Genomic DNA, 72,089 nt, shown 5'->3' on the forward strand with positions numbered 1-72,089 from the left:
ATATAAACAGTTTATATAATAAGAGTGCTTGATTCCCTGTCTTTTGTATGGTAGTGTGTATACAGATCTATCTTGGTCCTATGTATAACATTTGTATTAAGGGTCTGCACCATTACTTTTAAAAGTGATATATCATAATTTATATAATCACTATTTGTAATATTTATTTCTCCCTTCTATTATTGTATCTATCTATCTATCTATCTATCTATCTATCTATCTATCTATCTATCTATCTATCTATCATCTATCAGGAATATAATGATTGTGTACAAACAATGTACTCAGTACTCTCCTGCTCACTAGCTGATAGGGATGACCTCCAGAGAAAGACTTGTTTTATTCATTACAATTATCACCTTGATACATTTCAAACGTTTTCTTGTTTTTATCATTCATTCAAGCCTAGAAGATATTGTGCTAGACAACAATCCTGGTTTAATTCTTTTCACTGTGATGTTTTTTTTTGACAGGTGCCACAGCTTTTAGTTTTTAGAATATTGACTCGGCATTTGCATTTTTTTTTTCCGGTCGACTTCAGTTGAACATATGAATAGTCCATTCAATATTCAAATGTTATTGAAATTATAATATTTATATAAATAGTCAAATATGAAACATTCATTTTACTATTGAAGTTACTACACAGACTATCCTGTGTATTATTATTATTAATTTGTTAATAAATGGGAAATTTACAGCAGTTAGTATTAGGTATTGAACGATAAAGCTATAAAAATATGTATTGTATATTTAATGCAATAAAACATTATTTTCTCTTTTTTTAATCTTGATAAAAGTTTAAAATTATGAGAGAATGAAACAGTGTCCATTTGTAAGGGGGAGAAAATATTAAGAGTATGGCAAGGACAGGTGGGAAGATCATTTAGTATAGGCGGCAAAAGGCTTAGGGCGTGATCCGTAGTTTTTGGCGCAAGCGAGGGAACCCACGCCGCCCGTAGTTTCACCTCGCACACCGGGGTATTACATATACCCCGCCAGCAGTTGCTAAATTGCCGTAAGTCGGACAAACTAGCGATGTCCAGAAATAAGCGTAACTACAAATTTCTGGAGTCGCCAGTGACTTACGGCACTTTAGAAACTTCCTGCGCCTAAAAAAACTAACTAAAGTATTAAATCTCCCGTAACTGTCTAACACGCCTCCCAAAAATAAGCCCGACACGTATACCCCTATATCCGCAATCCCCCCCTCTCACTCCTAATAATAAATGTATTAACCCCTAGACCGACAATTCCCCACAACGCAATAAGTCTAATTATTAACCCCTAAACTGCCATAGCCAACACCCGCAATAAACCTATCCTAGTATTAACCCCTAAACCGCCGCTTCCGGAGCCCACCGCCACCTACATTATATGTATTAACCCCTAAACCGCCGCTCCCGGACCCAGCCGCACCTAAATAAAGTGTTTAACCCCTAAACTGCCGCTCCCGGACCCTGCCGCCACCTACATTAAATTTATTAACCCCCTAATCTGACCCCCCTACACGCCGCCACCTACATTAAATATATTAACCTCTAATCTGACCCCCCTACACCGCCGCCACCTACATTAAATATATTACCCCCCTAAACCTAAGTTTAACCCTAACACCCCATAACTTAATTATTATTTAAATAAATCTAAATAATATTAATATTATTAACTAAATTATTCCTATTTAAAACTAAATACTTACCTATAAAATAAACCCTAAGATAGCTAAAATATAATTAATAATTACATTGTAGCTATTTTAGGATTTATATTTATTTTACAGGTAACTTTGTATTTATTTTAACTAGGTACAATAGCTATTAAATAGTTAATAACTATCTAATAGCTACCTAGTTAAAATAATTACAAAATTACCTGTAAAATAAATCCTAACCTAAGTTACAAATACACCTAACACTACACTATCAATAAATTAATTAAATAAATTAACTACAATTATCTAAAATAAAATACAAATAAATAAACTAAACTATAGTACAAAAAAACCCAAACACTAAATTACAAAAAAAAATATTACAAGAAGTTTAATCTAATTACACCTAATCTAAGCCCCCTAATAAAATAAAAAAGCCCCCCAAATAATAAAATTCCCTATCCTAAACTAAATTACAAATAGCCCTTAAAAGGGCCTTTTGCGGGGCATTGCCCCAAAGTAATCAGCTCTTTTACCAGCCCTTAAAAGGGCTTTTTGCGGGGCATTGCCCCCAAAGAAATCAGTTCTTTTAACCTGTAAAAAAAGAAATACAATACCCCCCTAACATTACAACCCACCACCCACACACCCCTACTTTAAAACCCCCCCGATCCCCCCCTTAAAAAAACCTAACACTACCCATTTAAGATCACCCTACCTTGAGACGTTTTCACCCAGCCGGGCACCAGTGGTCATCCGATGGGGCAGAAGAGAACATCCGGACCGGCAGACATCTTCATCCAAGCGGCATCTTCTATCTTCATCCATCCGACCAGGAACGGCTCCATCTTGAAGACTCCGGCGTGGAACATCCTTCTCGCCGACTCTCTCTCTCTGTCTCTGTCTCTCTCTGTCTCTCTCTTTTATGATGGATTTATTATTATGCTGTGTGCCTTATTTAACACTTTCGCTGCCGGTGGAAGTAAACAGTACAATGCAATGAAGCCTTTCACAGGTTACAAGGAGTTACTGTTAAATATAAATATGGTGATTGAACCTGGATTTCCACAAGCAAACATTAAGTTATTGAGCCCCATAGCACGCTAAAAAGCCCCCATTAATAAAGGCTGCTTCCCATGCTCCTTCCGCCCACTTACTTTTAGCTCTGATCGCTGGAGCAACTTGCAATTCTCCTGCCTGGACTGGAAGTTCCGCCTCTGGATGTGCCCACTGCCTGCCTCTCCTCTCACTTGCTGCTTTCGACTCAGTTTTGTGCCGAACAGGCTCCTCCTCCCTCACTGTGACATCACGTGGCTCTCACTCGCACAGCACAATCTGTGCGGTTAGGATGGTTAGGAGCTGGGTTGGGGGCGGCGCTACAGGGCACTAAGAAATAAATGCTATGGGCTTGAAGCACCAGTGAGTTCATGTGCACCTGTGCACATATAGAGGAGCTAGATATTAATGGATATGTATCCAGAAACAACTCCTATTCTATCGTATAGAATATTTCCTTCTGGTTGAAATCAATAAGTCTCAAACTGAATGATAATCCTAGATCTTCGATAAATTTCAGATGTATTTATTACACAAACTAATATAAAAATATATCAACAATACTCTCACATAAAAAATACAGTATAATCCATAAATAGTTTGTATCAATCTTAAACGATCATTATAATCCTAAAAACGAAATCCTAAATAAGTTTGCTAATTGTCCGTTATTAGCAGGCCTAAAAAAATATATTCTACTGCAGTATATTTATAAATTCTGATTAAAAAAGACAATTTTCCAGGTGTCAAGTCCATCTGAATGATTGTCTAGAGGTAGCTGACTCCAATTAAATATGCCACTTTAGCACCTTATGATTGCCTGATGCCACTTTTAGAGTTAGATGAAAACAGGTCGACTCTTACCGTACCTTCTTCTGTTGTCTAGGTTAAATCCCCTTTAGTTGCTAAATGAGCAGATCAGATCCTAATGCGGGAAATCCCGCTCTCGTATACTTTACTTTGCTGGAAAGTTTCACTTTCGTTAATCCTTGTATGGGACTCCTACTGGCTTTAGCTTTCCCCGTTACAGACCCACATAGGGCTCGCTTCCATTGAGTCGTAATTCAGTTTGCGTGCACTCGCAAACCGTTAAATATGCTGTCGAAAGCAATATCGTTTATCGACTGTTTCCAATGGCTGCAGAAAAAATCTTTGCGTCCCATAGAAAGTAATAGAAGCCGTTAATCGATAAATTATACCAGGTTTCCAATGAAAGCGCAAACCGTTAATATACTGTCAGAGGGTGTTGATACATTGAGAAATATTACACCCAGCTCAACTAGGTGTAAAAGAGGAAAATTGTGCTTTTTGAGACCTATTTTCTATTGAAATTATAAAACCTGCAAATAATGCAAGTGTTTTAATGAAGAAATAAATTGTTATAAGTAACATTTATTGTTGTCTCATGTATAGAAATAGTTGGACTTATATTCTAATAGAAATATCAGTATATATATAAATATAATAATTTATGCAAGAACATATCTACAGAATGCAAACTAAACCTATGCCTAGGGCCAGCAATACATATTACTTATATTTATGAAGTGGTAAATATAATTATATTAAAAAATAGTATTTGATTATTAAAAATATGGATAAGTGTATCTTTATTTTTCTTGAGAGGTGATCACCGGTAAGGAGCACGGACGTGAACGTAAATTCTATAGGTCGGTTACCTTAGCAACTAATTGATTTTCAAGAAATCCGACATCAGATGGAAGCGTTAACACAACGTTAACTTACAGCTACATGAAAAGAGCGACTGCACGCTATCCGCAAAATATTTTAATGGAAACCTGGTACTAAAATGGAGCCGTAAATTACTTTTAGCTGTCGGCCGCTTCGGTAGCTTACGGCTCCATTTTTTAACGACTCAATGGAAGCCGAGGCCCAAATTGGGTAACATTTATTTCTTTCACCTCGTGTGACGTCACCCATACGTCACAATGCTCCATAGTTTAAATCATTCTCCTAATGTTACACTTACTCAAGTGATTTGTGATAAAAACAAATACCCTCACGCTGTCTGTCCTTCAAAAGGTTTGTAATTCTGCACTTAAGTACAATTTGTACGCAGACTTACTAAAACCTGTGTTTGCTACAGCCTGGGCCAGAGGGTGAAACACGTAGAAGCTGTGAGCAAGAGAGAACCCTACATTTATACCCAGAGGAATCCGTGTCAGTAGCTAGCACAGTTTGAGTAAGTTTGCGCACAAATTGTACTTAAAGGGACACTGAACCCAAATTTTTTCTTTCATGATTCAGATAGAGCATGCAATTTTAAGCAACTTTCTAATTTATTATCTATTATCAATTTTTATTCATTCTATTGCTATCTTTATTTGAAAAAAGAAGGCATCCAAGCTTTTTTCTTGGTTCAGAACTATGGACAGCACTTTTTTTATTGGTGGATGAATTTATCCACCAATCAGCAAGGACAACCCAGGTTGTTCACCAAAAATGGTCCGGCATCTAAACTTACATTGTTGCTTTTTAAATAAAGATACCAAGAGAATAAAGAAAATTTGATAATAGGAGTAAATTAGAAAGTTGCTTAAAATTTCATGCTCTTTCTAAATCACAAAAGAAATAAATTTGGGTTCAGTGTCCCTTTAAGTGCAGAATTACAAACCTTTCGAAGGGCAGACAGCGGTGATGGTATTTGTTTGTATACTATAAAAAAGTATAAATGTAATTTTAAAGCTTTTTCTACCTGCAAATAGACTTTCCCCTTTTATTGTAACGGTTTATACTTTTTTTTTAATCTTGCATGGCTTCAATTTGTTTGTTTTTCATAAATATACTTTTTTTATTGTTTTCGTACAAATACAGCAAAAGAAGCTGCAGAATCTGTGGCGCTCTACAAATAACTGATAATTATATGTCTGAAAAAGAATGCACATGTCTAGTATTAAGAACTTAGAACTGAAAGAGGTGTGAACTGGGCTAGGGGCAGGGTTGGCATTGCCCCCCAGGCCACTGTTGGTGATGCAGAAGGTGCACTCCCCATAATCTATTTAAATGTGTATCTGGACATGTCTGCCTACGGCATGTATATGTAAAATGCATACATATATATGGGTGTGTAGGGTTTGTTTTGTAGCTGTAGATATATTCACACCATGCTGTCTATCCTAAACTGCCATTGACAGAGTTGTGCCTAGCCCAGTGCCCAATTTACTATGCACCTAAGCTGTGGGTTGCTGCCCATACTCCCCAGAAGTTCTGGTTACTATAGCTGTAGGATGTCCTACATGCAGAAGAGGCCACATGTTAACCAAAGACAGGGCCGCCACTAGAAATTTTGGGGCCCCTGACTTAACCATTGATCAGGGCCCCCCCTCCTTTGACATGTGCAATTTTTGACCAAGTGACTAAAACGTATATGAACTTTATTCTTAAGTGTCTATTTAAACTTGGAAATGTTGTAAGGTAGTAACATACACTGAAACATACACACACACTCACACATAAGAATTCACATATAGACACTCTAGCAGACACGCAAAGAAACTCGGACACAGACACCCAAACAGACACTTAGCACTTGTTTACATTGACCTGACAAGTAATGAGGTAAACTACAGTTTTGTAAAAAAAAGAGATTTAGAAAACAAAATATGGAGTTCTGATTATATTTTTGTAAAGGAAGATGCCAACTAAATGATGACAACAGCATGCAGTGGCTGAAAGGAAGGGCTCTGAACTGCCTAAACAATAATTTAAAGGTTAAATGGTAGATTGGTGACTTCCGGAAAGGTTTCATTAGTCTCAAAGTCTGTAGAAACATGTGAATAATCAGTATTAAGGTCAAAATGTCCTAAAAAGGAACAGACAATGGACACACACACACAAACTCAAACTTGCACATACACCCAAGGAAACACCAACAGAGACAGCCTCAGAAAACACACAAAGACATAACACACACACACCACACACACACACACACACACACAAAGAGACACCAACAGAAAACACAGAAAGACATACATACACACCCTCACTGAGACATCCACAGAAAACACACAAAGACATACACACACCCTCACAGAGACACCACAGAAAATACACACCCTCACAGAGACATCCACAGAAAACACAGACATACACACCCATCCTCACAGAGATGCCAACAGAAAAAAAATACATACACACTCATAGAGACACAAACCAAAGCACACAGGACACCCCCATGAAACACTCACAGGAGGAAAACTTTTATACATGCATGATAAAAAAAAATGCAGAAATTAAGAGATCACTTTTGAAGAATCATATTTGTAAATGTGCAAACAAAAATAATTCTGTGAATTCAAGATTGTACATTAATGATCTGGGTATGATGGCTAGATGAAGAAAAGTACTTTTAAAAAGGTTGACATATGTTTGTTTGATATTTTCCCCCATTTTCCCCAACCAAGAGCACCACTTCAAATATAGTGTACAAATGTTCCAATCTGTCAAGCTGTACTTGTGGATTTTGAAAAATTCTGTACTCTATATGGTCTTGGTGGAACCAAAGCTGTGGTACTCATACCATTAGATCTGGTTAAATGCAGGATTTAGATTGTTGGTATGTATTTCAAAATTAAGTCAGCTGTAGAGTAAACTGAAACGTTTTAAGTTAACCTGTCTCATTTCCAACACTGAGCAATCTTAGCCCGAGAGTATAACATGTTATGCAGATGTAAAAATCTTAGATAAAATGCCTCCTTGTATCTGGAAAAGTCCTTGCATAAAGGGGCAGTAAAACTGGAATGTAATATATATCATTTGTGTATTGAGGAGGAAACATTTCTGCATGGTTTTAAATATAGATTGCTACAGCATTGTCAAATAATCATAAATTCACTGCTGCCTAAAAAATGTGTTTTTATGGACCCCCTGGCCCCACCATACAACTACTACCACACTGAAGTTACAATCTTAAATTGCACAAAGAAATAAAAAACATTTGCTAAGTAAGCTCGTACCTCCTCTGCAAAATGAAATTGATCTGCCGTCTGACTCAGGCACACACTCCTACAAAGTGCCAAGTCTGTCTCACACTGTGCATAGTGATTTAGTGCACACTCAGAAATCCTCTCAAATGCTAATTACTTGTACTCCTTGTAATAACATTTCCCATGCTCAATTAGCACTCTGCTGTAGTACCCAACTGGTGGCTGCCAAAATGTAAAAAAAAAACTAAAATTTTTTATTTTAGTTCTTGCCTCATGGGGCCCCCCTAGCCCATTGGGCCCCTTGACAGGAGTCACCCCTGTCACCCCCTGATGGCGGCCCTGACCAAAGATCTTACTACCATTTTTTATTTTGATTGATATCAAATATAGCATTTAAAAAGAGGTGGGTTTGATATACCAATCAACACTTAGGTCCCGTTTCTCTATGCTCCCTGGCCTGGTGAGATGCTATATAAAGCCTTGTTAGTTTCCTTGGAAACTGTGTGTCTCATTAAGGGGAGTTTCACTCACTTTACAATATAGGGCTCAATAAAATAAGCTGATGATTTCTCTCCATGCCGGTGGTTTTTGACAATTGATCCTCAGACACATACCACCCATGATCTGGTCACCAGTGATTTCATTTACTTACAGGGTGTGAAAGCTGTTGGAATGGGTATGTGAGGGCTCAGATGCCCATTTATTATAAAATGTATATATAGGAGTGCCTAAAAGGCTAAGGTATATCACAGGGCTTAAATATAGTCAATAGGTGATCAGGAGGACCAGCTAAACAGCTAAAACTTTCTAAACAATTGCTTCGTTAAAATCGTTTTTAATCAATATGGGTTATGAACGATCATCTTGTATGTGCCAATGATGTCACAATGAGGATACAGTAGAATACAAATACAATAAAAAACACTAATAAAAAATCTCAATACAATGTCGATACAATATAAATATAAAATATAAAATCTGAGCTTGTTTAGCTACAGGTTAGGATTTAGTATTTTCCCACAGATGGATAGTGTCAATCCTTAAAGGACATGAATGGTATTGTATTAATCTAAAATATATATACACAAAATGAAGGTGTTAAAGATAAAGGTTAAGACTAATGGCGGGATTCAAATATCCTGCTGACAATATTAAATGCGACTAGATCACAGATGAATCTAGTTATGGATAGTACAATAATTATGGAAGGTTAATTATATCTAATATTAAACCTAAAAAATGGGATGAATATCTAATAGTGGACACAGTGGATATGAACATTAAAACATGTCCTATGCGTAAAAGAAAAACAAAACAAAAAATCACAATATGCCAAATAATCAGGGATAGATCATCTGTGAATCTAGTCACATTTAATATTGTCAGCAGGATATTTGAATCCCGCCATTAGTCTTAACCTTTATCTTTAACACCTTCATCTGGTGTATATATATATTTTAGATTTAATACAATACCATTCATGGTCCTTTAAGATTGACACTATCCATCTGTGGAAATAGTAAATCCTAACCTGTAGCTAACAAGCTCAAATTTTATATTTTATATTTATATTGTATCGGACATTGTATCGAGATTTTTTATTAGTGTTTTTTATTGTATTTGTATTCTACTGTATCCTCATTGTGACATCATTGGCACATACAAGATGATCGTTCATAACCCATATTGATTAAAAACCGATTTTAACGAAGCAATTGTTTAGAAATGTTTTAGCTGTTTAGCTGGTCCTCCTGATCACCTATTGACTATATTTAAGCCCCTGTGATATTCCTTAGCCTTTTAGGCGCTCCTATATATACATTTTTATAGTAACTATTCTATAGATCTGGTGGGGATCTTCCTTATAGTGTAGCAGGTATATTAGTAATTTAGGCGCTGAAAACTTCATCTTTGTTGCTCAGATGCCCATTTATCAAGCTCTGAATGGAGCTTGAGGGCCTGTGTTTCCAGCGAGTCCGCTCCATAACCCTGTCCGCCTGCTCTGAGCAAGCGGACAGAGATTGCCATAATTCAAACCCGATTGGGTTGATGATACCCCCTGCTGGCAGCCGATTGGGCCACGAATCTGCAGGGGGCGGCGTTGCACCAGCAGCTCACAAGAGCTGATGGTGCAATGCTGAATACGGAGAGCGTATTGGTCTCCGCGTTCAGCGAGGTCTGTCGGACCTGATCCGCACTGTCGGATCAGGTCCGACTGACCTTTGATAAATAACAGGGCCTCTTCAGAGTCTAAAGAAAGGATAGGCAGATATCTCTCCATATACAGAGGGGTTTACGTTTTAGTGACATTTTCTTGAACCACTCACCATTTTATAACCTCTAACTAATATTGATGAATAATTACTAGCATAGTGCCAACATTTACAATACATAAAGATATATGTAAAGATATTATCGTGTAAGATGGAAAAAGTTATTGCATTACTATTTTAGTTATTTATTTATTTATATATATATAATATATATAATTATATATATATATATATATATATATATATATATAAATATATATATTATTATATATATATATATTATATTTATTTAACTTGCAAATGCCAGATTACTTACGTTATATAAAAAACAGGGACTTTAAAATGTATCGGCTGTTCTAGTGAACATTTGTACATACATAGTACAATAGTAAATGAGGTTGAAATAAAGACTGAAGTCCATCAAGCTCAACCTATGCAAATCTAATATACTTACAAAATAAAGGGCTCCATTTGATCTTAAATTAATCCCATTAAAAGATGTCCCATTTAACTCAAGCAATCATATCCTGAATTCTGTTTCTAGCAAGAATATATCCAAACCATTATATATCTAAGGATTGGCATTCACTACCTCTTTTGGTAATGAGTTCAACAATTTCATTGCTCATACAGTGAAAAAAACATTTCCGTTGCAGCAGTTAAATTCCTGTTATTACAAATACTTGACATAATGTTTTTAAAGCTCATTTTACAGATTTTTATGGGCGTATTAAATTGTGAATTTTTAATGTTTGCTTACTTCTTTTACAAGTGAAAACATTATATAATTATTTATATGCTGTTTTCTATTTATTCTGGGACTCAATAGGCCTACAACCCCCTAAAGAAAATTTTAAAGGGACATCAAACCAATATGTTGAAGCACTTGAAAGTAAAACTCTGACTAGAAAATGTCACCTGAACATCTCTTTGTAAGAAATAAAGATATTGTACCTCAAATTTCCTCAGTAGCAACATCCCATTGTAAAGGGACTTTAAGCAGCCAATCAGGATGCTAGTCATGTTATTTCCCTACTCCAGTTTATGGAAGTATACAGTGAAATTTTGCAAGATTTCAGTGAAATCTCAGGATCACAGTAAAGCAAAGCATGAATCTCTCTGGCTATTTTTTTTTGTTTATTTTCAGAAGGGACAGTAAGCTAAAGGATACCAGTTCACTAAGCCCTTATTATTGTGAGCTAAAGAAAATTTTGAGGTAAAATATCTTCCTTTCTTTCACAGAGTGTTTAGGTGATATATTGTCAGCTTTTGCCCAGTATTAATGCATCACTTTCAGGTGAATTTTGCATGTATTATGTCTCTTTAAACTACCTTTTAAGCAGCCAATTAGGATGCTAGTCCTGGGTGCATCTGGCCTGTTCAGGCAAAGTCATGTTATTTCCCTACTCAATTATAAACTGATTAGTAAAGTTTAATGAATAGTTCCAGGTATCTAAAAATAATCTTAAAAACAGGGGCGCTTTAATTCATTAAAACTTTACAATGAAGCCTTTTTTTTAAATACTTACCTATGCTTCATGGAGAACAGACCAGTGATCCTTTTTTATTTTTGCTTCACGTTTTAAACACAAATTCCCTCATGCTAATGAAATTCTAGCTCTGGGCAGCTTTTGAAGAGTTCATCAAAATAAATCAGAAGTGGACAGATGTTTTCGGCCTTATTATCACATGAAAGATTCCTGAATGCTGCTGAGTGAAACTTAGTACAGGAGATAAAACCAGTCTACATTTAAATTATGGTGAGTAAAAAAGATGGGGGACAATCCTCCTCCACTGTGAGTTAGAAAATACTAGAGGTCATTGCATAGCGCATATAAGCACCCGCCAGCCCCCCCCAACCTTGAGGAACAAATATAGGGTTACCAGTATTTTTATTTTACTGACATTACTGACATTTACGGACATGTCGCTATTTGTAAGGTTAAGACCCAAGAAAATTGAAAATAATTGAATAAATATGGAAATAAAGATGCTATCATGTTGAAACTTCTAGGTGTCTTCAAATCTAATTATAAACCAATGATATTTTAAAATCAGTCCTTGCAGCTTTTTTTTTCTAACGTATGCTATATAAAGTATTTATGCAAATGAATGCTAATGAGCATGGTCCGTATTTTTTTCCAGAAAAGGTGGCAACCCTACACCACTTATTGGTTCCTGAAAAATAGCTATTACACAGAGATAACAGAATATTTTGCCTCTGAGAAAAAAAATTCCAGTTTATAAAACAGTCACAGAAAATATATGTTATAACTTTTGTTACTGGAGCACATTTAAAGGACACTAAACACTTAATACATTTTATAATAATAGTACTCGAGCTATTTATTTGTAAGAACCAAAATGGTCCATGAAGTCTACCCATATTAGATTATATAGTGAAAGCCTTAGTTCATTCTTAGGGGGCCTTTTACACATCCCTGGCTCTCTTGAATTCTCTTTCAGCATTTGTCCCTTGCCACCTCTAAATACACTAGGCTTGGTACTCAGATCATGTCTTGGAGGCCTCTTTATGAATGGTATGTCGGACCTGATCCAACAGTGCGGATCAGGTCCGACAGACATCGCTGAATGCGGAGAGCAATACGCTCCCGATTCAGCATTGCCCCAGCACAAGAGCTGACTGGTGAAACGCCCGCCCCCTGTAGACCTCGCGACCAAAATGGCCATCAGCAGGGGGTGTCAATCAACCCGATCGTACTCGATCAGGTTCAATTCCGGCGATTCCTGTCCTCCTCATCAGTGCAGGTGGACAGGGTTATGGAGCAGCAATCTTTAGACAGCTGCTCCATAAATTGTGTTTCTGGCGAGTCTGAAGGACTCACCAGAAACACGGGCCCCTTGTCTTTATTAAGCTGTAAGCCAGATTTTCTAGGGCAGGCTTATTAAAGGGACAGGAAAGTAAAAATGAAACTTGCCTTGTAATTTTAAAATGGCTTTTAAATTTACTTCTATGTTCAAATGTGCTTTGTTCTCTTGGTATCCGTTGTTGAAAAATAATACGCACATATCCTACACTAGGGGAGCTAGCTGCTGGTTGGTGTCTGCACACATTTGTCTCTTGTGATTGGCTAACTTGATGTATTCAGCTAGCTGTCAGTAGGCAGTGCTGTTCCTTCAGCAATGGATAACAAGAGAATGAAAGCAAATTAGATAATAGAAGTAAATTGGAAAATTGTTTAAAATTGCATGTTCTTTCTGATTCATAAAATACATTTTTGGGGTTTCTTGTCCCTCTTAAGGAAGCATGGAATAATTCTGATTTTATTTTAAACATAGCCAATTCCATACTTTGTAACTTATGTCTTATTTATCTTTAACATGATATTTGAGTTTAATCTTTGCACCAATGGTATTTGTATGTGGCTAGTGGGTGTTTCTTAAGAGGGGTACTGTGCTGAAAAATTTGCTTCTCCTTTATGTATTTCCAATGACTTATTAAACCTGTCACAGAGTATTAAATTAATGTTGCTGTTTATGATTATTTTTGTAGTTAAATTTGCTGGTTTTGCTAGTTTTAGTTCTCAAGAACACGCAATTCAAATAGGCTGAGCTCAGAGGAATAGCAGACCCTCCTTATCTTATTTGTGTCCCTCTATAAACATAAGGCCAATATTTACGTATTGACATTTGTTATTATGAGTATTTCAGGTGAGAGAAAGGAGCAATTCCCAATACATTTAATTATCTGGAGCTGGTATAACACATCAATTGGAATCCATTAAAAAAGAACACAAAATACAGTACAGCATTCCTTTAGCAAAATATGAACTCTACTGCATTATAAGGATTTTAAATTAAAGATAAATATGATGAAATCATATTTATTCATCCTTGAATAGTAAAATTAGGTAACCAGTTATACACTTTTGTGGACATAATATCCTTTGTTACAGGTAAAGTTTTTTTTTTAAATAAAGGTATGGATTTTTGAGGACAAAATTGATTATTTGTTGACCCTGTTATCCTTCCTACATGGGAAAAAAGATCAAAATATGTTGTCTTATCAAGGATGCTATGAGATGTTGGAAAAACAGCATCCATATTTACCACAAAAACTTCACAACAAAACAATGTTATCACTGCAGCTAGGAATTCTGGGAGGTGAAAGCACATCCATAATAGTTAGTAATATCATTGTTGAACTGTCATTAGCTCTTCAAGTTTTCTATCATTCCACATACAACAGGTGTTGGTTTCAATTAATCCTTTAATACTCAGTATACCTGAATTAACCAATGAGTGCTTTTGTAAGGCATCCTCATTAAGGGACACTGTTGACAAAGTGCTTAGAAGTGACTTGTTGCAATAAAGGGTCAGGTAATTTAGTAATATTATGAGGGACCAACATTTTTACCCTCTGTGTACTACAAAAGGCGACAACATAAGGCTACCAAATGGTTAACAAACTAATATTCAGTGGTTGTGGAAATGTTTTTACAGCAAACTTACAAAGCAGTCAATCAACAGAATATGGAATATTGCCACGCTAGGGTTTTGTCTGCAAAATAGTTGACCATGTGACCTGAGTGTCTGTACAGGTGTGCAGGTACACCGTTGCTCTATTAACTGCAAGTAGTCAACAGACCGCAGTGCCATGGCTCTATTGTGCCCAAATATGGCTAAAATGTATATGACAGGGCGTATGATGTAAATGTAGTTAAGGCTGCTGAGGGAATTCTGTGTTTCCGGAGGAGTTCTTGTTAGTGTGAGTCCCAGGCCTGCATACTGAATGTCATATAGATTTTCCACTAAGTATTCTTTGCTTCACATATGTTCTGACTACTCTCTGGGGAAGTTTTGGAGTGATCCTTGATCATCAAGGGGAAGGCCTGACATCTTTCAGCAAATGCAAATACATAATAACAGCAGCCTGATGAAAGTTATAGTTGTGGTTTTCAAATGAATGTAATGAAGTGTTGTTACTGGTTGAATGTTCATTTACTTATAGTCCGCCAGCTTTTGTTTCAATGTTGCAATTTCTTGGACAGTTTCTTTAAGTCTCCAACAACTAGTTAACTTGTGACCTCTATTAAATTAAGACTTTGACCGTCTGGAACTGCTGTTTTAGCTTAGTTGGTAGTATGTGGTTTATACAGCTGGCAGTATTTGGTTATTTTCAATTCATATTTAAATTTTAGGTTGCTTTCATTTGCTATATATTTATATTTAGTTTCAGATATCTCTTGTTCCTCTTATGTGCTGTTGATGCCCCTTGGCTCCAAAGATCATCTTCTCATGGCCATCAAGGATCTCCTGCAGAAAGCTCGCTCCTTTCTAGTCTCCCTTTGTCTGTGGTTAGCGCAGTTCCAGGAACTGAGCTTTTGGCACTTTTTGTTGTCCGTACCGCAGTATGTGTCAGGATCATTCGGTGGGCCCACTTTGAGAGAGTTGAAGGCTGTTTAGTTTTCTTTGGATCTTTCAGCAGTGATGAATGTATCCAATAGTCCTCCCTGGAGCTCTGAGTCACTAAGGTGTTTCTTCTCTCGTTCGGCTCTTGATCTAGTCCAGGATGGTGATCGAAGATATCCTGCTCGAGGGAGAGGGGGGAGCTGTAGACCTGAGGATAACAATAAAGAGAGGGCCAGAAAAGTGAGAAACCAGTCTCAAGATCATTGTTTTTACAGTCATGCTCTGTATTCTGATTGCATAACAAAATGTTCAATAGCATGAGACGTGCTATTTAACCTCACCATTTACAATGTTAAATATTTTCTGTTGAGTTCATTGTCTCACAGGTTTCTCCATTACTTATTGCTCTCTGATTTTTGCAATTATTCTTTACCTGGAGGAGGATCATTATGTTGGTTTTCATCATCTGAGTCAGCAAACACTTCAGCCAGTTCCTGGTCAGACATATCTGTGAGCTCAGTGAGGTCCAGGAGGTCAAAGTGCACCTCAAGAGAGGACACACTGCTGAGAGGCTCTAAAAGAAGGGGAAAAGAGAGGTTTCTTAATGAAGAATCACTACAGAAGAAGCAGTGATAAAGTTCTTTAGAGTTATTACTTAGGGCACATTGTTGAGTGGGCATGGAGTAGAGACATATGTAAAATGGGATCCTTGTATGGAGGTTACTGAGGGGAATCTCTATATTGGTATGGGTAGAAGAGTGGTGGTCTTTTGGAGAGCATTAGTTGTAAAAGGTGGCACACATCTGATTACGTTGGTATAAAAATGGGTCAAACAACATATTACAGACAATATAAATATTTACCCTTAATGTACCTTATAGTTACTAACAGTCTGTCTTGAATAATGACATAAAAAGCAAATTTGAATTGCATGCTTAGAATTGTTAAAGGAGAAATTTTCCCAACAGATTAATTTGTTTCAGGTAAAGATACTCACGTCTTCTCTCTGTGACCTGCAGGAGACCTGAACTTGGTGCAAGTACCCCTGACTCTTCAGCTGCCAGAGCTTGTTGAGGTTCCTCTACAGTCACCTCAGCTGGTGCAGGAGGGTGACAGCCATACTTTGCTTCTCTGCTCTGCTCTGTATAGATAAAAGGGAACACACAGTACAATTATTATAACTGCAGCACAAATGTACTAGTTGTTTACTGGTATACCATATGCAGTTATAGCCCTTGGAGTAAACAGACAATGCAGTTAAAGGGACATGAAACCCAAAATTTTTATTTCATGATATGGAGAGAACAAACAATTTTAAACAACTCTCCAATTTACTTCTTTTATCAAATTTGTTTCATTCACTTGTTATGCTTTGCTGAAAGAGCAGCAGACATCAGTGCACTACTGGGAGCTAGCTGAACACATTAGGTGAACCAATTACAAGGGGCCCATTTATCAAAAGCTTCGCAAACCTTTCGACCCACTATAGCTGCAGGTTCTCACAAGAGAACCTGCACACCGTATTTAACAAGCAGTGGTCATCAGACCACTGCTTCCCTAATCTTTCACCACCTCTAAATTGGTGAAATTCAATCTCCACGGTCTAGTCTGACCGGGAAGATTGACAGCTCCTGCCCACGCGTGATTGGCATGAACATAAAGGAGCAATAACTATAATAGCGTGTTATTAGTTCAGTACTGCAGATAGAGATTAAAAGCCTAATTAAAAGTCAGCTCCAGGTGGGCAGTGTGCTACAAGTCTTGTTTTGAGCAAAGCCAGTGATTGGTGGCTGTGTATATATGCTGCTCCCGATTGGCTCAGTGTTTAGCTCAGGAACAGTAGAGCATTGCCAGTCTGGATTGTACATTAACCCCTTTGCTACCGAAATTTTCAGAGAAAAACTTACCCAAAGTACCAGAGAAGTTTTAGCATAATTGCTATTACTCCATTAAAACAGAAATAGAGATTTTGTTTTTATTTTATTTACATATGAAAGGTGTATATATTTATAGTAGTCAACCCAAAGGTATTGATCTAGGCCCATTTTGGTATATTTGATGCCACTATTTGGCCACCAAATACAATCATATAAAAAAAAAAACGTTTTTGCAAACTTTGTGTTTCTCACTGAAATTATTTACACACAACTACTGCAGTCATAAGAAAAAATGGTTGTAAAAGCTTTCTGGGATCCCCTTTGTTCAGACACAGCAGACATGCATGGCTTTGCTGTTCGTTTTTGGCAATTAGATGACTTCCTGGCAGTGAAGGGGTTAATCAGATACCTTGTAAGTTTAATATTTGCTGGAGTGTAGGGTTTACCCTTCCACCTGACACTTCCCACCCCCTGATCCTTATCTGATCCCTCCCAAATAGCTCTCTTCTCCCCCCACTGGTGACCATCATCTTAGGTACTAGCAGATGGTCAATATACAGTTTAGGGCTTTTATTTAGTTATTTAAAATGTCTGTAGCATAGGGATCCCTTCTCACCCTCCCATCTCCCTGATCCCTCCCCCCTCCAACTGCTCCTCTCCATGTTTGTTATTGGCAGGCCATATGCCAGTAAAAAATCACTCTTATTTTTATTTATTTTTCTGTAGTGTAGGGACCCTCCTCCAAGATCAATTTGTTTCTGTAGTGTAGGGTCCCACTCCAGATTATATTTTTCCATAGTGTAGGGCCGCATCCCTCCCTCTTCCTTCATAACTTTTTTTCTGTAGTGTAGAAGACCTTGCACCTTGCCCCTCTCTCCTCCATTGGGTCACCCACCCACCTCCCTGCTTTCCTTCCAACCCTCCTAATTGGCACCAACAGAAGATCGTTGTAAAAACAGAGATCAGTATGAAGGCAATGCCTTCTGCCCCATGGTTGCGGCTAAGCTGACAGCGGTGACCACAACATTTGTGATGAACGTAGGTCAACACAATATTCTGGGCAAAGTACTGTTTGTGTAGTACCTACATGCATATGGTGTACAGCTTTAACAATGTGTTTGATCCTTTTTTTTTTAACATGCATAGTAGGGTGTATATATTGTTTATATGAGTTAAAGGGACATATATCCAACATTTTTCTGTTATGATTCAGAAAGAGCATATCATTTTTTCCAATTTACTTATTTTTTCTAATTCTCTTGGTATTGTTTGTTGAAGAGAATACATAGGAAGGCTCAGGAGAAGCATTGCACTACTGAGAGCTAGCTGCTAATTGGTGGATGCACATATCTGCCTTTTGTCATTGGCTCACTGGATGTGTTCAGCTAGCTCCCAGTGGTGCATTGCTACTCCATCAACAAAGGATACCAAGAAAACCCAAGCAAATTAGACAATACAAGTAAATTGGAAAGTTGTTTAAACCTTTAAGCCATTGGATGCAGATCTACGTCATGTGGTACATAGTCCAGCGTACCGCATAACGTAGATCTACGTCCGTCTGTGACTTGCTGTTCCTGGGCTTCCAGCATCTGCTTTCATATGGTAACTGAGCATGATCGGTGCTCCAACACCATATGAAGGCAGATTGACAGATCATTGCAGAAAATAACACTGTCTGTAACAATCTCTTTCAGTGCGGGTGGGAGGTGTGCGAGGGAAGGCAGGAAGGTGGCACAGTGGTGATGGGGGGGGGAGGGAATGGGAGGGGCCCTACACTGCAGAAAAATCTTTTAAAGCAGAGAAGGGGATGGGAAGCTACACTACGGCAAATATTGGAATTGGAAGGGGGCTCCCTACCTAACAATCGTAAGAAGGGGAGGAGGTAGAGGGCTCTGCTACACTACAGCAACAAATTAAAATGAATACATAAAAATGCATATTATCTGGGTACTGGCAGACAGCTGTCAGTACCTAAGATGGCCACCACTAGTGGGAGGGGGTAGGGTTACAGAGCTGTTTGGGGGGATCAGGGAGGTGGGAGGGTTAAGGAGGGATCACTAAACTGCAGAAAAAAAAGCCCCAAGCTGCATACTGGCAGACTGTCTGCCAGTACCAAAGATGGCAGTAACCAGTGGGGGTGGATGATGGAAGAAAGCTGTGGGAGGTGTTAGATGAAGCTTTTACATCCATTTCTCATATGACTGCAGTAGTTATGTATAAATAATTTCAGTGAGAAACCCAAAGTTTGCGAATAAGTTAACATTTTTTTTTTTTACATGATTTTATCTTGTGGCCAAAGAGTGGCATTAAACATACAAAAAGGGCCTAGATCAATACCTTGGGTTGTCTACTTTAAAAATATATATAGTTTTTATAGCTAAATAAAAACATCATAAGCTCTAATTCTGTTTAAACAGAGTGATAGCAAAAATTGCTAAACATTCTCTGTTACTTTGGGCAAGTTTTTCCTGGTCGTAAAGGGATTAAAATGGTATGTTCTGAATCATTAAAGAAAAATTTACAAGACTCAAATATGCATAGCTCCTAATAGTGCTTCTGAGCCTACCTAGGTATGCTTTGCAACTGAGGATATCAAGAGAAGAAAGCCAATTTGATAACAGAATTAATTTGAAAAGTCTCATAAAATTGCATGCTCTGTCTAAACCATGAAAGTTTAATTTTGACTTTCATGCCCCTTTAAGGTCCCAAATAAACAAATAAAAGCAAGGAATCATTTTTATTTTATCATTTTAATTTTGGAAAATATGAAACTTAAACTCTTCAGACTTAAGAAAGGAAATATAATGCACACAATGTTTAGGGGTTCAGAGTTTAAAGGGACTCAACTCAAAAAATGTATTTTATGATTTGGATAGACCATAACATTTTAAATAACTTTCCGATGTACTTTGTTGATTTAATTTACTTCATTTTCTTGGTATCCTTTTGTTGAAGGAGCAGTAATGCACTACTGGGAGCTGATTGAATGCATCGGGGGGAGCCAATGAGAAGAGGCATATATGTGCAGCCACAAATCAGTAGTTAGCTTCCAGGTATGGATGCTTTCCAACAATGGTTACCAAGAGAACAAAGCAAATTAGATACTAGGGAGCCGATTTATCAAGCTTGATGCCCCTGTTTCCGCGAGAGCCTTCAGGCTCGCCGGAAACAGAAATTATGAAGCAGCAGTCTAAAGACTGCTGCTCCATAACTTGTCCGCCTGTTCTGAGGCCACGGACAGAAATCAACCCGATCGAATACGATTAGGTTGATTGACACCCCCTGCTAGCAAGAACTGCTGGTGCAATAATAAATGCCGACAGCGTATGCTGTCAGCATTTATCGATGTGCAGCGGACATGATACGCTACATTGTATCATGTCCGCTCGCACTATGATAAATCTACCCCTTGAAGTAAATTGGAAAGTTGTTTAAAATTGCATGTTCTATCTGAATTGTGAAAGAATAATTTTGGTTCCTTTAAAGCTTCAAAATTCCATTAAAATCACAAAGGTAAACCTAGGAATCTCCCTGCTTTTGTGCATCTATCTGAGAAATATTTTTCCCATGTTATACACAACTCTAAGTGATCTGCACTTAAGCAAAAAAAAAAGTCCCTTAAATCAGTCGAAATCATCACTAGCTGGAAGATTCTCTTTGTACTTTATGTATATGATTATGTAGTTAACTGTGGCTTCTTTTTCACAGCCCAGATGTGCTGAATATTTTATGAGTATGATAGAGAAGAAACCCTCCCTAGTTGATAAATCCCCCTTTGCTCGCAGCCCCCACTGTCCAGAGCAAGCAGACAGCAGCTGTCAGATTTCAGCAGACAAAACTCAGTAACATAGGGGTTTGGAGACTGGAGGGTGTCACACTGCAGAGAACTGAAACAACGTCAAGTATTATTTAAATCCCAGAGAGACCAGTCATTAAGAAATGAATAGTCTGCACTACAGTCCCACAAGGAAAAATGATCTCATATTTTAAAGAAATTCCTCAGACTAAAGCATTTCCACAGACTGGGCGTGACATCAGGGTTTCCCCTTGATTTCCCTTAAAACAAAGAGGAACTCCCCAATATGCAGACATTTAACCAAGATTTTACTTCTTAGCTAAACTTATTTTATTTTTTTTGAAAAATAATTTTTTTATTGAGGTAATAAAACATACAAAGACAAATTCTTGAAAACATCATGGCAACATGCCAATTTGACATACATTAATATTTATGTATCTAAGAGAAAAGGCATGTCTTAGAAACCGTCAATAACATTAGAACAAAAACCGTAAGGAAATATATCTAGCCATGGATATTACCTCTTATTACCCTTATATATCTTTAGAAGGACATTTAGTATACAACACAACATGTAACAATTGTTAGGCCTAGGTGCGGTAAAAAATCTAAGTGGGAATAATTAGGCCTAGACTTGTCCATAGTATGTACAACAAAATATCCCTTTAAACAATATAACACAGAATAAGATTCAAGCATATTAGTCATCACCTGGATTGTGTTTCCTCCTCAAGCTTTAATAAGCCTGGGGAGTGGCATTACAGAAATATGTCATTACAGGGAGTGCAGAATTATTAGGCAAGTTGTATTTTTGAGGATTAATTTTATTATTGAACAACAACCATGTTCTCAATGAACCCAAAAACTTAATATCAAAGCTGAATAGTTTTGGAAGTAGTTTTAAGTTTGTTTTTAGTTATAGCTATTTTAGGGGGATATCTGTGTGTGCAGGTGACTATTACTGTGCATAATTATTAGGCAACTTAACAAAAAACAAATATATACCCATTTCAATTATTTATTTTTACCAGTGAAACCAATATAACATCTCAACATTCACAAATATACATTTCTGACATTCAAAAACAAAACAAAAACAAATCAGTGTCCGATATAGCCACCTTTCTTTGCAAGGACACTCAAAAGCCTGCCATCCATGGATTCTGTCAGTGTTTTGATCTGTTCACCATCAACATTGCGTGCAGCAGCAACCACAGCCTCCCAGACACTGTTCAGAGAGGTGTACTGTTTTCCCTCCTTGTAAATCTCACATTTGATGATGGACCACAGGTTCTCAAAGGGGTTCAGATCAGGTGAACAAGGAGGCCATGTCATTAGATTTTCTTCTTTTATACCCTTTCTTGCCAGCCACGCTGTGGAGTACTTGGACGCGTGTGATGGAGCATTGTCCTGCATGAAAATCATGTTTTTCTTGAAGGATGCAGACTTCTTCCTGTACCACTGCTTGAAGAAGGTGTCTTCCAGAAACTGGCAGTAGGACTGGGAGTTGAGCTTGACTCCATCCTCAACCCGAAAAGGCCCCACAAGCTCATCTTTGATACCAGCCCAAACCAGTACTCCACCTCCACCTTGCTGGCGTCTGAGTCGGACTAGAGCTCTCTGCCCTTTACCAATCCAGCCACGGGCCCATCCATCTGGCCCATCAAGACTCACTCTCATTTCATCAGTCCATAAAACCTTAGAAAAATCAGTCTTGAGATATTTCTTGGCCCAGTCTTGACGTTTCAGCTTGTGTGTCTTGTTCAGTGGTGGTCGTCTTTCAGCCTTTCTTACCTTGGCCATGTCTCTGAGTATTGCACACCTTGTGCTTTTGGGCACTCCAGTGATGTTGCAGCTCTGAAATATGGCCAAACTGGTGGCAAGTGGCATCTTGGCAGCTGCACGCTTGACTTTTCTCAGTTCATGGGCAGTTATTTTGCGCCTTGGTTTTTCCACACGCTTCTTGCGACTCTGTTGACTATTTTGAATGAAACGTTTGATTGTTCGATGATCACGCTTCAGAAGCTTTGCAATTTTAAGAGTGCTGCATCCCTCTGCAAGATATCTCACTATTTTTTACTTTTCTGAGCCTGTCAAGTCCTTCTTTTGACCCATTTTGCCAAAGGAAAGGAAGTTGCCTAATAATTATGCACACCTGATATAGGGTGTTGATGTCATTAGACCACACCCCTTCTCATTACAGAGATGCACATCACCTAATATGCTTAATTGGTAGTAGGCTTTCGAGCCTATACAGCTTGGAGTAAGACAACATGCATAAAGAGGATGATGTGGTCAAAATACTAATTTGCCTAATAATTCTGCACTCCCTGTATTGTCTAGGTGAATAAATACTATATCTGGTTAGTAAGACCCATTATAGGTCCCGAGGAGACAGGGCCTAGGGGAGTGAGGGGAGGAGGAGAGAAAAAAAATCGGAATAAGAGGTCAGGAGACTTTTTCAGTAAAAACAGAAGGACTTTGTCATATTTGAGCTGTCAGCGTCTTCCTACGATTATCAGTATGTCAGTACACCCCAATTATTTGTTTCCTCTCTCCCAATTTTCCCACGCTACCCAAACCTGTCCATGTAAACCCAGTTTACCCTGCAGCGTAAAGAAAACTCCTCCATTGAGCGAATATATTCAATGATGTCTTTGACCATAGTAAATGAAATCTGTGAAGTTCCCAACCAACACCTCCCTATTGCTAGTTTAGTAACTAGAAGTATGATAATACATAATATTCTCTCTGGTTTGGTCAATTTCCCCAATCCTAAATGGAAAAGGGCAATATCTGGTGTCAACTTATAAAGAAAACCCAGTTGGTCAAGTATTGTCGCTACTTGCTTCCACACCCCTGTATTTTGCTACAGCTCCACCAAATATGCAGATGAGATCCCTTCTGGCCGCACCCACTCCAGCATCTATCCGATTTATGGGGGAACATTTTATGCAGTTGATCCGGGACTCTATGCCAGCGCAACACTAACTTTATAAATAACTCGTACAATGTAACACAATGTCTTGCCGCTCTTGTATGCTGTATAGCTTTTTGCCATTCCAATTCTGTATGCTCCCGCCTCATTTCTCTTTCCCACTCCATAACACAGAATGTCTTCACAAATCCATCTGAGTCCAACAGAAGTTGGTAGTGAATTGTCATGGCCTCACGGAGTGGTTTACCCGTAAGCCACCTTCTTTCCCATTGGGTCGATTCCCTAGGTCTATTCTTTTGAAACTTCCAGGCTAACATCATAGAAATGAGCCTGAAATACTCAAACTGATGTTTCTTGGGTATATCTACGCTTGATAGATCTGAAGCCGTATTGCCAAACCCCTTGGTGAATATAGGTCTAGAGTATTCTTTATATTCCAACCAGCCCACAACTGTGGATGTGTTTCTGGAAAGCATAGCAACAGGGCTCCTATTGAGTGTGCAGGTGACGGATGTGGTGCAACCTGCGGTAGATTACGGAGTTCCCTCCATGTTTTAATGCAAGCTCGAATAATGGGGTTATCAACTCCCACGAGCACGTCCGTGTGTTGAGGAACCCATATATGGTCTCCAAGGGATAATCCCGAGGGGAGCACAGCCTGTTCAAGTTGCCCCCATCTGGTATCATCTGGCGGAGCCCCCCACACTGTCACATGGGAGAGCATAGCAGCTTTGTAATATTATCAACAAAGTCTTTTGGAAGGTTTGTTAACAGTATTGGTGTGCAAAGGTGAAATAAAATATAACTTGTTGAAAACAATTCCACACAGGAATCCCACAATAGCGGATATCACCAAGTCAAATGCTGTTACGTGAACAATCCAATTATAAGGTAACAAAGGACTTACCACACCTCTCAGAAACCCACCGATTAAATGAAATGACTCTTACACGCTCTTCAAATTCCTGGTACTAGCGTGCAGCTTGCAATGCAAGTAACAAAGTGTCGGTGTGGATTTCAGCGTGCCGCCTCTGTAGTACACCTGCTGAGTAGCACAGGTGTAAGACTGCTCCAAACTCCGGTGCTGCTAGGGCTCTCCAGAACCCATCAAATCCAAATTAGAAAATAGAGCATAAAGTCACAGTTCTGGTGTAAGGATAGGCAGGGAGAGATTTAAAGTTAAAAAGTAAATACGTTTATTAATACTTGCATTAAAACGATAACATAGGCACAGCAAACTGACAGACCACGGCTGATGCGTTTCCTGCCTCATGGGCAGTTCATCAGAGCACAAAATTGAGTGTTACAAACAGCTGTTAAATCAGGGAATTGCTGTAACCTTAACAAATCAAAATAAGTTTATCTGACACACAGATTAACCATTTAGTTACTCATTCCCATGGCTATTAATCTAGAGATACATACCTAAATTGTTACATTTAATTTTGAAAGCAACACTCAATAAAAATAACACAAAAAAGTTTCAAAAGTTAATATCAAATTGGAAAAATAAAAATAAAAATAGAAAAGGGAACCCTTAAGGATATAATCACAGACTTGCAACATTGTATATAACCAAGATACCCACGTATTACCATTTGCAAAATAGTGGCTATTTTGGTATAAAAGTTAAATGCAACTAAATGTACAGTTAGCACTTGCAAATGATACCGGACGTGTCCTACCTTGGGCAATACAATGCAGAATCAAAAAAATTGTTCATTAAAATTCCTTTCTTTTACTAAACATTATCTTTAAGTCTCCAGTATATTATAATATATAATTATTGTATTGCAGCAACACGATCACGATACAAATCATATATCGGAGAGCATTCATTAGCGAACCATGTCTGTCAGTATTGTCTATATGATACCAGTGTATTAAATAATTTCATATTTCATATCATATAACTTCTATTTGCTAAAAGGCGATCAGCCTTATTACCGCTGTGGTAAAATCTCATTTTCAAGTATTTAAGGTGTCTCTGAGTTTGCTCCATTTCCAGGTCCCGAATTTGGGCCCTTATAGATTGCCACTCTTTGATATCCAAGGGGGAAGCACTACTCCCGGCCTTCCCCCTGACCCAGGTCAGCTTACTATACTGCTGTGCCATATTCTCTTTTTTCCCTTTTACTTTGAGATTCCCTTTTTATAAGAATCCCCCTCATATAGGCTTTTAAGGCTAGCCAGACCGTGGATATTGGAGTTTCCCATTAACATTATTCCATAGAAATTCAAGGATCTCTGTAGACCATTCCGGCATAAAAACATCTTGAAATAAATGGTCGGGCATATGCCATCTCCTGGGTCCCTCTTGGGCACCCCTTACCTCCAATTCAACCATCACCGCATCATGATCGGACCAAGTGCAAGGCATTATAGTAGAGTCATGCACTCTTTGCATCGCCCAGGGATCACAGAAGACATAGTCCAGCCTGGAGAAGGAGGAGTGTGGGGCTGAATAAAAAGTATGATTGCATGCATCTGGATGCAGAGCCCTCCAAAAATCATGTCATATTGATCTGTCAGTTCCCTAAATTTTTGGGAAACAATATCCCTGTTTCTATCGCCTATCAGTTTTGGGTTTCCCCTCCTATCTCTCTTAGGGTCCCAGATCATATTGAAATCACCTGCTAGGAGGGTGTGGCCTTGTTTAACTTTGTCAACCTGTAGGAGCAGTTTCCGAAGGAAACTAGCTTGGTTAGTGTTAGGTAGGTATGTGGCAACCAGTGTATAGAGGACACAGTTTAAGCGACACACACAAATCACGTAACGACCTGCTACGTCACAATCTATATATATAGGTTCATAGGCTATCTGGTCCCCTATCAGTATCGTCACCCCCCTTGCCTTTTTATGGAAAGTGGAGGAGATATTAACTGGGTATCTCGGAGTTTTAAGTCTATCAGCTGCATCTTTTGTCCAGTGTGTCTCCTGGAGGAAAGCTAAATCAACACATTGAGTTTGAAGGAATCTGAGTAACAAACTCCTTTTAGTTGGGGAATTGAGGCCTTTAGTGTTTAGCGTACATAATTTCATGTTTGAGATTTGGCAATGAGGAGGGGGGTGAGAAAAAAAAACAAAAAAAACAAAACAAACCACCAGTTGAGGGCAAATAAAATAGGGAGGACCTGAGGAAAAAAGGACAGGTAGGGCTTAGTTTTTAGCAGGCCAAAAGCCCTGTCGCCCCGGAATGGCAGAGACTTCCCAACTCTGCCAGGAGTGTGCGGAGGGTGTTACAGTCCCCTAACCACACCTATATAGTACAGTGAGACCAGGTGGAACATATGAAAAATAAAACAAAATGCAATGGACTAAGATGGGGAAAAATGAGGCGGAATGAGATGGAATCGAATGAAATAAGCTGAAGCAGAATGAGATAGAATGGTATGGAGTAAACTGAAATGAAGTGGAGTGAGGTGGGATGTGATGGGATGAGGTGGAATGAGATGAGATGGGATGAGATGAAATGGGGGGGGTGGAGCCAGCATTAGACCCATGCCCCCCCCCTAAATTTGTAAAATAAAATAGCATACATATTGAGATAACATCAATAAAAAACAGAAACATTTGAATAGGGCCGGCAGCCACAATAAACTGTTCATACATCATAATCTTTAACTATTTAACTGTTAGAACCTAAATATACTTCACACATTAATTCTAAGATGAGATAGCTTATAAACTCAGTAGTGTATGCATTAAATATAAAGAATGAAACAGCAGCATTAGAATTTTAAACATTAAAGAGAAACTAGCGCCTACATTGAACCTCCATTCCCCCACTAGGGTAACCAATTATTAGAGCCCAACCTATTAATGATGTTGGACTTATGGTGAGTCGAGCTTATGAGAACTATAGATCTGGCATTAGTTATGAAACAGAGTGGGATTACATCTCATAAGAGACCCAGTGCAAAACAGCTTGCAAGACTAATAAATTAATCACCCCCTAGGGAAGGCACATACTAAGACATATCTGATAGAGTAGGCCTAGTACCAATTGAGCTTGTAAGAACAGTGGGTTTGACATAAATTTATGGACTTCCTGGATTCCATTCTAGAGCGTTCACCCTCAAATCAGGGCTTCGTCTACGTGGTTGAGCAGGTACATTGGGTTCATTGGGGGGCTTCCTCGGGGGGGGGGGTACGGTCCTGTTGTATAAGCTGCCAAGACCTTAGGAGTTCTTGTCCTTGTTGCGGTGTCAGGATAGTATGTGGAGCTCTATCTTTCGTGACTATCAACTTAGTCGGGAACCCCCATCTATATCTGATTTGATTGGTTCGCAAGACTTTGGTGACTTCTGAGAAACTTCTCCCCTGTGCCAAGGTATAAGAGAACAGATCTGGGAACAGCGAGACCTCCCTAAATTGTCCATTGAGTTGGGGTGATCTCAGTATCGCTCTCATCAGCTTATCTTTATACGAATAATAGTGCAGACGAGCTATAGTGTCCCTGGGCTTACCAGGAGGGAGGTTTCTAGGTCTTGCTGTTCTGTGAATCCGGTCTATTCTCCCTGTATCCCCTGAGGCTGGGCCAAGGATAGCCTGGAAGAGATGTTGTGCATATTCTTCAAGATCTTGTGGGAGGACCGACTCAGGAATTCCTCTCAGCCTCACATTATTTCGCCTGGATCTATCTTCCAGATCTGCTATTTTAGCCTCTAGTGAAGATACTTGGTCCATCAAGCTTTGCGTCTGTCCCACCCAATTAGCGGGGTCCACCATAAGATCTTCTTGTTTCCTTTCTATGATATCAGTTCTTTCACTGATAGAGGAAATATCACGTCTCAAATCTTCAAAGGACCTTTCCAACTTGTCAAATCTCTTAGTGAGGGTTTGGTTTTGGTTTTCAAACATACGTTGGATGGACTCAAGCGGTAAAGCCTGGGCGTCCCCCTACTCCTGCCAGGGGTACTCAGACCAGAAGGCCTACTTTCCATGTGGTCTTCAGGTAAATCTGAGGTAAAAGATTGTTCATCTTCAGATCTGACGCTGTCCCGCTGTCCCGCTGTCCCTGTGGATGAAAATGATCCATCACTGCCTTTGTAGGCCCAAAGTTGCCCTTCTGTTTCTTCTTTACCTGTTGCGACATATTGAATAGCTTATCACTACTAGTATGGACACTAAAGTAGATGGGGGGGGGTATCTAGGGCCCTTTAGACCAACATTACATTAGTGGACGAACCTAGGGTAAATAAAGCTGCTGACAGTTTGCTATCCGTTAGAGCAGCCTATTTAGACCGTCACCTTGAGCTCAATGGAAACCAGCCCTATTGTAGAAAGAACAGAACTGCGTATGGCCCTGTGTGGAAGCAGCCCTAATCCGCTATGAGGCCCTCTCCTAGGGAAGTTGTCACTATAGGACGATGTAGGAAAAAGGAATGGGGATATGAGCCGCAAACACTAGCCTGGCGGGAAAGGAAGGAGAGGGCACACACTTATACCTGAGAGAAGGTTAAATACTAAATGATAGAGGGTAAGCACCCCTCAATTATAAGTGCAATAAATAATATTCAAAAAGAGAGCAGGTACAATAACATTGACATGCAAAATAATATAAATAACACTACATTTTGCAATTTCAAATATCCCTCAGTTATCACAGCAATATTTACTATGAAAACGCAGTTTGCTCTTTAGAATATGCAGAGAATATGCCAGAAAGGATATGCAAAACTGTCACATCAATAATTACTGTGAGTGCAGGGAAAGAGGAAATTATTAGGCAAAGTCTGAGAGGAACTTTGAATGCAGTAAGTTACCTGTACAGTGCTGTTAGATAGAAAGAGAAGAGTTTATGTAAGGAGGGGGAGGTGGTAATAGATATAAAGTAGGCCCCAATAAGGTTAAAACTCAGAGGCCTAAAGAACAGCCTGCACTATAGAGCATGCAGAGAGAGTATTAGAGGAAAGTGTGCAAACATATAATAAAATAAATACACTCCACTCTGTGCTTGGGCAGCAGAGACATATAAGCTGACACAGCATCCTGTACCTTCAGTAGAGCCACCCTGTAACCCAAAGGGTTGCTTCCCAAACAAACTAAGTAGCGAATTTATCCCTGGGGGAGATTACACTTAAACTGTTGGCCTAAACATGTGGAAGTCAGTGAACAATTCTTTGCAATGTTGTCTCTCTTTGTAGAATGCTCATATGGGATCCATAAAGCTCCAACTAGGGCCCCCCAGGAATGAATAAAATGTCACTAAGATGCAAAATGGCAAGTCATAAGTATGTCCCAGTGGGGGTCTTGTATAGCCAAAAATGTGGAGAGAGCACCTCAGGGCAATTTTGCAGGGGCTTAGAAATGTGGATGAGAATGGGAAAACCAGTTTGTGGATGCAATATAACAAGAGACCTTTACCTGAAGCATCCACGTGGGTGAGGCCTAATCAGCAAGTCCTTGTAGTGTGGGAGAACTGCAGGTATCATCAAATAGCCCCTGGCTATCAGCTGTGCTGCTCAGGGCTGAAGTTGTAGGCCAAGAAGTCGCAAGCCGTTTGGCCGCAATAACAGGAAAAGTGGTCTGCCAGCTGTACACTTCGTCTGTGGTGAGGCTGCCTATGGGAGAACGCGGAGGCCCTAGATGGTGGCCGTTCGCGCCCTTGCCAGGGAGCTGCGTGATGAGGAGGCCCAGGGTCTCTTTATGGCCAAGCCGAAGGTCCGTCTGTGCAGGCCGGAACTAGATCTTCTGCCCGGTAAGCTACGTAGGCAGTGTCGGCTGTTGTCTTCAGGCTTGCATCCCAGGTAAGCACCAACAGGCGGGCCTATGCGGGTATGTCCGGTGAAGTTTTTTAGAGCCCTCGTTAAGGCCCGGTAAGCAGGTGAGTGACTGCATGTATGCTCCGGAGCGGATCCCCGGCCCTCCGGAGCCTTGCAAAGCGAAATGCGAAAGGTGGAAACCGGCAAGGACAGCCAAAGACCTCAGCTGGGTCTCCGGAGCAGAGCCCCGACCCTCCGGAGAGAAAGGTCCTTTGCAGCTGCACACAGGCAGGAATGTCACTTTAACAGCCGTGCAGGTCCTTTGTCTGCCTCACAAGGGCTATTCAATTATCCCTCTTCGCTGGTAAATCAAGTTCCAATAGATCCGGAGTGGATCCCCAGCCCTCCAGATCACAGCAGGCAACAGTCCTGTCGAATAAGTAGCGAGTTTGCCCTCAATGATTTATACAGTCAAGCGTATAGCTTTGATTTAACGGTTTAGAAGCAAATTTAGAACCTAAACTGCAGAAGGGAGCTGGTATTCTGTAAACTTCAGTAAGTTAGCTAGTTTAGGTATAGCCAAATTCAGTTTATATCCTTTTTATAACTTTTAAACTCAGGAGCTCAAGGTCTGCACGTCTCCTCAGTGCTGTGGCTAGCTCCGCCCCCCAGCTAAACTTATTTAAAAAAAAAAAATCACACTAAATGTTAAACTTACAAATCAGGTTTTTAGTACAATATCTTCAGTTTGATTGTTAAAGGGACACTCAAGTGAAAATTAAACTTCATGATTCAGATAGAGCAACAATTAAACAACTTTCCAATTTACTTCCATTAACAAAATGTGCAGTCTTTTTATATTTACACTCTTTGAGTCACCAGCTCCTACTGAGCATGTGCAAGAATTCAGACTATACTATATGCATTTGTGATTAACTGATTGCTATCACATGGTACAGGGGGAGTGGAAATAAACATAACTCTGAAATTTTTCAGAAAAAAAAATCTACAACTCATATGAAGTTCAGACTAAGTTCTCTTGCATTGTCTTTTTGTTATGCATTTGTTGATTATGCAAATCTACTGTATTTACTGGTTCTTTATTATTTTATAGTATGTTTAGAAAAGATAATGTGATTTATATACAGTTTTAAAGAGTATTCTGTATTGCATTACTTACTCTAGTCTTCTATGCATTTAAAGGAAAAGTAAACTATCATGCACCCCTATGCCGCATCGCAAAGCACATAGAAAATTAGTTTGACTTTAATTCATAATTTTTTTAAATCTTTACTATTAAACTTATAAATGTACCTTTCAAACCGCTATGTTATCTTGTTGTCAGTCTGCCTGGATATAAAAACAATTTTTATTTTGAAATGATGAATATCTTGATAATTATTTTCATGGGCCCACCACTGGCATCCCAACAGACTCACTATACGCCCACAATTAAAAATATGCATGCGTGTCTCATGGAATTCTCTGCCTCTATAGAAGCGCGTTCATGAGACACGCATGCGCATTCTCTTCATTAGCGAACATTTCTGATTGACGTTCCGGCATAGGAACATAGCGATTGTAAGAATTTAATGCATGCGCAGAGATCGTATTTTAAAGCATGCGCAATAAAGGAGGCTTTACTGGAACGCGCACGGATGAACACATAAGAGCGGGTGGGACCACTCTTACGTGTACAAGAGAAAAAGCAGGAAATGAGTAGGTGGGCGGAGGATGTGAAAAAACGGTATGTGATAAAAATAATGATTATATCAAAAATAACATGGAATTGCCTAAAAAAAAGTTAGCGACTGCATTAGTGTTTATAAGATTAATGGATGGCATTAATGTTTAGGCATAAAATTAACTTTCACTTTAACTGCTGTAAAGGTTTTAAAAACATAGGTACAGTTCCTCACAACAGTCACAAGCATTGTAGCTCCAGGGCAGGAAACAGCCAATTAAGATAGCTATGTATGACTACCACTTCTGATTGGCTGCCCAAGAGCTGCAATAACTATCGCCTAGATTACAAGTCTTGCGTTAGGGTTAAAAAGCAGCGTTGAGAGGTCCCAACGCTGCTTTTTAACGCCCGCTGGTATTATGAGTCTTGCAGGTACAGGTGTACTTTTTTTCCGCGACTCGAACATACCGTAATTTATTTACGTCAATTGCGTATCCTATATTTTTAATGGGATTTTCCTAACGCCGGTATTACGAGTCGTCCTCAAAGTGAGCGGTACACTCTCTACCTCCAAGATCCCTAACGCATTTGAAAGTCAGTAGTTAAGAGTTTTATGGGCTAACGCCGTAGCATAAAACTCTTAACTAAAGTGCTAAAAAGTAGACTAACACCCATAAACTACCTATTAACCCCTAAACCAAGGCCCCCCACATCGCAAACAGTAAAATTAAAATTTTAACCCCTAATCTGCCAAACCGGACATCGCCGCCACTTTAATAAATATATTAACCCCTAAACCGCCGCACTCCCGCCTCGCAAACACTAGTTAAATATTATTAACCCCTAAACTGCCGCCCCCAACGTCGCCGCCACTATATTAAATGTATTAACCCCTAAACCTAAGTCTAACCCTAACACCCCCCTAACTTAAATATAATTTAAATAAATCTAAATAAAATTACTACAATTAACTAAATTATTACTATTTAAAACTAAATACTTACCTCTAAAATAAACCCTAAGCTAGCTACAATATAACTAATAGTTACATTGTAGCTAGCTTAGGGTTTATTTTTATTTTACAGGCAAGTTTGTATTTATTTTAACTAGGTACAATAGTTATTAAATAGTTATTAACTATTTAATAACTACCTAGTTAAAATAAAGACAAATGCACCTGTAAAATAAAACCTAACATAAGTTACAATTACACCTAACACTACACTATAATTAAATTAATTAAATAAACTAAATACAATTAATTACAATTAAATAAAATTATCTAAAGTACAAAAAACAAACAAACACTAAATTAAAGAAAATAATAAAATAATTACAAGTTTGTTAAACTGATTACACCTAATCTAATCCCCCTACTAAAATAAAAAAGCCCCCAAAATAATAAAAATCCCTACCCTATACTAAATTACAAATAGCCCTTAAAAGGGCTTTTTGCGGGGCATTGCCCCAAAGTAATCAGCTCTTTTACCTGTAAAAAAAAGTACAATACCCCCCCAACAGTAAAACCCACACACCCAACCCTACTCTAAAACCCACCCAATCCCCCCTTGATAAAACCTAACACTAACCCCTTGAAGATCACCCTACCTTGAGAAGTCTTCACCCAGCTGGGCCGAAGTCCTCCACGAAGCCGGGCAGAAGTCTTCATCGAAGCCGGCCAGAAGAGGTCCTCTAGGCGGGCAGAAGTCTTCATCCAGGTGGCATCTTCTATCTTCATCCATCCAGAGTGAAGCGAGTCCATCTTCAAGACATCCGACGCGGAGCATCCTCTTCCAACGAAGTCCAACTGAAGAATGAAGTTTCCTTTAAATGACGTCATCCAAGATGGCGTCCCTTGAATTCCGATTGGCTGATAGAATTCTATCAGCCAATCGGAATTAAGGTAGAAAAAATCCTATTGGCTGATGCAATCAGCCAATAGGATTGAGCTTGCATTCTATTGGCTGATCCAACTTCAATTTTTTTCTACCTTAAAGGGACAGTATACACTCATTTTTATATAAGTGCATGTAATAGACACTACTATAAAGAATAAGATGCACAGAGACCAATATAAAAATCCAGTATAAAACTGTTTAAAAACTTACTTAGAAACTTTCAGTTAAGCTTTGTTGAAAAGGTAGGTGGAAAGCCCACTGCAAGTGGGAAATAAGACACTTTCCCCCCTCCCCCTTTTTTTTGCATATGAAAAGACCCTTTACACAAACAGGAGCAAGCTGGAGAAGGTAGCTGACGGTATTCCCATAAAACTTTGGGGCTCGGTTAGGAGTCTGAAAATCAGAGCAATGTTATTTAAAAATAAGCAAAACTAAACATTTAAAAAAAAAAAAAAAAAATTCATGGACTATATAAATAGATCATCTACAAAACATTTATTCAAATAAAAAATGAGTGTATAATGTCCCTTTAATTCCGATGGGCTGATAGAATTCTATCAGCCAATCGGAATTCAAGGGACGCTATCTTGGATGACATAATTTTAAGGAACCTTCATTCTTCAGTTGGACTTCGTTGGAAGAGGATGCTCCGCGTCGGATGTCTTGAAGATGGAGCCGCTCCGCGCCAGATGGATGAAGATAGAAGATGCCGCCTGGATGAAGACTTCTGCCCGTCTGGAGAACCTCTTCTGGCCGGCTTCGATGAAGACTTCTGCCCGTCAGGAGGACCACTTCTGCCCGGCTTCGTGGAGGACTTCGTCCCGGCTGGGTGAAGACTTCTCAAGGTAGGGTGATCTTCAAGGGGTTAGTGTTAGGTTTTTTTTAAGGGGGGATTGGGTGGGTTTTAGAGTAGGGTTGGGTGTGTGGGTGGTGGGTTTTAATGTTGGGGGGGGTATTGTACTTTTTTTTACAGGTAAAAGAGCTGATTACTTTGGGGCAATGCACGCAAAAAGCCCTTTTAAGGGCTATTTGTAATTTAGTATAGGGTAGGGATTTTTATTATTTTGGGGGGCTTTTTTATTTTAGTAGGGGGATTAGATTAGGTGTAATTATTTTAAAAAATTGTAATTATTTTCTGTAATTTAGTGTTTTTTTCATACTTTAGATAATTGTTTTAAATTGTATTTAATTGTATTTAGTTTAGGTAATTAATTTAATTATAGTGTAGTGTTAGGTGTAATTGTAACTTAGGTTAGGATTTATTTTACAGGTAAATTTGTCTTTATTTTAACTAGGTAGTTATTAAATAGTTAATAACTATTTAATAACTATTGTACCTAGTTAAAATAAATACAAAGTTGCCTGTAACATAAAAATAAACCCTAAACTAGATACAATGTAATTATTAGTTATATTGTAGCTAGTTTAGGGTTTATTTTATAGGTAAGTATTTAGTTTTAAATAGGAATAATTTAGTTAATTGTAGTAATTTTATTTAGATTTATTTAAATTATATTTAAGTTAGAGGGGTGTTAGGGTTAGGGTTAGACTTAGGTTTAGGGTTAATACATTTAATATAGTGGTGGCGACGTTGTGGGCGGCAGATTAGGGGTTAATAATTGTAGTTAGGTTGCGGCGACATTGGGGGTGGCAGATTAGGGGTTAATAAATATAATGTAGGTGTTGGTGATGTTGGGGGCAGCAGGTTAGGGGTTCATAACTATAATGTAGGTTGAGGCGGTGTCCGGAGCAGCAGATTAGGGGTTAATAATATAATGTAGGTGTCTGCAATGTCGGGGGCGGCAGATTAGGGGTTAATAAGTGTAAGATTAGGGGTTCATTTTAGGGTGTTAGGTGTAGACATAAAAGTATTTCCCCATAGGAATCAATGGGGCTGCGTTAGGAGCTGAACGCTGCTTTTTTGCAGGTGTTAGGTTTTTTTTCAGCCAGCTCTGCCCCATTGATTCCTATGGGGAAATTGTGCACGAGCACGTTTAGCCAGCTCACCGATACCGTAAGCAGCGCTGGTATTGAGGTGAGATGTTGAGCAAAATTTTGCTCAACGCTCACTTTTCTGCGCTAACGCCGGGTTTAAAAAAAACAAAAACGTAATACCAGCATTGTCTGTAGGTGAGCGGTGAGCATAAACTGCTCGTTAGCCCCACACAGCCTTACCGACAAAACTCGTAATCTAGCCGTATGTGTTTAAAGGGCCAATGTACAATTTCCTCTCCTTTAATGTGTTCCCAATAATCTATTTTACCTGCTGGATTGTATTTAATTTCAAATAGCTCCTTTACCTTTATTTTTCATTTGATACAGCTACTTTTACCACCTAAAATGATAATTTGAACACCAATCCAACCCATCAGTGTTGTGAGGAGAGAACCAAGCCAATTTGAAAAGCTATTCCTACAGCATCTTTAAATAAAATTAAAGGGACATAATATCCACAGTTTTTCTTTTGTGATTCCGAAAAAAGAATAACATTTTAAAAACGTTCTAATTTACTTCTATTATCCAATTTGCTTTATTCTCTTGTTATCCTTTGTGCAATGCACATGTGTGAGCTAATAACATGAGGCATATATGTGCAGCCACCAATCAGCAGCTCCTGAGCATACCTAGGTATGCTTTTCAACAAAGGATACCAAGAGAATGTAACAAATTAGATAATCAAAGTAAATTGTAAAGCTCATTAAAATTGTATGCTCCACCTAAATCATGTGTGAAAAGGTTTGGGTTTTATGTCCCTTTAACTTTTAGCTGCTTGTCTAAGTATATTTTCCTTGTAACCCTTTACGGTGGTTAAACATATAAGCCTAGTTTTGATTGTTATTGTAAACTGATGCTAGTAACAAGTATCACCTTTAAAGTCTATGGAGATGCTTCATGTTACCATCACTTTAAACAATTTACAACAGCAATGGAAACTAAGCCATAGTGAGATACAATCTGTAAGAGAAAATGACCTGCTCTAATAAATTACAGAATACAATGTTTACTTTAGAATGTCCCTTTAAGGAATACTCCATCTATTTTAGGATGGTATGCATAGGATTTCAGAAAAGGCATAATAAATTATAAATGCAGGCCTGGGTTTAGACAATGGCAATGACACAGTGAGTATTTTGCTTCCTCTACTCCAGTGATTTTCAACCTTTTTTTTGCTGTGGCACACTTTTTTACATTAAAAATCCAGTATATATTTATATATATATATATATATATATATATATATATATATATATATATATATATATATATATACACACATACTATATACACACACACATACATACTGTACTCTGCTGTCATGCCATGCCTACAAACTATACATGACATATTGACATTCATTCACAAAGAATCATAATGATTGTCTGTGAATGAATGTCAATATGTCATGGCTGTAAATGATGCCTGCCTGTCTGCCTGATGAGCCTGTCACATCAAAACAAGTAAAATTTAAAAAATATGTCACACTGTTGTCAGTTTACCACGGCACACCTGAGGATCTCTCACGGCACACTAGTTGAAAAACACTGCTCTACTCATCTTAATCTATATTATGGCCTTCCATTTTGATTGGTTATAACAACGTAGTGTAGGCACTAGGAAAATCTCTGGTATACTGCTTATTTATTGTGGCTGCCACAATGCAACTACTGCATTGTTACCTGGGTACCAGTGTGCTAGTACTGCAGGCTAGGGGTAAAACATGTGCTAGAATCCCAGAGAGATGTGAAATCTATCACTCTGCAATGAACTGTGAGGGACATGAAACCCAAAAATGTTCTTTCATGATTCAGATAGAGAATCCAATTTTAAACAACATTCCAATTTACTTCTATTATGTAATTTGCTTCATTCTTTAGATATTCTAATCAGGACCGTCTTTAACACAGGGCAAAAGGGGCAGTTGCCCTGGGCCCAGTCTTTATTGAGGGGCCCAAGAGTCCTAAAAAAAAAAAAATAATAATAATCTAAAGGCCTTATAAATATAGACTGCTGATGAATACCAAATCTCCTATACTTCACCTGGAGTGTGACTGAATAAAGATATTATACTATTTCAACTCAAATTGTAGCTCCACAAATGGACTCTGTCCAAAATTGTTTAGGTGTAGCTAGGTGGTTGGGGTGGCATTACATAACAGGGAAATCTTAATTTACCATTTGCTCTTACATACCTCACAATATTTGTGGCTGGGTATCAGAGACTCAGGAGGTTGAGCTCTTAGGCACCACTCCTATTATTGCCATTCAGGCTAAACTACAAGTGGCGCGCTATCTGTTGAACGCAAGCGATATCATCTCTTTTCGGCTTTTTGGGCAAGTTGGAAATAGCGTTTGTATTACAAGTTGAAAGTAAACACAATCACAAGAGCGCAATCGCATTTTACGCTCTTCTGGTTAGCGTGACTGAAGACCTCGCGTAGAGGGTAATGTGTTAAACAACAGGGGTTCAAAATAATCTGGTATATGACAAGGTGTTTGACTGCAAAGGGCTATAATGTGTATGTATATATATATATATACAACTACATGTCTAAATATGTCTATATGTGAGTTTTGGTACAAAATGGCAGGTTTATTTGATCTTTAATAAGCACTAATTAAAGCACTACAGGTCAAAACAATTGGGCACAAAGTTGTGGAAGATGCATAGCAGAAGGTGGTGCCTCCCTCTAGTCATGGGTGCTGCTATGTTGAAATCTGTCTTTCACTACATTCCGTTGCTGATATCTATGTCTGCACATGTGCGGCAACTCTCCTTCAGGTACCTGCAGTGTAATCTAGAGAGCTGCCTGTTGAGCTGCATATTGTTATAAAAGTGATGGCTCATTGGCATCAATAAAGTGACTAAAGTGGGCGCTCATGCTTGGATATCAAGAGCAATATTCTAGGGGGCAGAATTTGCTCCTCTTGTCCCCACCCCTTTTGGTAGTATTGTTATTGGCAGGACTGTGATCCCTGGAAGGGCATGGTTAGAAATTCACAAGAAGTACCTGTCACTTCACTATATACCTGTTCCATATTTTTATTGTGCCCTTGTCTAATATAGTATGCTGGTTCTTTGTATCAAGTGTGTTTTATTAATAATAATAATGTGCAACCAAGCTCCACCATTAAAAGACCAGTAAATACAGTAGATTTGCATAAACAACACATGCACAATAAAAAGACAATGCAACAGTACTTAGTTTGAACTTCAAATAAGTAGATTTTTTATGTATATTTCCACTCCCACTGCATCATGTGACAGCCATCAGCCAATCACAAATGCATATATTTATATTCTGTGAATTCTTGCACATGCTCAGTAGGAGCTGGTGACTCAAAAAGTGTAAATATAAAATACAAAATCAAACACAAGGAAAGAGGCGCCGTATGTGTGAATCTGAAACAGCCAACATCACATATAAAACATGTGCAGGGTACTCACAATCTGGAAAGGCACTCTGGTGTGCCTATAGGAGCGGGCTGGTATTCACAGCACACCAGCTGGCTGATCTGGCAATCCCTGGTATCCAAGGTAGAAGATTCTGTGTCTAGACTGATGGTGTATGATGTGTCCAGCAATATGGAAGCAGGAGCTAGGTGCAAAACAAAGGCACACCACTGTGTGAATCTGCAAGTGTATACTGGTAAATTTGCAATCTGTGCAGGGTACTCACATACTGTGGCGGCACTCAGTTGTGCCAATAGAGGCAGGCTGGCTTTCTCAGCAACCCAGCTGGCTGTACAGGGAATGATGCAGGAAGATCCACAGCATTCAGAATGAACAGGTAGCTCAGGAATAATCAATTGCAATGAGGTTTATATGATTAAAAAAGATTTAATAAAATTATCAACAGTTAAAAATACATATATCCCTCATATACAATAAGTAAAAATCATGCAGCGCGTTTCTCGGTATAAACCGTTTCTTCAGGCATGTATTCTATCTCTGCATGTACGTCTTATAAAGATCTGAGCTACCTGTACTGCCCCTCCCTTCCTACCAAAAAGGACCAATCATAGAAGCCCTTTGTTTAATTGCCCATTATTTGATGCACCTGCACACTTCTCATCCCTTATCCTGATAGGTTTATTGGGCTTGTACAAGTGTTATGGTCACTAGAAGGAAAAGTACTATAAATGTTTATTACAAATAAACCCAATTATAGATCATGATATCGTGACTGTATGTTTAATGATATTACATATACAATCCCCAGATGATGTGATACCTCATTGAATCTGATATTAGCCTCAAAGAGTAAAAAACACATATTCGTACCTGTCTGCTGATGCTTGTCATCGTGCGTAACTGAAATATAATAATATGTACAATAAGCCGCATTTCCCTAATAGTTTTTCTATGTCTCACTGTATGTTTTCATAACTGTTAGCCTAATTTAACCATTTTGTGTTATGTGGAGAACCGCCACCCGGATTATGACAAATAAGCGATCTCCTGTAATTGTTTGGCGTCTGACGTAAGCGCACGCCATAGGCTGATCGGCTCCAGCTTTCGGACCAATCCTGGATGTTAGCCGCTGCACACCCCCACTATAGTGTATCAGCCGATTTTCAGATTCGTAACAATGAATCGAAGCACTCAGTTGGTGTCCCCAGTACACACAACACGCTGCACGCATTATCAGTGCCTGCCCATGTAACAATCAGATTCTAAGACTAAATGCTGCTCCCGCACAAGTACCGACAGAGGGGATGTCTCTCCCATCCGCGGTCAAACTACAAAAGGACACGCCTCTCCATTACGTCACGGAGCTGTCAAAAAACTACCGTGAGCCCTCCCATATATGAATGCACTCGATCAAATGTGGCATCCATCGACAACAAGAGAGACACTCATAAAGATATGTACACATATTTCGCTACACGAGTCCACAAGTGTATCTCCTCCCGGTGTCCCAATATCTGGGCTCCAATCCAAAGCGGGACATAAGGAGACCCCCTGGGCGTGAACAGGACCACCATATTAGGTGGTCTATGCCGATAGTCAATGTACTCTCAGCTCACTATTATTTGTAATAAATGTTCATAACATGTGTGAAAATCTAATAGAATTAGAACTACTAACTAGCCTGTGTTGTATTGTGTAACAACATTTGCTAACAATATAAAATGTACTGTGTGTAAAAAATTGCTAACCTATTGATAACCTTAATCATAAAGATATAATTTCCTATCATTCCTCTATCCCTCAACACTCCTAACCCTACCAGTGCCATTAAAGTGTTACTGAAATGGTCATTAATCAGAAAACTATATGCATATGACCATAATAAACAGTACTCACATATTGTGATCCATAGACAGTGCTCACATATTGTGATCCATAATTGTAAGTATATATAATCTCATACCCTACTCCTCCTACTTGGACAGTGCTAACCATACTAGTGCTAATAATTAAAGTGATACTCAGATTGTCATAAGACCTTATCGATAATTGTCATGTAAAAGATGACATAGTGATACAATATAAATAAACACATACTTTTAACCTATCCCATATTGGCAATAAATTATATATCATATAAAAACAATAAGAGAGGCATCCTGATCATATTTGACCGACATGATCCTCAAAAATAGAAATGAAAATAAAATTAAAGTGGTACCTAAAACATTCATCAGCAATAGCTGTGGTAGTGAAAACTAAGATTTTTCATAGTGGTGTATACTAAATCTAAAGTGATCTATAAAGAGAAAGCTTGTGAGTTAAATGGGTGTGACGGAATCTGTGTGACATACTATTCTCATTGTTTATCCCCAATTAATGATATGTTGTATATGGGTGTAGCCCTATATAGCTACATAAATCAATATATTTAAATATGTGTATATAGAGAAGTGAGCAAGTATCAACATAGGATTAAACTCCGGTTCACAAAGATATGCACAATATCATACAAAGCTCGCAGTATCTATCACTTCATTTAGACCTAATGGGAACAACCTTTTGATCCTATAGATCCAGTAGGTCTCTCTCTGTCTGAGTCGTGAAAACCTATTATATGTGCGGCTAGGTGGAATGCTTTCTAATGGGGTGATTTTAAATCTACATCTCCCTGCGGTGTGTTCCTGGCAAACATGCCTAGGTACACTATGTTTCATTAATTTGTTTTTAATATTTCTAAGGTGTTCGCTCCACCTGATTCTTATTTTTCTGCAGGTTCTTCCAATATATTGGACCCCACATTCGCAGGTAAGTACATATATCACATATGAAGAATCACAAGTTATTCTAGAGGTTATCTGATGTTGTTCTCCCGTTGTGAACGATTTTACATTCAAAGCTTTATGGGTAATATACTCACACATAAAGCAACGGGTCTTACCACACCTAAAACTGCCCTTAAGTAGATGTCGAGTGGCCGTCACTTCAGATTTCTTTGAGGTATTTTTCTGCGTTATACGTTTGGATAACATAACCACTTTACTGGGTGCTAGTTTTTGTTTTAGGGTGGGTGCCCTTCGATATACAATTTTAGGTCGTCCCGGTAATGTCTTTTTCAAAACAGGGTCTCTCATAAGGAGTGGCCAATGTTTTTCTAAGATTTTCCCTATAGCTTTATAATTAGAGTTGTATTGGGTCACAAAAAGAGGGATCTCCTTCAATGAGTCCCCTTGTTTTTTCTCATCATTGTTTTTTGTTGACAACAACAATTTAGTACGATTGAGTTCTCTGGCCCTTTCGTAGCTATTAGTTACCAGTTGTAATGGGTAGCCTTTCTCTAAAAATCTAGACTTAAGTGTTTGGGATTGTTCATCATACTTGTCAATGGAGGAGCAATTACGTCTTATTCTACAAAACTGGCTAAAAGGGATATTTTTCTTCCAGTTTAGTAAGTGGTTGCTGCCAAAGTGTAAGAAATTGTTGCAGTCAACTTGTTTGAAATAAGTTGCAGTGCAAACATTACCCTCAGTGTCCCATGTGAGGCTTAAATCCAAAAATTCTATTGTAGATTGCTGAATGTTGGAGGTAAAGCCAATACCCATGTTATTATTGTTAAGATGTACTACAAATTCTTTCGCCTCAGCAATGGAGCCATCAAAAATAAACAAGAGATCGTCTATGTACCGGCCGTAGAACACCAGATTGCCCCACCAATTAGAGTCATATATATACAGCTTTTCAAAATGGCCCATAAACAGATTAGCAAAACTGGGGGCAAATCTGGTGCCCATGGCCGTACCCTTGATCTGTAAATAAAATTCGTCTTGAAACTGAAAATAATTATGATGTAAAATAAAATCAATCAGTGTAAGTAAATATTCCTTTTGTGTTTTGGGCATATAGATGTCTCCTTCTAGATATAGACTAGTGGTGAATAACCCTTATCCAAAGACACCAAAGATCTATTGGATAAGTTATCACAGATCAAACTTAATAGGAAGACCAACATCCTATGGGTGTCGTGTGATGTAGGATCTTTATATTCCAACATCACGCATGAGATAGGGTTATTCACCACTAGTCTATATCTAGAAGGAGACATCTATATGCCCAAAACACAAAAGGAATATTTACTTACACTGATTGATTTTATTTTACATCATAATTATTTTCAGTTTCAAGACGAATTTTATTTACAGATCAAGGGTACGGCCATGGGCACCAGATTTGCCCCCAGTTTTGCTAATCTGTTTATGGGCCATTTTGAAAAGCTGTATATATATGACTCTAATTGGTGGGGCAATCTGGTGTTCTACGGCCGGTACATAGACGATCTCTTGTTTATTTTTGATGGCTCCATTGCTGAGGCGAAAGAATTTGTAGTACATCTTAACAATAATAACATGGGTATTGGCTTTACCTCCAACATTCAGCAATCTACAATAGAATTTTTGGATTTAAGCCTCACATGGGACACTGAGGGTAATGTTTGCACTGCAACTTATTTCAAACAAGTTGACTGCAACAATTTCTTACACTTTGGCAGCAACCACTTACTAAACTGGAAGAAAAATATCCCTTTTAGCCAGTTTTGTAGAATAAGACGTAATTGCTCCTCCATTGACAAGTATGATGAACAATCCCAAACACTTAAGTCTAGATTTTTAGAGAAAGGCTACCCATTACAACTGGTAACTAATAGCTACGAAAGGGCCAGAGAACTCAATCGTACTAAATTGTTGTTGTCAACAAAAAACAATGATGAGAAAAAACAAGGGGACTCATTGAAGGAGATCCCTCTTTTTGTGACCCAATACAACTCTAATTATAAAGCTATAGGGAAAATCTTAGAAAAACATTGGCCACTCCTTATGAGAGACCCTGTTTTGAAAAAGACATTACCGGGACGACCTAAAATTGTATATCGAAGGGCACCCACCCTAAAACAAAAACTAGCACCCAGTAAAGTGGTTATGTTATCCAAACGTATAACGCAGAAAAATACCTCAAAGAAATCTGAAGTGACGGCCACTCGACATCTACTTAAGGGCAGTTTTAGGTGTGGTAAGACCCGTTGCTTTATGTGTGAGTATATTACCCATAAAGCTTTGAATGTAAAATCGTTCACAACGGGAGAACAACATCAGATAACCTCTAGAATAACTTGTGATTCTTCATATGTGATATATGTACTTACCTGCGAATGTGGGGTCCAATATATTGGAAGAACCTGCAGAAAAATAAGAATCAGGTGGAGCGAACACCTTAGAAATATTAAAAACAAATTAATGAAACATAGTGTACCTAGGCATGTTTGCCAGGAACACACCGCAGGGAGATGTAGATTTAAAATCACCCCATTAGAAAGCATTCCACCTAGCCGCACATATAATAGGTTTTCACGACTCAGACAGAGAGAGACCTACTGGATCTATAGGATCAAAACGTTGTTCCCATTAGGTCTAAATGAAGTGATAGATACTGCGAGCTTTGTATGATATTGTGCATATCTTTGTGAACCGGAGTTTAATCCTATGTTGATACTTGCTCACTTCTCTATATACACATATTTAAATATATTGATTTATGTAGCTATATAGGGCTACACCCATATACAACATATCATTAATTGGGGATAAACAATGAGAATAGTATGTCACACAGATTCCGTCACACCCATTTAACTCACAAGCTTTCTCTTTATAGATCACTTTAGATTTAGTATACACCACTATGAAAAATCTTAGTTTTCACTACCACAGCTATTGCTGATGAATGTTTTAGGTACCACTTTAATTTTATTTTCATTTCTATTTTTGAGGATCATGTCGGTCAAATATGATCAGGATGCCTCTCTTATTGTTTTTATATGATATATAATTTATTGCCAATATGGGATAGGTTAAAAGTATGTGTTTATTTATATTGTATCACTATGTCATCTTTTACATGACAATTATCGATAAGGTCTTATGACAATCTGAGTATCACTTTAATTATTAGCACTAGTATGGTTAGCACTGTCCAAGTAGGAGGAGTAGGGTATGAGATTATATATACTTACAATTATGGATCACAATATGTGAGCACTGTCTATGGATCACAATATGTGAGTACTGTTTATTATGGTCATATGCATATAGTTTTCTGATTAATGACCATTTCAGTAACACTTTAATGGCACTGGTAGGGTTAGGAGTGTTGAGGGATAGAGGAATGATAGGAAATTATATCTTTATGATTAAGGTTATCAATAGGTTAGCAATTTTTTACACACAGTACATTTTATATTGTTAGCAAATGTTGTTACACAATACAACACAGGCTAGTTAGTAGTTCTAATTCTATTAGATTTTCACACATGTTATGAACATTTATTACAAATAATAGTGAGCTGAGAGTACATTGACTATCGGCATAGACCACCTAATATGGTGGTCCTGTTCACGCCCAGGGGGTCTCCTTATGTCCCGCTTTGGATTGGAGCCCAGATATTGGGACACCGGGAGGAGATACACTTGTGGACTCGTGTAGCGAAATATGTGTACATATCTTTATGAGTGTCTCTCTTGTTGTCGATGGATGCCACATTTGATCGAGTGCATTCATATATGGGAGGGCTCACGGTAGTTTTTTGACAGCTCCGTGACGTAATGGAGAGGCGTGTCCTTTTGTAGTTTGACCGCGGATGGGAGAGACATCCCCTCTGTCGGTACTTGTGCGGGAGCAGCATTTAGTCTTAGAATCTGATTGTTACATGGGCAGGCGCTGATAATGCGTGCAGCGTGTTGTGTGTACTGGGGACACCAACTGAGTGCTTCGATTCATTGTTACGAATCTGAAAATCGGCTGATACACTATAGTGGGGGTGTGCAGCGGCTAACATCCAGGATTGGTCCGAAAGCTGGAGCCGATCAGCCTATGGCGTGCGCTTACGTCAGACGCCAAACAATTACAGGAGATCGCTTATTTGTTATAATCCGGGGTGGCGGTTCTCCACATAACACAAAATGGTTAAATTAGGCTAACAGTTATGAAAACATACAGTGAGACATAGAAAAACTATTAGGGAAATGCGGCTTATTGTACATATTATTATATTTCAGTTACGCACGATGACAAGCATCAGCAGACAGGTACGAATATGTGTTTTTTACTCTTTGAGGCTAATATCAGATTCAATGAGGTATCACATCATCTGGGGATTGTATATGTAATATCATTAAACATACAGTCACGATATCATGATCTATAATTGGGTTTATTTGTAATAAACATTTATAGTACTTTTCCTTCTAGTGACCATAACACTTGTACAAGCCCAATAAACCTATCAGGATAAGGGATGAGAAGTGTGCAGGTGCATCAAATAATGGGCAATTAAACAAAGGGCTTCTATGATTGGTCCTTTTTGGTAGGAAGGGAGGGGCAGTACAGGTAGCTCAGATCTTTATAAGACGTACATGCAGAGATAGAATACATGCCTGAAGAAACGGTTTATACCGAGAAACGCGTTGCATGATTTTTACTTATTGTATATGAGGGATATATGTATTTTTAACTGTTGATAATTTTATTAAATCTTTTTTAATCATATAAACCTCATTGCAATTGATTATTCCTGAGCTACCTGTTCATTCTGAATGCTGTGGATCTTCCTGCATCATTCCCTGTACAGCCAGCTGGGTTGCTGAGAAAGCCAGCCTGCCTCTATTGGCACAACTGAGTGCCGCCACAGTATGTGAGTACCCTGCACAGATTGCAAATTTACCAGTATACACTTGCAGATTCACACAGTGGTGTGCCTTTGTTTTGCACCTAGCTCCTGCTTCCATATTGCTGGACACATCATACACCATCAGTCTAGACACAGAATCTTCTACCTTGGATACCAGGGATTGCCAGATCAGCCAGCTGGTGTGCTGTGAATACCAGCCCGCTCCTATAGGCACACCAGAGTGCCTTTCCAGATTGTGAGTACCCTGCACATGTTTTATATGTGATGTTGGCTGTTTCAGATTCACACATACGGCGCCTCTTTCCTTGTGTTTGATTTTAGATTTATTAACCTTTGGAGGGTGAAGATCGAGTGCTGCCTTCATAGAAGACAGATACCTGTACCATATTGGACTTCCTTGGACTTACTGTCTTTTGTTTTCCACCTTTGATCCAGGACTGTGGTATATAGTAGTGTGCTCACACACACCAGTATTGTATCTATGCCATACCAGTAATCTGCCGATTAATGGTCTGAAATATTTATATATTACCACGTAGGCACACATATATATTGTATATTATTCATACTAGCGCCCCCTATTGGGTTATACCCTTTGTGTTTAAATATAAAATACTGTGCACCTTTTGTTAACAGAAATAAATTGGAAAATTGTTTAAAATTGCTGTTCTATCTGAATCATGACAGTTTAATTTTGACTTGAGTGTCTCCAGTTGCCACCTCCTTTATATCTATAGCAAATGCAATTGTCATGCTGAAGTTGTTGTTGTATTTTGCTCATCCCTTAGGAATTTGATATCTCTTCCAATAAATCTCTAGGTGTGTCTCAAACTATTCTCAGGTGAGCTAGCTTAGTTGCCCCTGACATCCTCAGATTTCCCCTCCTCCTCCTTAGAAAGAAGACAGATGTTGCTCCTTGGTGAAGTGTGGGTATCAGCCATATGCACATTTTGAATACTAATGCCAAGAAACTGTGTGATAATTTGGGGTCATTTCATTGACATAAAGTAATTAGAGTAAAACGAGTTGCAGCTACTGTCTTTTGTACACTATTCCTTCTCCTCTAAATCTCCTCCCCAGCTACAGCTGATGACTGTGCTCCAGGGATTAATAGGAAATCTTACAAAGCTTTGCACACTGGGGATTTTTTTTTTTTTAAATCTGCATGTCACTTTTTCTATATCTGACACTACATACAATCTCCAGGGGTCACCTGTCAATCACAGCAAACATCACTGCACGTTTTGTCAAGTTATTAGAGTATTCAGCAGATATGCTTAGCACCAGGCCTGCTAACATACATTTTGCACCATAATACGTCTTGCACTGAGCTATAGACAGTTTTAATAACCTGGTGCTGTGAAGCAATTTTACTGCAGTTTTTAATCATTGTTACACTAAGTTATATCCATCAGGGTTTTTTTCTTATCACTTTTTCAATATTGAATAATTTTGAATAATTATTATTGACAATCGGTTTATAGTAGATATACTTACTTATTATATGTTTTTTTCAGAATAGTGCTTTATTTCCGCAAAGGCATTGATATATGCTTGTACTGCATGTCAGCAGAAATGGTCTATCAATCTTTCATAGTCAGCATAAATGCACTATAGTACAAACTTTACATTTAATTATCCCTCTGGGAATTTGGTTTGATTTTGTCAATTTAGAATGAACTGAGGACTGGTATTTAAAACCACAAGGGTGTTTTTTTGTTGTTGTTTTTTTATTATCATTTCATTTTATTTTTCTAGAACATTGTTTTTTTTCTTTTCTGTTGTTTCATACTCATTAGTGTACCTACCCCAAATAAATAACATACAGGATTTATCACATATATGTATCAGAGCATTTACATTGTGTAACATTATTTGACAGAATTGTATATATATATTTATTTTATGTATTATTAGTTTAGTGACACAAACTTTCTGGGCCTAGGTTAAGATTGCTGCACAATGAGTCTATAGTAACAATACATTTGCAGAGTCTGTCATTTTAAATGTAACCGATTTTAAGTGTCCTTTATTTATAAATAAATTAATAAAGCTGCAAAGAAATTACCGGCAAAGTTGTAAAAAGAAATAGCTACAATTTAATTATTAAAATGTCCCACAATTATATAATAAATTGTACAAAAAATATAAATAAATAAATAAAAATGACCTCTGTAAGAGTGAAGTCATGATCTTTTTGCCAAAAGGATTAAAGATATATAAGTGGGTTTAGTTCTGCTTTTCAGGGCATTGATATCCTTATAAACAGTGACACAGTTACCATGTTAGTAATGCAGCACTGCTCTGCAAAGTGTGATCATTTAAAGTTAGAGCATCAATGCAAATTTGTCACACTCTAAAGAAAAAGATACACTTGTATAACTTATTTTTCTCCGAGTGTGGTATCTTGCCTTTGCATCATTCCCCCTGTACACATAAGGCTCACCTGAGATACCAGGCCCTTGCTGGGGTTCCATCCAGACACTGTGCCAGGGATTGCACCCTTATTCAGCTGGGCAGGAAGAGACAGGGCACAGGGCAGCATCAGACAGAGCCTCCTCCCTGCAGCATGCAGCAAGCTGGGTGATGTGCACCGCAGACACACATCTCCAGCCTAAGAGACCCAGTGATAAGTGAGCCTTGCATTGCAAATGAGCAGGCAGAGGGAGTGAGAGACTGAGAGGGGAGGGAGATGTGTCTCCGAGTATCACAGATGTGTATATGTGTGTGAGTGTGTGTGTTTATCGGAGCTGGCAAAACGCCTAGATTAGTAAGATGGGAGGGGAAGCAAACTCCTCTAGAGCTGCATGCTGAATTCTGCCATGGCTCATTGCAGAGAGATATATGTATACTGGCCAGATGAGTTTACACACTCAAAAGCACAGTTCTGTATCATGCAGATCAGTATAAATGTAGGATGCAGTACATGTCTCTGTCATGTAGATCAGTGTTTCTTAACCTAAGTACCCTGACTGCAGCACCTAAATGTCATTAGATTTGATAAAAAACAGGGGCTGTTTTCAGGAATTTATTTTAAAATCCAGTTTTACTAATTACAAATGCAGCAAATCTTTGGAAATATAAGAACAACAAATAATAAAGAAATCAACTTATAGAGAGAACACACAGAACATTAGAGCTGACACCCTGATGGTATTTTACTGACATGGGCTAGATTACAAGTGGCGCACTTAGGTTAGCACGGGTGGATACTGAGAGTTTTCCCAGTGGGCTGACAGCGCCACAAGGCCACATCCTTTAGGCAGGGAGGTTGTGGAGTGAGCCTTGTGTGCATTTATTCAAGGCTGCTCCACCCCTGCAAGGGTGTGGGGGCCTGTGTGGCCCTTTAGAACAACTAGGTTGGCAGGCAAGGTAAGGGGGTGGGGAGGCTAGGACGGTGTAGGATGGCTGGGGGTGTGGAGGCTGGGACCAGGGCTAGTCTTCAAAAATTTCCAGGGCTGGTCTGATTTCCCAGTCTGGCCCTGGTACTAACTATAAATCAGGAGTGTACCTACAGGGTCACAGGGTTCGCCATTGCGACTGGGCCCTTCCTTTAAGGGGCCCTGCCACTATTCCAGCACACAACTATTTTATAGTTGCTTATTTATGGGGCCACAGTTCTTTTCTTCGCCTTTAGAGGTTGCTAAACTTTGGCTTTTCTGTAAAAAAAAGTAGGAAACAAAAAAGAAAGCTCTATCCAGAAATCTAGCAGTTAGCTGAGGCAAGTGCTCTAGTTAGTTTGCTAGGCTGTGCAGTTACTCCCTCTTGTTTGCTAGCCTGAAACCAGTGAGTATGTGAGTGAGCCCATCTCATAATACTATTGTTTTTTTTTCCCTTTAACATAATCACCTAGATTACGAGTTTTGCGGTAACAGGGATGCGGTGCTAACGAGCAGTTTTCCCTCACCGCTCACTTGCAGACAACGCTGGTATTACGGGTTTTTAGAAACCCGGCGATAGCCGCAGAAAAGTGAGCGTAGAGCAAAATTTTGCTCCACATCTCACCTCAATACCAGCGCTGCTTACGGTAGCGGTGAGCTGGCAAAACGTGCTCGTGCACGATTTCCCCATAGGAATCAATGGGGGAGAGCCGGCTGAAAAAAAACCTAACACCTGCAAAAAAGCAGCGTTCAGCTCTTAACACAGCCCCATTGATTCCTATGGGGAAATACATTTTATGTCTACACCTAACACCCTAACATGAACCCCGAGTCTAAACACCCCTAATATTATACTTATTAACCCCTAATCTGCCGCCCCGACATCACCGACACCTACATTATATTATTAACCCCTAATCTGCCGCTCCGGACACCGCGGCCACCTACATTATACTTATTAACCCCTAATCTGCTACCCCCAATATCACTGACACCTACATTATATTTATTAACCCCTAATCTGCCGCCCCCAATGTCGCCGCCACCTACCTACACTTATTAACCCCTAATCTGCCGTCCCCAACATCGCCGCCACTATATTAAAGTTCTTAACCCCTAAACCTAAGTCTAACCCTAACCCCCCCTAACTTAAATATAATTTAAACAAATCTAAATAAAATATCTACAATTAACTAAATTATTCCTATTTAAAACTAAATACTTACCTATAAAATAAACCCTAAGATAGCTACACTATAACTAATAGTTACATTGTAGCTACCTTAGGATTTATTTTTATTTTACAGGCAACTTTGTATTTATTTTAACTAGGTACAATAGTTATTAAATAGTTATTAACTATTTAATAACTACCTAGTTAAAATAAAGACAAATTTACCTGTAAAATAAAACCTAACCTAAGTTACAATTACACCTAACACTACACTATAATTAAATTAATTCCCTAAACTAAATACAATTAAATACAATTATCTAAAGTATGAAAAAAACAAAACACTAAATTACAGAAAATAATAAAATAATTACAAGTTTTTTAATCTAATCCCCCTAATAAAATAAAAAAAGCCCCCCAAAATAATAAAAAGCCCTACCCTATACTAAATTACAAATAGCCCTTAAAAGGGCCTTTTGCGGGGCATTGCCCCAAAGTAATCAGCTCTTTTACCTGTAAAAAAACGTACAATACTCCCCCAACCTTAAAACCCACACACCCAACCCTACTCTAAAACCCACCCAATACCCCTTTAATAAAACCTAACACTTACCCCTTGAAGATCACCCTACCTTGAGAGGTCTTCACCCAACCGGGCCGAAGTCCTCAACGAAGCCGGGCGAAGTGGTCCTCCAGACGGGCAGAAGTCTTCATCCAAGCCGGGAAGAAGAGGTCCTCCAGACGGGCAGAAGTCTTCTATCTTCATCCATCCGGCGCGGATCGGCTCCATCTTCAAGACATCCGACGCAGAGCATCCTCTTCAAACGATGTCCAACTGAAGAATGAAGGTTCCTTTAAATGACGTCATCCAAGATGGCGTCCCTTCAATTCCGATTGGCTGATAGAATTCTATCAGCCAATCGGAATTAAGGTAGAAAAAATCCTATTGGCTGATGCAATCAGCCAATAGGATTGAGCTCACATTCTATTGGCTGATAACTATTTAATAACTATTGAACCTAGTTAAAATAAATACAAAGTTGCCTGTAAAATAAAAATAAACCCTAAACTAGATACAATGTAATTATTAGTTATATTGTAGCTATCTTAGGGTTTATTTTACAGGTAAGTATTTAGTTTTAAATAGGAATAATTTAGTTAATGATAGTAATTTTATTTAGATTTATTAAAATTATATTTCAGTTAGGGGGTGTTAGGTTTAGGGTTAGACTTAGGTTTAGGGGTTAATAACTTTATTATAGTGGCAGAGACGTTGGGGGCGGCAGATTAGGGGTTAATAAATGTAGGTAGGTGTCGGCGATGTTAGGGCAGGCAGATTAGGGGTTAATTTTAATAATTTAACTAGTGTTTGTGATGCGGGAGTGTGGCGATTTAGGGGTTAATATATTTATTATAGTAGTGGCGATGTCCGGTTCGGTAGATTAGGGGTTAAAAAATGTATTTTAGTGTTTGCGATGTGGGGGGGCCTCGGTTTAGGGGTTAATAGGTAGTTTATGGGTGTTAGTGTACTTTTAAGCACTTTAGTTAAGAGTTTTATGCTACGGCGTTGTACCATAAAACTCTTAACTACTGACTTTTAAATGCGGTACCAGTCTTGACAGGAGAGGGTCTACCGCTCACTTTTGGTTAGACTCGTAATACCGGCGCTATGCAAGTCCCATTGAAAATATAGGATACGCAATTGACGTAAGTGGATTTGCGGTATTTCCGAGTCTGGCTAAAAAAGTGAGCGGTGAGCCTGTCATTTCAAGACTCGTAATACCAGCAGGCGTTAAAAAGCAGAGTTGGGACCTCTCAACGCTGCTTTTTAACCCTTACACGCAACTCGTAATCTAGCCGATTGTCTCTTGCCATGATCTGAGGTCAGATGTCTTATGAAAAGAGGAAACCTGAGATCAGTACAGGGTAACTGAATGTGTGTGTTTTTTATATGTGTTTATGGTGTATGTGTATATGTGTATATTTGTTGGTGTGTAGGTTTATGTGTGTTGATAAGTATGTTTATATGTATGTGTGCATGTGTGTATGTATCTATAGATGTGTGTGTATGTGTGTGTGGGTGAGTGTATGTGTATATGCGTATATTTGTGGGTGTGTATGTTTATGTTTTTGCATAAGTATGTTTATGTGTGTACAGGCATGTGTGTGTGGATGTATTTGTGTGTGTGTATATGTTTGTGCATATGTATGTATATGTGCGTGTTTGTATTCATGTGCATGTGTGTGTTTGCGTTTATATGTATGTGCATGTATGTGTATATGTTTGTGTGTGCATGGATGTGTGTATGTATATGTTTGCTTATATGTATGTGTATATATATATATATATATATATATGTTTGTGTCTATATGTATACACGTGCATATGTGTGTATATATTTGTACGTGTGTGTGTATGTGTACCTTTGCATCATTATTTTCATATGCTGTAATGTGACAATATAAGAATGAAAATGTTAATGTATGTATCAATACCTTTATATATTCTCTGTTTTATAAAGAATTATTCTGGGTGTTAATGGTGCTTTCCAAAAAAGTTCTGTTCAAAAGAGGGGACCCTGCCATAGTCTTTGGCCTGGGACATAGTGAGTTTGAGTTGCGTCTCTAGTGTATATATATATATATATATATATATAGTTATATTTATTTATATATGCACTCTCTGGAGACTTAGTTTGACTATCCTGACACCCTGGTGGCTGCCCCATTAAGAGTGTGAATCCTCTATGCGTTATATATATATATATATATATATATATATATATAGTAATGTGTTGTAACTAATGTACCGGTGAGGGGGGCATTCATGAATTCTTGCACCGGGGCCCAGATTTTTCTAGTTACACCTCTATTTATATTGGTTGGCCCGAGAGCCGGGCAGCCTGGATGTCTTTGAGCTCTTATAAGTCAGAGAGGTCGCAGCTCATGGAGCTGGATGGTTAAGTGCTGTTCCAAGACCGCATTGTTATTCCTGTTAGCATGCGGCAGGAGATGTTAAGCAGGATTCATGATGGCCACTTGGACATTACAAAGTGCAGAGAAAGGGCAGCTACGGCGGTATGGTGGCCTGGGATCAGCACCAACATTGCAAGCCACGTGTTAAAATGTGCCTTTTGCCGGGAACACCGGCCTATTCAGAGAAGAGAGCCCTTAATTTCTACCCTGCTGCCTGCAGGCCTGTGGCAGAAGATAGTCACAGATTTGTGCGAACTTTATGGGAAGAAGTACCTGGTTGTGATCGACTACTATTCCAGGTATTTGGAGATTGCACCCCTGAATTAGACCACCAATCTGGCCGTTATCAATTATCACTTGTCTCAAAAGCTTGTTCGCCTGGTGGGGCATTCCGATGGAGCTAGTGAGTGATAACGGAATGTGTATGTATAAATATGTATGTATATATATATATATATATATATATATATATATAACACACAGAGAAAGCCCTGCACTCACTAGCAAGCTCTCAGCTAAGATTAAAAGCAAAAATGGAAAGTTTAGTTACCGCATCTGGCCAAATGGGACAAGCCCAGGTACCATGTCAAGGCCCTTTCCAAAAACCTGGGACCCTAAAACAGCCACAAAATGCAAGCTCTCAATCCAAACAAACTGGGAACAAGTGAAGGGTGCACAGGCTTATGTAATCACCCCAGTCATATACAAAACACGGAAGGGGACTGTACTCCTAGACCGGACCTGGTACACATCCCATGACCCTGCAACATGCTCAGCCCTGGGTGCTCACTGGCACTCACAAGAAGCTGTGCTGTCCCCAGAGTCACAGGCAGTTAACCCCAGACAGGTCTGGGTGCAAGAACCATAGGGGAAATTACAAAACAAATTAATACAACTCTACTAGATAGGGGGCGCCCTCAATGTATATACAATAAACTGAAAATTAATATTTTTTTAGGAAGATTATTCCTAACTAAAATTAATGAGTACAAAACAACATATGGTAACACAATGAATATGGTAAATGGTAAAGTGTATAACACAATAAAATTAAATGCAATATCACCAACACTTAATAGAATTAATTACACTCAGTTTAAGGTGAGAAATCAGTCTCTTGTATATACAAGGTAAAAGATGCTGGCAACAATCAGACAATGGGCAAAGAGTCCCTTGATGAGAAGAAAGTAGTGGGTACTGGCAGCAATCTGTAGAGGACCCGGCCTGGATCCCAAGACAACAATCTAAAATTAGAAGAAAGGACAGATGCGCCACATGGCCCAATATTGTTTGTTCCAAGGAAATATATAATGGTAGTGTGTTAAATTACACTCGCGTGTATTAGAGCACTCCAGATAGTGCAGTAGGAGCAGTCTGGGATCTATAACAGTCACCCAGCAGACCGACCTCTTGGAAGGAATGAATATTTTGTAGTATGAAATACAAAAAAGACACAAAGGGGCCTATATGGCCTAGTACAGTTTAAACCATGGAGCAAATGTTATGGGTGGTACAATATATACTCACATATGTTGTAGCATCTCCAATGATGCCAATAGAGCAGGAAGGGATCAATATGGTCACCCAACAGACTTATATGAGGCAAGCAGCATAGACCAAAACTCCAAAATTTCCAATGGGCCAAAACAATTGGTCCAAAAAGTAGTACAGCAAGTGTTTTTTTTTTTTAAATAATCAACTTTACTTCATTAAAATATATAAAATCAAGCGACGCGTTTCTCAGCAACAAGCTGTTTCATCAGGCTTATAAAAAAATGACAAAAAACACTTGCTATATATACACCAAACAATTGAGTTAAACTAATTGGCCACACTTGTAGGGGGAGTGGCTGAAAGATGGCTAGCTCATTGAGAATCAATAATAATTAATGTAACAAACAATGTAACAAGCCTATCTAAACATAGTGAACCTGGTGACACATTAATGAACTTTCATCATAATACATAAAACATAATATCATTTCATAAATATATAAAAATGCAATAATTTCATATATATTGAGCATTCTCAAGAAATTTCATATACTTTGTTGGCAAGCTTCCACCTTTGTGGATTTAGTTATTTTTATTTTTAACCTACGGATTTGATCTCTTATGCATATCCCCATAAATAATAGGATGTCTTATTCATTATCAAATGAGAAGCACATTCTCAAAAACATAGAAATTCCTATGTAACTTACGATGCTAATTCATGCTGCACTTGATGTGTGGATACTATCAATGGCGTCTATTGACCTAGAAGTTAGCGTGTGATTTTTTCCTATTGCGCATGTCACAATGTGAGTATATGACTTAATTGCGTATACCGCTATCATTGGATTAGGCTCCGTTACGGACATGAAGTGTCGTCATAGGGGGTGTGTCAAAGTGCAGCGTCTGTATCAGCTGTAATAGTGCTGTCAAAGGCGTAAGAATTCCTATCAAGTTGCTACAATGTCTCATACAGTATTGTAACTTTAGGCTACGTTTTGTCATCCCAAAAATATAGATTATTAAAAAGGCTGCTTCGATCCTAAAATCATAACGTTCTAATGGTAAATGTAACAGAATACTATTACCATGGCAACCATTTAGCATCAGTTATACTAGCCTAATGATGTAAAGAATATGATAGCCTATAACAGAAATATACATGTATATTATAGCTTACAGGTACAAAATAATGCAGAACAATTAGTGATATTTTGCTGATTAAGCGATATATAATACTAAATTATTAATACTAAAATGAAGTGCATAGTGATAAATAAATATAGTGTATTTGAAGAACTCTACTCTATATGTATGAATGGTGATAATATAAAAATGAATAAGTATGGTATATTGAACATATTAAGTGTATTAACAGTGATCCCTCTCATGATACTCAGATAATAATGTTAATATATGGTAAATTAATATAACTAATAATAAGTGACAAAATGATAATTACATTAAATATAAGTGGTCCCTAATCTTATATGATCATAGTGTTATCCATACCCTAACTTTTATAAATACCTAATCATAAAATTTAATAAGTAAATATCTATAAGTGTGCAGTGCAGATTGTGATATACTAATATCACTATTTGTATAATCTAAATGTGAAGATTCCCTCTGTGATGTAAATTTTTCTGAGATATATATTGTCAGTGAACAGTGTTAGTGCATCCTATGAAAATAAAAATAAATGAGAATGTACTCATAAGTGGGTCAATTTCGTGGGTACTCTTACAAGGAGGCTCATATGTTTAGCCTGAAAACAACATCTATACTACCCATTGAACAGATACCTCGGAATAGCCATAATTCCATGCTTAGGCTGTGCCATAGGGAAACCTATTGGATACACAAGTTACTACACACTTTAGCCCTGGATGGTCTAAATGAATGTGTTGATCTTGCAGCTTTTGATCTATGATTGATTGGTTCTGTTGAATCTTTGCTCTTATGGAGTGATATTCCATCCTTGGTCATTATGACCCTTACTTAGTACTTTTAGAATATTGTATTTGGTTAGCCATTGTGCATTTATATGGGTCTGGTAATTTGTGGGGCACCATTGTTGGAAATACTGGCTATTACTACATTGTCAGCTGTGGTCATTCGAGAGATAGACTGATATGTTATACATATAACTGATATGTTATACATATAGATGATATGATAAGACCAAAAATCGTCATAGACTCTTTGGATATAAATTTATTGATACATCAATTATTATATTATTATTATTATACTAAAGATCTTGAAGGAATATATCTTTTAAGTTGGGTAACATGAACTTAAACATCATGAATAATACCAACTACTATCATCTTAAGGTGATTAATACTGGCCAATTTTGGCTTGGTACTTTAGCTACCATTCACAAATAGGATTTAACTATGGAAGTTTATTAATGTGGTTAGGTTACACTGTTCCAAACTTATATCTTTGTATCTATAAAGATATCATGTATATTTTATAAAGATATTATGTATATCTTTATATTATGTGAATCTTAGGCCTAGATTTGGAGTTTGGCGGTAGCCGTGAAAACCAGCGTTAGAGGCTCCTAACACTGGTTTTAGGCTACCTCCGGTATTTGGAGTCACTCAAAAAAGGGTCTAACGCTCACTTTTCAGCCGCGACTTTTCCATACCGCAGATCCCCTTACGTCATTTGCGTATCCTATCTTTTCAATGGGATCTTCCTAACTCCGGTATTTAGAGTCGTGTCTGAAGTAAGCGTTAGAATTCTAACGACAAAACTCCAGCCGCAGAAAAAAGTCAGTAGTTAAGAGCTTTCTGGGCTAACGCCGGTTCATAAAGCTCTTAACTACTGTACTCTAAAGTACACTAACACCCATAAACTACCTATGTACCCCTAAACCGAGGTCCCCCCACATCGCCGCCACTCTATTAAATTTTTTTAACCCCTAATCTGCCGACCGCCACCTACGTTATACTTATGTACCCCTAATCTGCTGCCCCTAACACCGCCGACCCCTGTATTATATTTATTAACCCCTAATCTGCCCCCACAACGTCGCCGCCAGCTACCTACAATAATTAACCCCTAATCTGCCGACCGCAAAGCGCTGCCTCTTCAGCTCCCGCTTGGATGAAGACTTCATCCGGATCATGGACCTCTTCAGCTCCCGCTTGGATGAAGACTTCAGCCGGATCATGGACCTCTTCAGCCCCCCGCTTGGGCTTGGATCAGGACATCAGAGGAGCTCTTCAGGACGGATCGGTGAACCTGGTATGGTGAAGATAAGGTAGGAAGATCTTCAGGGGCTTAGTGTTAGGTTTATTTAAGGGGGTTTGGGTTAGATTAGGGGTATGTGGGTGGTGGGTTGTAATGTTGGGGGGGGGGTATTGTATGTTTTTTTTTTACAGGCAAAAGAGCTGAACTTCTTGGGGCATGCCCCGCAAAGGGCCCTGTTCAGGGCTGGTAAGGTAAAAGAGCTTTGAACTGTAGTAATTTAGAATAGGGTAAATATTAATCCTAAAATAGCTACAATCCTATATTATAAAAGAAGAGAGAGAGAGAGAGAGAGAGAGAGAGAGAGAGAGAGAGAGAGAGAGAGAGAGAGAGAGAGAGAGAGAGAGAGAGAGAGAGAGAGAGAGAGAGAGAGAGAGAATGGGAGAGAGAGAATGGGAGAGAGAGAATGGGAGAGAGAGAATGGGAGAGAGGGAATGGGAGAGAGGGAGAGAGAATGGGAGAGAATGGGAGAGAGAGAATGGGAGAGAGAATGGGAATGGGAGAGAGAATGGGAATAATAATGGGAATAACACGGCCCGTGTCAACGGGCTTTAGGACTAGTGTAATTATAATTTATATTGTAGCTATATTAGGATTTATTTTACAGGTAAGTATTTAGCTTTAAATAGGAATAATTTATTTAATAAGAGTTAATTAATTTCGTTAGATTAAAATTATATTTAACTTAGGGGGGTGTTAGTGTTAGGGTTAGACTTAGCTTTAGGGGTTAATACATTTATTAGAATAGCGGTGAGCTCCGGTCGGCAGATTAGGGGTTAATAATTGAAGTTAGGTGTCGGCGATGTTAGGGAGGGCAGATTTGGGGTTAATACTATTTATTATAGGGTTAGTGAGGTGGATTAGGGGTTAATAACTTTATAATAATAGCGGTGCGGTCCGCTCGGCAGATTAGGGGTTAATAAGTGTAGGCAGGTGGAGGCGACGTTGAGGGCGGCAGATTAGGGGTTAATAAATATAATATAGGGGTCGGCGGTGTTAGGGGCAGCAGATTAGGGGTACATAGCTATAATGTAGGTGGCGGCGCTTTGCGGTCGGCAGATTAGGGGTTAATTATTGTAGGTAGCTGGCGGCGACGTTGTGGGGGCAGGTTAGGGGTTAATAAATATAATATAGGGGTCGGCGGTGTTAGGGGCAGCAGATTAGGGGTACATAAGGATAATGTAAGTAGCGGCGGTTTACGGAGCGGCAGATTAGGGGTTAAAAATAATATGCAGGGGTCAGCGATAGCGGGGGCGGCAGATTAGAGGTTAATAAGTGTAAGGTTAGGGGTGTTTAGACTCGGGGTACATGTTAGAGTGTTAGGTGCAGACGTAGGAAGTGTTTCCCCATAGCAAACAATGGGGCTGCGTTAGGAGCTGAACGCGGCTTTTTTGCAGGTGTTAGGTTTTTTTTCAGCTCAAACAGCCCCATTGTTTTCTATGGGGGAATCGTGCACGAGCACGTTTTTGAGGCTGGCCACGTCCGTAAGCAACTCTGGTATCGAGAGTTGCAGTTGCGTTAAAAATGCTCTACGCTCCTTTTTTGGAGCCTAACGAAGCCTTTCTGTGGACTCTCAATACCAGAGTTATTTTAAAGGTGCGGCCAGAAAAAAGCCGGCGTTAGCTACGCGGGTCTTTACCGACAAAACTCTAAATCTAGCCGTGAGTAATGCTAATATATGTGGATTAGTACCCACGAAATTGACCCACTTATGAGGGCATTCTCATTTATTTTTATTTTCATAGGCCTAGATTTGGAGTTTGGCGTTAGCCGTGAAAACCAGCGTTAGAGGCTCCTAACGCTGGTTTTAGGCTACCTCCGGTATTTGGAGTCACTCAAAATAGGGTCTAACGCTCACTTTTCAGCCGCGACTTTTCCATACCGCAGATCCCCTTACGTAAATTGCATATCCTATCTTTTCAATGGGATTTTTCTAACTCCGGTATTTAGAGTCGTGTCTGAAGTGAGCGTTAGACATCTAACGACAAAACTCCAGCTGCAGGAAAAAAGTCAGTAGTTAAGAGCTTTCTGGGCTAACGCCGGTTTATAAAGCTCTTAACTACTGTGCTCTAAAGTACACTAACACCCATAAACTACCTATGTACCCCTAAACCGAGGTCCCCCCACATCGCAGTCACTCAATTAATTTTTTTTAACCCCTAGTCTGCCGACCGCCACCTACGTTATACTTATGTACCCCTAATCTGCTGCCCCTAACACCGCCGACCCCTATATTATATTTATTAACCCCTAACCTGCCCCCCACAACGTCGCAGCCAGCTACCTACAATAATTAACCCCTAATCTGCCGACCGCAAAGCGCCGCCACCTACGTTATCCTTATATACCCCTAATCTGCTGCCCCTAACACCGCCGACCCCTATATTATATTTATTAACCCCTAACCTGCCCCCCACAACGTCGCAGCCAGCTACCTACAATAATTAACCCCTAATCTGCCGACCGCAAAGCGCCGCCACCTACGTTATCCTTATGTACCCCTAATCTGCTGCCCCTAACACCGCCGACCCCTATATTATATTTATTAACCCCTAATCTGCCCCCCTCAACGTCGCCTTCACCTGCCTACACTTATTAACCCCTAATCTGCCGACCGGACCGCACCGCTATTATTATAAAGTTATTAACCCCTAATCCGCCTCACTAACCCTATAATAAATAGTATTAACCCCTAATCTGCCCTCCCTAACATCGCCGACACCTAACTTCAAACATTAACCCCTAATCTGCCGACTGGAGCTCACCGCTATTCTAATAAATGTATTAACCCCTAAAGCTAAGTCTAACCCTAACACTAACACCCCCCTAAGTTAAATATAATTTAAATCTAACGAAATTAATTAACTCTTATTAAATAAATTATTCCTATTTAAAGCTAAATACTTACCTGTAAAATAAATCCTAATATAGCTACAATATAAATTATAATTATATTATAGCTATTTTAGGATTAATATTTATTTTACAGGTAACTTTGTATTTATTTTAACCAGGTACAATAGCTATTAAATAGTTAAGAACTATTTAATAGCTAAAATAGTTAAAATAATTACAAAATTACCTGTAAAATAAATCCTAACCTAAGTTACAATTAAACCTAACACTACACTATCAATAAATTAATTAAATAAACTACCTACAATTACCTACAATTAACCTAACACTACACTATCAATAAATTAATTAAATACAATTCCTACAAATAACTACAATGAAATAAACTAACTAAAGTATAAAAAATAAAAAAGAACTAAGTTACAAAAAATAAAAAAATATTTACAAACATAAGAAAAATATTACAACAATTTTAAACTAATTACACCTACTCTAAGCCCCCTAATAAAATAACAAAGACCCCCAAAATAAAAAATGCCCTACCCTATTCTAAATTACTACAGTTCAAAGCTCTTTTACCTTACCAGCCCTGAACAGGGCCCTTTGCGGGGCATGCCCCAAAGAATTCAGCTCTTTTGCCTGTAAACAAATAAACATACAATACCCCCCCCCCCAACATTACAACCCACCACCCACATACCCCTAATCTAACCCAAACCCCCCTTAAATAAACCTAACACTAAGCCCCTGAAGATCTTCCTACCTTATCTTCACCATACCAGGTTCACCGATCCGTCCTGAAGAGCTCCTCCGATGTCCTGATCCAAGCCCAAGCGGGGGGCTGAAGAGGTCCATGATCCGGCTGAAGTCTTCATCCAAGCGGGAGCTGAAGAGGTCCATGATCCGGATGAAGTCTTCATCCAAGCGGGAGCTGAAGAGGTCCATGATCCGGATGAAGTCTTCTATCAACGGCATCTTCAATCTTCTTTCTTCCGGATCCATCTTGCAGACCTCCGACGCGGAACATCCTCTTCTCCCGACGCCTACTAGCCGAATGACGGTTCCTTTAAGGGACGTCATCCAAGATGGCGTCGCTCGAATTCCGATTGGCTGATTGGATTCTATCAGCCAATCGGAATTAAGGTAGGAATATTCTGATTGGCTGATGGAATCAGCCAATCAGAATCAAGTTCAATCCGATTGGCTGATCCAATCAGCCAATCAGATTGAGCTCGCATTCTATTGGCTGTTCCGATCAGCCAATAGAATGCGAGCTCAATCTGATTGGCTGATTGGATCAGCAAATCGGATTGAACTTGATTTTGATTGGCTGATTCCATCAGCCAATCAGAATATTCCTACCTTAATTCCGATTGGCTGATAGAATCCTATCAGCCAATCGGAATTCGAGGGATGCCATCTTGGATGACGTCCCTTAAAGGAACCGTCATTCGGCTAGTAGGCGTCGGGAGAAGAGGATGTTCCGTGTTGGAGGTCTGCAAGATGGATCCGGAAGAAAGAAGATTGAAGATGCCGTTGATAGAATACTTCATCCGGATCATGGACCTCTTCAGCTCACGCTTGGATGAAGACTTCATCCAGATCATGGACCTCTTCAGCTCCCGCTTGGATGAAGACTTCAGCCGGATCATGGACCTCTTCAGCCCCCCGCTTGGGCTTGGATCAGGACATCGGAGGAGCTCTTCAGGACGGATCGGTGAACCTGGTATGGTGAAGATAAGGTAGGAAGATCTTCAGGGGCTTAGTGTTAGGTTTATTTAAGGGGGTTTGGGTTAGATTAGGGGTATGTGGGTGGTGGGTTGTAATGTTGGGGGGGGGGTATTGTATGTTTATTTGTTTACAGGCAAAAGAGCTGAATTCTTTGGGGCATGCCCCGCAAAGGGCCCTGTTCAGGGCTGGTAAGGTAAAAGAGCTTTGAACTGTAGTAATTTAGAATAGGGTAGGGCATTTTTTATTTTGGGGGTCTTTGTTATTTTATTAGGGGGCTTAGAGTAGGTGTAATTAGTTTAAAATTGTTGTAATATTTTTCTTATGTTTGTAAATATTTTTTTATTTTTTATAACTTAGTTCTTTTTTATTTTTTGTACTTTAGTTAGTTTATTTCATTGTAGTTATTTGTAGGAATTGTATTTAATTAATTTATTGATAGTGTAGTGTTAGGTTAATTGTAGGTAATTGTAGGTAGTTTATTTAATTAATTTATTGATAGTGTAGTGTTAGGTTTAATTGTAACTTAGGTTAGGATTTATTTTACAGGTAATTTTGTAATTATTTTAACTATTTTAGTTATTAAATAGTTCTTAACTATTTAATAGCTATTGTACCTGGTTAAAATAATTACAAAGTTGCCTGTAAAATAAATATTAATCCTAAAATAGCTATAATATAATTATAATTTATATTGTAGCTATATTAGGATTTATTTTACAGGTAAGTATTTAGCTTTAAATAGGAATAATTTATTTAATAAGAGATAATTAATTTCGTTAGATGTAAATTATATTTAATTTAGGGGGGTGTTAGTGTTAGGGTTAGACTTAGCTTTAGGGGTTAATACATTTATTAGAATAGCGGTGAGCTCCAGTCGGCAGATTAGGGGTTAATAATTGAAGTTAGGTGTCGGCGATGTTAGGGAGGGCAGATTAGGGGTTAATACTATTTATTATAGGGTTAGTGAGGCGGATTAGGGGTTAATAACTTTATAATAATAGCGGTGCGGTCGGGTCGGCAGATTAGGGGTTAATAAGTGTAGGCAGGTGAAGGCAACGTTGAGGGGGCAGATTAGGGGTTAATAAATATAATATAGGGGTCGGCGGTGTTAGGGGCAGCAGATTAGGGGTACATAAGGATAACGTAGGTGGCGGCGCTTTGCGGTCGGCAGATTAGGGGTTAATTATTGCAGGTAGCTGGCGGCGACGTTGTGGGGGGCAGATTAGGGGTTAATAAATATAATATAGGGGTCGGCGGTGTTAGGGGCAGCAGATTAGGGGTACATAAGGATAACGTAGGTGACGGCGCTTTGCGGTCGGCAGATTAGGGGTTAATAAGTGTAGGTAGCTGGCGGCGACGTTGTGGGGGGCAGATTAGGGGTTAATAAATATAATATAGGGGTTGGCGGTGTTAGGGGCAGCAGATTAGGGGTACATAAGTATAACGTAGGTGGCGGTCGGCAGATTAGGGGTTAAAAAAATTTAATCGAGTGGCGGCGATGTGGGGGGACCTCGGTGTAGGGGTACATAGGTAGTTTATGGGTGTTAGTGTACTTTAGAGCACAGTAGTTAAGAGCTTTTTAAACTGGCGTTAGCCCAGAAAGCTCTTAACTACTGACTTTTTTCCTGCGGCTGGAGTTTTGTCGTTAGATGTCTAACGCTCACTTCAGACACGACTCTAAATACCGGAGTTAGAAAAATCCCATTGAAAAGATAGGATACGCAATTTACGTAAGGGGATCTGCGGTATGGAAAAGTTGCGGCTGAAAAGTGAGCGTTAGACCCTATTTTGAGTGACTCCAAAAACCGGAGGTAGCCTAAAACCAGCATTAGGAGCCTCTAACGCTGGTTTTCACGGCTAACGCCAAACTCCAAATCTAGGCCACTGTTCACTGACAATATATATCTCAGACAATTTTACATCACAGAGGGAATCTTCACATTTAGATTATGCAAATAGTGATATTAGTATATCACAATCTGCACTGCACACTTATAGATATTTACTTACTAAATTTTATGATTAAGTTAGGGTACGGATAACACTATGATCATATAAGATTAGGGACCACTTATATATAATGTAATTATCATTTTGTCACTTATTATTAGTTATATTAATTTACCATATATTAACATTATTATCTGAGTATCATGAGAGAGATCACTGTTAATACACTTAATAGGTTCAATATACCATACTTATTCATTTTTAGATTATCACCATTCATACATATAGAGTAGAGTTCTTCAAATACACTTATATTTATTTATCACTATGCACTTCATTTTAGTATTAATAATTTAGTATTATATATCGCTTAATCAGCATTATATCACTAATTGTTCTGCATTATTTTGTACCTGTAAGCTATAATATACATGTATATTTCTGTTATAGGCTATCATATTCTTTACATCATTAGGCTAGTATAACTGATGCTAAATGGTTGCCATGGTAATAGTATTCTGTTACATTTACCATTAGAACGTTACGATTTTAGGATCGAAGCAGCCTTTTTAATAATCTATATTTTTGGGACGAAAAAAACGTAGCCTAAAGTTACAATACTGTATGAGACATTGTAGCAACTTGATAGGAATTCTTACGCCTTTGACAGCACTATTACAGCTGATACAGACGCTGCACTTTGACACACCCCCTATGACGACACTTCATGTCCGTAACGGAGCCTAATCCAATGATAGCGGTATACGCAATTAAGTCATATACTCACATTGTGACATGCGCAATAGGAAAAATCACACGCTAACTTCTAGGTCAATAGACGCCATTGATAGTATCCACACATCAAGTGCAGCATGAATTAGCATCGTAAGTTACATAGGAATTTCTATGTTTTTGAGAATGTGCTTCTCATTTGATAATGAATAAGACATCCTATTATTTATGGGGATATGCATAAGAGATCAAATCCGTAGGTTAAAAATAAAAATAACTAAATCCACAAAGGTGGAAGCTTGCCAACAAAGTATATGAAATTTCTTGAGAATGCTCAATATATATAAATTGATTGCATTTTTATATTTTTATGTTAAAAGAAATTTTATTTCGAACCATAAGGCATATACATTTCACATTCAGGCACAATCACAATATTATCTTTGGTCTCCAATAGATTACATTACAATAACATAATGATACAGTACAGTAATTATGTATGTAGAAGCAGCTTTCTGTTTATCTTCTTAGGGTTGTGTTGGTGGAGGTTGCTGATCAACCCATATAAGTACCTTCAATACCCTATCGTTTCTAAAGTAACTTACACTTAGTTTGTATTGTGCCCGATCCATATACTCGGGATCATACCTTAAGATTATTATTCAAATTTTAACAAGTTAACCAATAAACTATATTAAGTAACAAAGCTGATAAAACTAATCAAACTATTCTATGTGGTCATCTCTCATTTTATCGCACCTTATAAACATCTTTAGCTGGGTCTCTATGCAAGTAACCTGAATCACATGTCTGTCTGTCTGTACTGCTAGTTTATGCCTTCCTTTCTATTTCCTATCTCACCTGTTCCTTGAAGTACTGTTTAAGCTCCAATAATACCAGATCTTCTGGAACTGATCTGCGGTGCCCTGAATCTTAGAGGCTCCTTCCAACAACCTATAAACATCTTGAATCTTATCCGTTACCTCCTTCTATGTAGGGGCTCCCTCTTTCCAATACCGAGCTATGCATACTCTAGTTATTGTACACATCATTTTAATAAATTTATTAATTGGTGGTATAAAGTTCGGAAAACCCCTGTTCAGAAGGGCCTGGGATATGGTTAAGGTTATATTTTCCTCCAATAGGTGGCTCAATAAATCATTTAGCCTATTCCACGTGGATTATCCTGCAGTCTCACCACATATGTCTAAATGAGCCCCTCTCTCCGCAGCCTCTGTAACATAACTTGGATTTGTTATTGGAAAAATGGAATGTGTGTAACGGGGTCAGGTACCATCTAAACATAGTTTTGATGGCATTTTCCCTAAGGTCAGCACTTATCAAGCCTCTAGAGGATTCAAAAAAGGTCTGGCACCATTCTTCTTCCGAGAGTATAGCTCCCAGTTCCTCTTCCCATTTTAAGACTATGTTGGACTTAGATTTATGCTTTCCCTCCTGAATGTCAATGTAGAGTTTGGATATCGTATGTTTTTCCCTATCTGTTGACTTGCGTGCCTTTTCAAGATTTGTATTTGGTTGTCGTTTATAATGTTTAATGTATTTATTTAGGACTGATGTTATCTGTAAATATATGTACCAGTGTAATTTATCTGGTTGTAGGATATCCTGTAGCTGATTATAAGTGATTATGCGGCCCCCTATCATAAAGTCTGCCACTCTGTAGAGCCCCTTGTTTGTCCATTTACCTATCTGTCTCTGTGTGTCTTTTGGTAGAAGGTATCTCAAGGGTTTAACCCATGTATGTGTAGGCAAGAGTTCTTGGGTCTTTGTGAGAGAATTCCACAGGGATATTGTGTCTAGAATAATGGGAGTCCTACTACAGTCTTGACTTGGTCTCTGTCCTGAGTCCCATAGTATGCTATCTGAGTTATCCTGGCCAAACAGTTCCTTCTCTATTATTGTCCAGACCACATTGTGTGTTTGCTTGCTTAAAAGCAAGGCTTGAGCTATCCTCGAGGCTCGGTAATAATCCGACAAGTTTGGCTCCCCCATTGCCCCCAGCTGTCTGTATTGGGCCAGAACATGTGATGCTATTCTCGCCCTTCTGTCTCCTCGCAAGAAGGAGTGTAGGTCGGATTGTAATTTCTGCAGATCCAAGGGGGGTACAGAAATCGGTAGTGCCCTGAACAGGTACAACAATCTGGGGAATATGTTCATTTTAATAGTTGACAGGCGGCCATACCATGAAAAATTGCCCTTCTTCCACTTTTGTAAATCTTGTCTAATGAACTTTTATAATGGGATGTAATTAAGTTTATATAATTTGTCTACTGAGTCTGCTTATTTAGTTCCCAGATATGGAAGGGAATGTTTAGCCCATGTGATATCAAAATTAGTTTCTATCAGCTTTTTTGTATGGGAGGGGATCGACAAAGGTAAGGCCTCGCATTTGTCCCGGTTGACCTTGTATCCTGAGATTTCCGGAATTCCTGTAAAACTGATATAAATGTGTTAAGGAATCTAAAGGTTTAGTTAGTGTCAGCAGGATATCATCCGCAAACAGCAAAAGCTTGTATTCAGATCCCCTTAATCTAACTCCTCTAATGTCCTCCGACTGTCTAATTCGGGCCGCCAACGGTTCGATGCATAATGCAAACAGCAGTGGGGATAAAGGGCAACCCTGTCGAGTGCCGTTTAAAATACGTATGGATCTGGATTGTAGCCAGCAGCACTAACTGTCGCTGAAGGCGCTGAGTAAATTCCCTTGGCTGCCTGCATGAACTCTCCCTTGAAACCATATTGCGATAAAACTTCAAACATATATGTCCAATCTATTCTATCGAATGCCTTCTCCGCATCCAGCGATAGGAGCAGAGAAGGCGTCCCTGTCGTCCTCAAGTATTCCGTTAAATCTATTGTCCGTCTGATGTTGTCTGGGGCCTCTCTCCCCTGAATGAACCCCACCTGGTCAGGGTGTATGATGTCTGGAAGTATTAACTTGAGTCTATGGGCCAATATTTTCGTGAGGATTTTTATATCTTGATTAATCAAGGAAATTGGTCTATAGTTCTTGCACTGTGTGGGGTCTTTCCCTGGTTTGGGGATAACTACTATCTTAGCCCTTAGAATATCCATTGGGATCTCCGCCCCTTTCATAATATCATTACAGAATTTCTTAAAATGCGGAACTAAGGCCATCTTAAATAATTTGTAGTATTCGCTGGGTAGGCCGTCTGGTCCTGCTGCTTTACCTGTCTTGAGCTCTTTAATCACATTAACTATTTCCTGCTCTGTTATCTCTGCATTCAGTCCTTCCATATCAGTGACGCTAATAATCTTCCCTTTGGCTTGTTGTAAAAATCTCGTCATCAGTCCCTGAGTCTGAGCTGATCTCTTAACTTTCTTACCGTCATATAGTATTTCGTAAAAATTTGCAAACGCGTCTGCTATTTCTTGTGGGTTTGAAGTCTGTTGCCCCCCCCCTGATCTGTATACATGGGATAGAGTGCATTTTAGTTATTTCCCTGAGTTTGTTTGCCAAATACTTGTCAGGTTTGTTTGAGTGTATAAAGTAGACTGTTTTCAGTCTCTGGATTGCTCTCAACGCTGAGTCATTTAATATCTTTGCGAGAAGCGTTCTTTTGGTCTGGAGTTGTTTAAAAGTAATTCCTGACAGATTTTGTTTGTGTAATGCCTCCAGTGTGTGTATTTCTGCTTGTAGCTGATCTATATTTTTGTGAGAGGCTCTAATGAGCTTTGATTTCTCCTGTATGAGAATCCCTCTTACATAGGGTTTATGTGCGGCCCAGGAAAACAGCGGGTTGTTAGTGGAATGCTCATTAAGTTGCCAATATTCTCCCATTGATTTTACTGTTTGGTTAAGTGTATGTTCGTTATTGAGTACGTTTGGGTCATATGTCCACGATCTCTGTCTGTAAATGTTAATTATGTCTGTCAGGTCTACCTGGACCACCGAATGATCCGACTATACACATGGTTGTATGAACGCGCTTATGATATTAGGGATCATGATCTGGCTTATCATCACATAATCTAGTCTAGTGTAAGTTTTGTGTGCATGTGAGTAAAAAGTGTGGTCTGTTGATTGACCGTAGAGTGTCTCCCAGGTGTCTACTAAGTTGTGTGAGTCTAATGACTCCCTCACTGACTTGGCAATCAAGTTTTGTCTCTGTTGTTTCTTTGTAAGTGTTTGCCTTGTGTTTCTTTTGTGTGATGGCAGAGAAATATTAAAGTCCCCAGCTAAGATTGTTCTAGATTGGGACCATTCAGTGAGGTGATGCAAGATCATTTTGAAAAAGGAATGTTGTTGCTCATTTGGGGCATAAACATTGCAAAGCGTAACCTTCATGTTGTGTATCCTTCCCCTCACTATAAGGAATCTACCTTCTGGATCGGTTATGACTTCTTCTTTTACAAAACCTAGGGAGGAATGAATGAGAATAGTAACCCCTCTTTTTTTTGGTCTGTGGTGGAGTGAAAGTGTGTGGGAAAATACTTATGCCAGAATTTTGGAGTTAAAGTTTGTGTGAAATGGGTTTCTTGGAGGAAAATAATCCCAGCCTTCAGTCGTAAATATTGAGGGAGGGCTATTTTGCGTTTGACATTTGTGTTTAGGCCTCTCACATTATGCGAGAGGATAGTAAGTGTGGAGGACATTGCATACAGTTGTAAACATTCTTAATCTCTTATACCTTATGATAAACCTCTTTATCTTGGACTGACATAGTTTCACTAGAAAATCAGTAACCCAGTTGACCACATAGAAAGAACAATACATGAAGACCTTGAACAGTTTAAACACATAACAATAACTTAATAATAGCTTAATGCCTGCAAACAACTTTTAGTATCCGTATAAACCATACTGATACATAAAAATAAGAAAAAAAATAAAAACCAATTAAATACTACGTGCAGGGTAGTAAAATTGTATAGGGTAAGCTATAGTAACAAAGGTTATTTCAACCTAACTCTTTCAGGGTGTATGTCTTGAGGACCTCTTTTAGTGTCCATTCTTGTAACATCCTAGCCTACTCCATCTCTCTTATGGTATTTTCAGAGTCCCATAACCATTTGACAGTCTTCTAGGTATGTACCATTATTAACCAAACAACATTTGTCTCTGTTATAAGGAACATGAAAAGAGTTTGTTGTTTTTTTTTTTATATATATTGTCCCAAGCTGTCCCCAG

General features: G+C 38.7%; 1 protein-coding gene across 1 annotated transcript; it reads right to left on the reverse strand.

Moving 5' to 3' along the window:
• Positions 1 to 14,368: 14,368 nt before the first annotated feature.
• DBNDD1 (dysbindin domain containing 1) lies at positions 14,369 to 50,043 on the reverse strand. The gene is made up of 4 exons (XM_053692192.1): positions 49,806 to 50,043; positions 16,303 to 16,446; positions 15,739 to 15,879; positions 14,369 to 15,513 (listed from the first exon to the last, which is right to left on the reverse strand). The coding sequence occupies exons 1-4, from the start codon at positions 49,834 to 49,836 to the stop codon at positions 15,356 to 15,358; spliced, it is 474 nt and encodes a 157-aa protein (XP_053548167.1). The 5' UTR covers positions 49,837 to 50,043; the 3' UTR covers positions 14,369 to 15,355.
• Between the last annotated feature and the right edge of the window lie 22,046 nt (positions 50,044 to 72,089).

This window comes from Bombina bombina, chromosome 1, assembly GCF_027579735.1.
Source record: "Bombina bombina isolate aBomBom1 chromosome 1, aBomBom1.pri, whole genome shotgun sequence".
Taxonomy (NCBI): Eukaryota; Metazoa; Chordata; class Amphibia; order Anura; family Bombinatoridae; genus Bombina; species Bombina bombina.

Coding starts and splice junctions, on each gene's coding strand:
- DBNDD1 (XM_053692192.1), bottom strand. CDS start 49,836: ATGGAACCCCAGCAAGGGCCTGGTATCTCAG. Junction 16,447..49,805: donor GCAAGGGCCTGGTATCTCAG/GTGAGCCTTATG, acceptor TTATCTATACAG/AGCAGAGCAGAGAAGCAAAG. Junction 15,514..15,738: donor ACATAATGATCCTCCTCCAG/GTAAAGAATAAT, acceptor TGTTATCCTCAG/GTCTACAGCTCCCCCCTCTC.